The sequence below is a fragment of the Gymnogyps californianus genome, chromosome 1, assembly GCF_018139145.2.
Source record: "Gymnogyps californianus isolate 813 chromosome 1, ASM1813914v2, whole genome shotgun sequence".
NCBI classification, from domain to species: domain Eukaryota; kingdom Metazoa; phylum Chordata; class Aves; order Accipitriformes; family Cathartidae; genus Gymnogyps; species Gymnogyps californianus.
The window spans coordinates 121,513,994-121,586,082 of NC_059471.1; the positions used below are offsets into that span (position 1 = coordinate 121,513,994).

General features: G+C 40.3%; 1 protein-coding gene across 1 annotated transcript; it reads right to left on the reverse strand.

Moving 5' to 3' along the window:
- Positions 1–29,386: 29,386 nt before the first annotated feature.
- On the reverse strand, positions 29,387–39,033 carry C1H3orf85 (chromosome 1 C3orf85 homolog). The gene is made up of 4 exons (XM_050893168.1): positions 38,985–39,033; positions 31,517–31,665; positions 31,234–31,315; positions 29,387–29,469 (listed from the first exon to the last, which is right to left on the reverse strand). Exons 1-4 carry the CDS (start codon positions 39,031–39,033, stop codon positions 29,387–29,389), a joined length of 363 nt encoding a protein of 120 aa, XP_050749125.1.
- Between the last annotated feature and the right edge of the window lie 33,056 nt (positions 39,034–72,089).

Consider the following 72,089-nt stretch of genomic DNA (forward strand, 5'->3'; position numbering starts at 1 on the left):
GAGGTAGCATGGTTGTAAAAAGTGTTCGTTGTACAAAATGGGGATATTATGTTTGTGTCAAGAGTCTATCACAGAGCTGAATCTCAGAAATATTTCATTCAGCAGTTCTAGTCCTTTGAGGGTGCCATGCTGAGTCCCACAGGATGAACTTTTGAGATTGGAAAGGATCTTTTAGGTCAGATGTATGTTTGCTTTTGTCTGTGCTACAGCAGATAGTGTAATGTATCTTGTTAAACGGGATTTGCTCTTGCTGAGTCTATTGACATCTCCCTTTCATCTGCAAGATAGCTGTACCTAAGTGCTACTGCTGGTGTGTTCAAATCCTGAAATCTATACTTAGTTTTTATTGACTCGTCTCTGAAATTCCCATATGTTCTTAAAACCTGAGTCGATCTACTACAGTCTGACAGTACATCACAAGTGGGCGGGAGAGTCCTAGAGCACACACCGCTGCCCCAGATGTGAAATGTCCTGGCATGCGCTCCCCACTCTGGAAATAATGTTTTGAGAAGAATAAGAACTTCTCTACCTCCTGAAATCATCTTGCAGTTGCAGCCATACATGACAAACCTGGCATTTTCTCATTCTGCTAGGTTCCCTGCACAGCCTGTGTCCGTTTCCCTTGCCTCCCACTAATCTTGAGTCCTTAAGCCTGGAGAAATGCTAATAAATGGGACCTTCTTGCTGCTCAGGTGAGTCCTGGGCTCTTCTGCCTTCCAGAAGCCCCATTGCTATGGTGGCAGCTCTGTTGTGACCACACCTTTTCTGGCCCCATACGTGCAATGGACAGTGGGAGAAACTGAGCCATGGCACCCTGTGCCTGTGCCGTCAGATGAATGACCTCAAGCTTATGACATTATGGTTGAGTACCAGTTAGTGGAAGATCTGGATACCTTCTCCTCACCAGCACCCCTTCAGGAGTGAGCTGTCAGGAAGGTGGGATGACAATTCCCTTATTTCTTCTTTTCCTCTCCCTAGGAATCTTCTTGGCCTGTACTATTATTCAAGAGGGTGTGCTCACCTTAAACTAACGTCTTCTCTTTGACAGCAGCCAATGCGGGGTGTTTCAGAGGGATGCATAAAACTCTGAGGGCAGATATTTCAGTGTGGTTCTGTCGCTGCCGCATGGGACAGGTGTTACACTGAGACAACAGCCAAGGAGCAGGTAGGGTATTTCCCCAAGCAATGGTGAAACGAGACTACTGAAGTAATTAAAAGGTTGTTTTACTACTCTGGTGACCCCTAGAGAGTCTATTGCCATTTTCACATTAAATAAGGCACAATTAGGTCTGACATATTGTCTTTCTTTAAAGCTCCTACCTGAGCTGATGACAGGGAACAAATTAATCCCAGTTGGATCCAGTTTAATTAAACCATCTCAAAGGTGTTGCATTGCTTTGGATGTTTTGATTTTGTTATTACTTTTATTTATTGCAAAAGTATACTATTCTTGGCCTGTCTTTTGCCAGAAATAGGATTATTTAGTCAAAGTTTATATTCCTAAATAAGAGACTGTGATACTTTAATTGAACAGTATAACTGTACATAGATGGTATAACTGAGGCTGGTGGAGATACTTCCACACTAGATTTGCAAACATTTTCAATCAGGCTTTTACTGTTCTGTTCCTCAGGAAAATGAGCTTGTGATAAGAATGCCACACATGGAGCATTTCTTGTTCCTTTATTCCAGATTTTTTGTGAGCATACCTGATTATTCTTCCATTACTACATAACTACTCTTGTGAGCATACCTGATTATTCTTCCATTACTACATAACTACTCTTATAACCTATTTTTTAATAAGTTAGATTGAAAGTACAGAATTATTTTATTGGAATATTTTATACAATTTTGCAAGGATGGAAACCTTAATAATGAACTAATCACTTTGGCACACTCATATGGGTTAATAATTCAACAGTGCATTAGTTATGCCCATGCTAAAGGAATTCCTTTTCTTTCATGTAGCAGAAAAGGCATACTCTGGCCAACTCGGTACCTTTATATTTACTCATGTCTTGGTATTTATATGGTGGTTATAGTGCCTGTGGTTACTATAGTGCCCTATATGGTTACTGCAGTGCCTTTGAGTGCCTTGAAATCAAGACTGTGTGTTAATTTGATAAAACTTAAGTGTTTTTGTTTCCATTTTATAGACTGAAAAGTGAAAAATTACAAACCTGTATTTCTGAGGTGGCCCAGCCCCTGCCCGTGGGTTCTTACCAGATCTACCGGTCTTGATCTGTGGCTTTGGACCACTCTTGGTGCTACAGGACAAACAAGTTGAAACAGCTTACTTTACTTAACCCTACTTACATGTTGGGTATGCACAGCAGGTGTCCTCACTGTGTGTATCAGGTAGGTTACTCGCTTGCTGTTCAAGGCAGTGGCAGAACTTCACCAGCTTTGAAGGCACTGGTTCCCTCCTGAGGCTGATGAAGGTGCAGAGAGCACTGCTATATGCCAAGGGTTATCCCTGTACCTTGGTTTTGGAGAAGTACATAAGCAGTTTCCTTAATTCTGCTTGCAGAGTTTTCCCAGGGGCTGTTGAAACTCTGTAGTCTGCCTTTCCTCACTCAGACTTGGAGCTACGCAAGGGCTATGACTCTGAAGGTCATTCCAGTTTGTTTTGTTTCGGTTTTCTTAAATCACAGTATTTCACAACTAAATTTGGTTTGGAAGTGCAAAAAAAGGTGAGGCTGAATTATTAAAACAAGTTCAAATATATTGTTTGACTAGAAACAAAGTGTTTCGCTCTGTATTAAAGTTCTAAAGCTTATGTTATTTATCCTATTTTCCAAACATATTATTTGACCTCAGTAACAAAATTGAAAAATCTTATTTCTAAACACAAAATTACCAACCATAGCACTTCATTCAAGGCAATGATTTTTAAATTGGGGATTTTTTAAATTTTTCTCCCCCCACTTATCCTGTTTGGAAAATATTCTTTGGAATTTAGTTAAATTGATGGAATGTTTTGGTCTGCTCAAAACTGCATATTTCGGAAGGTTTTATTTGCCAGAAATACGTCACTCAGCTCAGATTGCATGAATCTGGATAATCTTTTTCTTTGGCCCAGTCTGAACCCAGTAAGTGAATTACTTTGCCTCTTTTGGTACCAGTGATGAAAAAAGTGATAGTAACAATGCATACCTCTGTGATGGGAGGGCAACGGCCAATTTCTACAACCAATGTACCACCTTTTTCTGAAACTGTCATCTGGATGCAAGTGATCTTTAGATCCATCTGTGCTGTTTCTTTCAAGCTGTTCAGTAGATTCTTCACAGCCCTGTGCTTTCTGCTTTCTTATGGTCCCATCACAGTAACTTAATAAATCCTCTCTCCCTGCACAAAACCAGATGATGCTTAACTTTTAGATGCTGCTGCCAACTTACACATTTTATCCTGGCTTTGAATTTCTCTGCCCCCCGCCCCCCCCCCCCCCCCAATTTTGAAAAGTTTTCAGCTCCAGTAGGAGGTAAGTATTTAATGAGGGCAGTGTAGCTCATTCTTTATTTTTCTGTGCTTTCCTACCTCTTTGTCCTCCGTTATGATTTTCTGTTTCAAAAATTAAGTCACTTTCATGATTTTTTTATAATGTATTCTGTCTACTTCTTGTTCTCCAGCATTTCTAGGAATTCATGCTGCCTTCTTAATTGACCTGTCATTTACAGACTGTATCTGTAACTCTTGGGTGGATACTTGGTAACCATTCTGAATTCTGATGAACAAAGCAGAAAATTTCAAATCTGCAATGCTTTGGAGACAATGAGCTGTCTGCAGGCAAGATACAATTATTATTATTCAGACTGGTTACTAAGCTGCCCTCGCTCACCAAATATACATAGGGAACTATGTATTTTGAGTGTGAGTTTAATTTGGTCAGCTCAATCTACTACTTCAATGCTAGAGCTAAGTTAATCTTTTCACATAGGCAGCTACAACTTGAGATAAATTGAAATCGTATTAGTCAAGGGCAAGACGCCATCATAAAATCCTGGCCTACCTCATTGCTTAATTAGTTTTATAAATATTTATTTTTACAAAATGAAGACAATGGTATTGAAGATCTTACTCCTTTTTCACTCCTATGAAGTCGTGATCCAAGCCTATCTCTCATGAGAACAACTGTCTCTTTTCCTTGCTCCTTCTCACGCATGCTTACTTCTTCAACTCAAGGCTTATAAACAGATCATTCTAAATGACTATGGACTTTAAAAGCAGATATGTACATGGGTGTAATTGCTTCTCAGAAGCTGAGATAATGCTGTTTACCAACAACATTGGTGTCATTTCTACTTGGTACACATCTGTGACAAATTTTCTGCCAAACTTACATTATTTTTATCTTAATGTTGCATATAACATCCACAGCTATAGTATTCCTTGCCTGACCAAAGTTTTCAACAGTAGAGCTGAAAGAGTTAACATGTTAGGTCGCAGGCCCAGTGAATTTACTAAAAGCAAAGCTGGATGAAGAATCAACATAATTTCCCTGACATTCCTTCTTCATAGTCATTGCACATGATCTGTTAATAATAACCTTTAGTAGAGCTCTACTAGAATACTCATTATTTGTCCTTCTCTCTACCCTCAACAAGAGTATGGTAATATCTGTGCAAAGAGCAACGTGCACAAGTTCAGGGGAGGCACAGCTTTTTACCCCTTGGAGGCCCTCAAGAAATTGTTTGCTTGCAAGTGTTCAGGTATTCCCATTTAAAGGACCATCACAATGCTAAGACAAGTGCCTTGCTGTTAAACAAGTACCCAGGAGTCACCCTTAACTCAGGTCAAGCTCAGATGGATGCAAATAGGAGTTTGTTTACAATGCCCAGAATAGACAGCGTCATTTAAAATATTGACAAAAGATGCATACGGAGTAAAAAGGAAGCTGTTCTGTTAATCTGTTCATGCTAAAACCAAACAAAAAAGTCCCCTTCTATATTAGCCAGCCAGTTCACACTGCTTTTTGGCTCAAATGCTCAGGAAGGCATTAGTTTCCTGTGTGCTCACGAGTACCAGTGGCTGCAGGACCTTCCAAGTCAATTGCATTAGACTTTGTATCTAGTTCCTTGGAGTCTCTTGGGTTTCCACTTACATTCAAATCTGCCTCTCCTTTCCTTCCCCATTAAGTATACACCAACCCAATAAAGAAAGAATCTAGCCCTTTTTTCCAGGAAACGATTACTGAACATCTACCCCCTTCGGAAAGACTGATATAACTTTTGACAGATCAGGTGCTATCTCCTAAACACGACTGCCTCTATTAAACTCACTGAAGGCATAGTACCTTCCCCTGGCTCCCCCACTCTCACAGCCTCTCAGGAAGTATATTTCGCTGTGAAACGTCTCAGGCCATTGAACATTGCATTTTATTATCAACTACTAAATGGACAGACACACTCCAGGCAAACAATACCCATTACATGAGCACATGCCTTCCATTACTGGTTGTTGATTTAGAACAGATACTCTGTTAATCAGCCATTTTAGAATAACAGTCAGTGGGTTTCAGGCAGACAATCTTACAGCTGAGGGAAACCATAACTGAGGCTTTCATGCAGAAGGAGTTATAATGCCAAAAGACAACTGTTGAGAGAACTTTGGTGGTCTTAAATTGCTCTGTCTTCCCCTCATTAGGAGACTGGTCAACATACAGAATTGGAGCATCGCAGCAACCTGGTCAGATTTATACAGCTGTAGAGACTATTAATGCAATGCCCCATTTGACAGTTGAGGCAGAAACGCCTGTGACTTCAGGGTCCCCTTCACTCCACAAAAGTGGAATCATATTGACTTACAAAAACATAAATAAAAATAAAAAAGATAATTCCAGCAAAGCATGCTCTTGAAGAAGTCCACAAAGTGAAACACTGCTCTCCATGCTAAACCCTGAAAGATTTCCAGGCTCTCTTCTGCGTGAATTGAAGTCTCGGTTCTGGCTGTGACTCTGCTCCTGTCTTTTTTGTAGAAAAATGCCTCTAGCAGAAGATGATTTCACTGTAATTCCTAAGTCAAAACAAACTGAGAAATACGCTGCTGTTTGTGTCAACGTCTAACGCTACACAGCATGTGTGAGTGCATGACATTATTTTGCATGCTGGCACTTGCAATGGATCAGACTACAGAACAATTACCTTTACTATAAAATTGTGCCTTCTTTTACAGTGTCTTCAGTTTTAATGAAGATCAGGTGTGACAAAGCTACATGGAGTAATGGAAGTATGAGAAAGAAATCGCTTTTTGAAAACAAAAAGCTTTTTAAAAAGTCACTAAAGGACTGGGGGAGCCATGAGTGCATTTTCTACCTTGACATTCTGGCATTGCTCTGTGGAACCTTCTGCTATCAGCAGGGAATGAAAAATTGCAGTTGACATCTACACCTGGCATTTGTCTCCATTAATGGTTAATGCAGGGACTGTGTTCTCTTGGCTTAGTCTCCACCTGTCAGCTACTCTTTAGGAGAAAAGAGAGCAGGGAGAAACCAAATAGATTTAGGCTTCCTGATTTTGAGCCAGGTTTCCAGTGAAATCTATAGGTGAGGGCCAAATCCGCATCCTTAAGGAAACAATTACATTGTGGCCCTGCTTGTCTCATCTCCTTCAGATCTGCTGTTCCATCCACTCATCTATTATGGAAATTTTCTGCCTGTTTTTTCATATCAGGAGATAGAAATCAATTTTTAAATTTGGCCCATCCTTCAAAGATTGTGGAAAGCCTGTGGCATAGGTGTGTTTTGAAATAGAGAACGTACTTCTACGTCTCTGACACAGAAGGTAAAACGCTGCTGAAAGCCGGAGCCTGAAGAGTGCTTCTATTTCCTATGGGAACAACAGCTCCTTGGTGGAGACTTAATGAAGCAGTAAAGCTGGAAGGTGGTTCCTCTGCATGTTGTTTCACCCTCAGGGGAACGTCCCACAGGCTGCCAGCAGTGGGCCTGGTGGGATGTAATTGGTCTCAGATTCCACATCTCCTCCTAACCCAGAGATGCTCTATTACATCCTCAGGCATCGCCCGTGGCATGACCATGTTCAAGAGCTTTGTCCTGAAAGCTGGTGTCTTTTTTTCTTGCATTGAGCAGGAATGACTGCAACTTAAGAAGGCAAAGCAAAAGTATCATGCCGGCTAGCTTTTAGACACGTTGATGTTAGAGGTTATCCGTATCATCTTTTTGGCATGTTAAGTGCACAGACTCTATGTCTACTCATTGTAGCTCCCAGGAGTACTCCTCAGCTTCTAGATTTGGATACACACTACGGCAGTAACCCAGCTCTGTAGTTTTTTGGTCAATCAACCCTACCATACAATGGAAACCTGGGCCTAGTTCTTCCAAGGGAACTGGGGCATGCTCTGGTCCCCTTCCATGGCTGAGTCTTATGATTGCCCAATGAAAGGTGATAGTTTGCTTTTCCACTGTGGCAAGTTAAAATACCTTTGAAAGACAGCACAGAATGCAATAAAAAAAATAACAAGACTAAAGTCTGGGCCAATGCTATTGCTGAGTAGAAAGGCAAGAGAGTTGTTATAGCAACAGATGAAGGAGATTTTAACAAGTGCAAGCACCTGAACCTTAGAAAGCTAACGTAGCTGTAACTGTGAGAAAGTCTAAATGGTACCGTTCAGGCTTACGTGTGTTTGCTGTGCTGACACTTCAAGCTGACCAAAGCTGAGCGCCTGTATTACTGTCATCACGGGCCCAAGCTTTTAAGACCTGTTGAGGAGCCATGCATATATCAGCCCAGACCGTGGACTGCTTTAATCGGGACATGCGGTTCTTGGATTAGAGTTATTTGCACAGTGCTCTGGAGCATGCGTGGACCAAGCTTGCATCTGCCCACAAGGTACTGTGCAGGCATGCCTTGACTGAATTTACTTTGGGGAAATATTTCCCTCTTGTTTTGCTGTCATTAGCAGCACTCTAAATATCAGAGTGATCTAAAGCGGAGTGGCAGCTGCTGTTTGTCGCTGTGCCATCTTTCACCTGGCACAGGGCAAGTCTATCCCACTCAGTAATAACTAAACATCAGCCCCCTCAGCCCGGATTTGCACTAGCATTCCTGCCCCTAGTAACACTAAAATAATAGTTATTACAAGAGTAGGAGTTTTTCTAGCACACACAAAACCAGGAGAAGGGATTAGAAACAGCCACAAACAAGGCGTAGACGAATACATGTACTGCTAGAAGCCAATCAGTTATTTGACCTCAGGTTCATATTTCTGTAAACATGTATCTTGGCAACGTATCATTCAGTTTCTCAATACGATGCAATGCAAGCCCTTTCTCATTTGTCTCAGCTGTCTTGTTGTGTTATGTTACAAATGATTACTGTTAATTCTGTGTTTAATTGCGCTTAGCATAATTTATTTGCTATCCAGTGATTTTAACTGTTGGACATAACAAAATATGGTTGTTTTCTCTTCTGTTTCCTTCTGCTTCTCATTTGTGGATGCTGAAAGCAGCTGGACCTGTTCCATGCAAATGGAAATAATTATGGGCATGTACAACAAATTCATGAATCTCAAGAAGGCGTCTTGTGTGGAGCTATTCCTGGAGTATTCTTCATGAATTGTCTTCCTCTTTCCTGCCCCTCCAAAATTACTTCCTTTTAATTTTCCATCACAAACCTGTTTTCTGTGAACGTACCTCCTTCCTCTTACTAAGGGGGATTGGAAGCAAAATGCGTTTCAACTAAAATTGGCAATAATGACGTGTTTCTTAAACAAACTCGCCTGTCCCAGATGTTCTGGAGGAAAGGAAAGCTCTGAGTTTTTCAAGTGCAATTAGAGCACTGGGACCATTTTGCACAATGGGAGCCCAAAAGAGAGCAATTTTGTTCCGCGTCACTGCCCTTTACTTTTTAAATATGTTTATCCTGGGTTCCAAACACAGAGCAGTCAGGACCCATGTATTTTATTTTGTGAAGTTTAACAGTACGAAAATAATCCATGTTTCTTCTGCTACACTCACTTTTATTTTCTTCTTGGTTTTGCTTTTTAATCCCTGTGAGCAATTTGTCAGTCCTTTAAACAGACTATCAGTAAACCTCGTTCCACTGGTGCCTAAAGGTACTGCTTACCCTTAAAGTCACTATCTGACGAGGGACAGTCTGTTCAAATCTTATTCTCCAAAGCTCCTGAAGTGCTTGAGCAGGAGGAGTCCACACGTAAAACCAAGCACAGACCAGTGTGCTGAAGCCAGGCAGCGACTGTGAAGTGTGCCGTGATGGCTTTCAAAGAGGATAGCAACGACGCAGCCAGCATGGCAACAGATGTGTACATATTTCATTACATACACATTAGTGTACATATTTCAAGAGGCTGGTTATCCATGCCCTTTCAAGTCTGAGCACGGGGACTTGTGTGCATAACCTTATGGTACGGTTAATGAACTTTCTGAGATAGGCAGATGAAAATTGCTCCTCCGTCTCAAAATCAAAGCTGATAAGGCCTGCATCACTTCCTTTTCAATACAGCTGGGTTTGATCATATCAGGGAATATTTCCAGCTTATCCATATTCAATTTATGTTACTTCTATTTCTTATTTACTACAAATACACTCGTCTATGTGAAAAATGAGGCCAGCATTTGATCAGTGCTTAATGGAAGCCTTTGAGGATCTCTCAGCTATTGTTCGCTGTTACCTGCCAGCAGAATAATGACAAAGTAGAAGAGAGTACATGCATTGTATCTAATGTGATTAGTCTTCTAATGCTGGGGATGTAGGGAAGAACACAGTCAGCAGGTAAAATACACCTCTGGGTAAACACATAAAGAGTGTAAGGCTAGTCTGAAATACAAAAACCATACAAAATCAGAAGTTTCTTCAGTTGTAGGTTGTGTTTTTATGTATGTATAGTACTAATTTACCTTGGGGAAGAATTGCAGTGAGATTGCATGGAGATGGAGTTTTGGGAGAAGGAATGTAAGAAAGTTTGGTGTGGGAAGTTATTTTTGAATCTTTACACCAATTAGATTTTGCAAAGGTACACTTCAGGCAGTAATCAGAATTATGAGAGGTGAATGACGGTAGAAACTCAAGAACGTATTTATCTTATAATGCACTGTAGGCCTATCTGCACCACCAAAAAAAATGCAGCCAACAAAAATGAAGTCAGTTAAGCTTTGAGTTATATCTGCTACTGAGCGTCAAAGTGAGATTTTATGTTTTATCTGAATTCTGAGTTCTTGCCCATTTTCCTGTGAAGGGTTTGATGGTGGAACATAGAGCCTTCTGTTCATTTTCGTGAATGGGCTTCAGATCTACACACTGAACCTCATTAGATTGTCAGTGCTTTCACGTGCATGCCTGCAAACTGGATTTCATGATCCAGAAGGTCCATTCCAGGTCCATATGAGTCAAAAAAAAAACATAATCCATTATTTACATATGCAGATTGATCTTCATGTCTTCTGTTTCCCAGAGGATACTTCTTGTATTTGCAAATTGTCACTGTAACTAGGGCTGGTCAGAAACTTCTCAATTTTTTAATTATTATAAATGGCTGGTAAGAGTTGTTTTTAAAACCTTGCTGAATTTTTTTCCTGGAATACTCCAGTATTAGTGCTATTGGTAAAGAATTATCAGTCCATAATGGAATTTTCACTTGAAAAAGAGACAGGCACAATAGTAGATGTAGCCCAGGAAATCAGCAGACTTTAACTAAGTTTGGTAGCGAGGGGCTCCACTCTCTGTTCTACGTATTGCTAGTGATTGGCCCAGGTACCTGCATACAGACTATTCTGAGCTGTGAATACACATAATGCTCATCCTTCTTAATGCCCCCCATCAAACTGAAAAGCTGTGCAAAGTCTTAGGTTCATATGAATTAAAAGCCCTCTGCAGCTTAAAAACATTTGAGGATGAAAAAATTCTTGTTGGGAAGAAAACTTCAGCTGTTCTTTCCTGACCCAAAATCCTACCACTGCTTACAGCATGTCACTGCAACATTATTTTAAATTGAAAAACTTGTTTATGAATTGAGTAGTTTTTCTAGTGTCATGGTCCTTAATATACCCCAATTTTGGAACTATGGAACTAGCTTACCTCACACCTTCAAAAACACATGCACAAAATTTAAGAGTTGTATTCTCAACATTTTGAACTTTTCTGGTGTCTCTTATGAGTAGAGCTCACTGCAAGATCATAAATAAGTTTCGTAGAAACATTTGAGTTCTTCATTCAACATTCTGTATTTTCGACCTAATCCAAAGAACAGATCTGATTCATGGAGAACAGAGTTGTGTTGGCATTAATTTCTAAATCAAACCTGAGGATGGCAAAATGCATGTGTTCACACCAGGTTCACACCAGGAATTTTGGGCAATAGCCTATCTTGTAGATGGTCCCTGGCCAAATAAAATTTTCTTTAAAATGTCCTTTCTCTCCTTAACTGTGATATCTTTGGTTAGGTAATATATTAGAAGTGACCAAAAAAATCAGCTACTTCAGTAGAGACACACATTAATTTAATTGCTGTTATTGCATATTTCCATATCAACGAAGTACAATCTGCATTATTTTTCTAGCGTTGTAACTTTTTCTAATATCCTTTCCAGTTCACTAGCATTTTCCAAGGTGAAAATCTCAGCTGTTTTCTGTTCTAGTCTCCCACCTAGGAAGAAGATTTAAGATCAGCCGTATCAGCAGTTTGTTCTTGCTGGCACCAAGATTATATTTTCTTCCCCCCTCCCTGTGTATCCTAATGCCTCTTTCTGTTTCCTGCCACAACTCTGCTCATGAACCAGCCAAGCAAAATTAAAGCTTCCCGGCTTTCTAGCAACACGAGTCTCCTAGGCAAAGGAGACTGTGTATCAAAACAGCCCTGTGTTACCAGCAAAAATCTTCCTGTCTGATTATGGAGGCCTTTGCACAAATTTGGTTATGGCAGGGTTTTGCACTAAATCTGACACAGAATGAGAAAGCCATGCAAAAAAAAGGGTAAGTAACTGCTCATGTGAATGTAGCAAACTTCATTCTGGTTCTTCACTGACTTTAGACTTTAAGACTTGAGAGCATAGAACTTCATACTGTCCTAATTAGGATGCCAGGGGAAAGAAATTATGTAGATCTTTGTTTAGTATTCTGTAGAAGTGGTAAGTCCTACAAGAGTGTCAGCTAGATCCATGAACCTCTCTAGGGAAGGAGGAGAGCTAAGGAAGCATGACGATAATTTAATGCCTACCAATGCTGGACAAGAATAGTTATATCTAATGAAAATGCTGCAGTTGTGATAGGCACTGTTTTAATTTGGCTCCAGTTGCAGATGATATTTCCTGTATTTGCCTTCTTTGTGGGTGTCTTCTGTGGAGTTGTAAATGTATAATTAATGCAGCATAGAAATGTGCACTAGCCATATTATTAAAATTTAGCATGGCATCGGCTTTCCAAAATGAGTAACAAGCTGAAACTAAAGCTGTAAAAAAATGAGTTTTCTGTGAGGAGCTCCATCATACAATGCATTGAAATTTATCTCAATATTATTTTATTAGAGCTTTTTAATTACTATGGCAGATAAGCAGGACTGGCCATTATCTTTGCAGAACATTTGTATTAATAATGTCACACAATTTGCAATGATCGCTATAGAATATTCTGTCCCTCTTAAGAGCTTAGCTTAAGCTGATATACAAAAGCCAGTCTTCTGCAGGGCAGAAGATTCCCCATTCTCTTCCACTGGACTCCCAAGTCACAGCTGTTTTTCTCAGTTGAACCACAGTCTTCCCTTTAGCAATACGGCCAAAGGAAACATATAAAATCCCTCCTTGAGTACACCAGTAATAACAAGTTCTGAATGCATGCATGGTAGATATTAGTCACCTTTTTTGTTTTAAAGCAATCCTGCTGTTTATAGAATGCAAGATAAGATCATTTTGTAATCCAAAACTATGCTTTCAATTACTCACTAGATACTTATTTGGGTTGGGTTTTTTGGTTGTTTTTTTTTTTTTAATTTAGATACATAATATGAAGCCCAGCAATTTATTTTGAATTGCAGCTTTGATACCTTGCTTCTTAGTGGGCTATTTGTAGTTATAATAAGGGATGAAAAAAAAGAAGAAAGAGTTCACATACCATGTATTCTAGCTTACCTATCATCTTCAAAAAAATTAAAATGTCAAGTACTAACACTGGATTTGAATTAGAAGTAGCGACAATCTTCTCGTAATGCTACAGAACTCACCTAAGTCCTTTGTGTACTGTTCTTGGCTTGGAGTGATATCCAGATTTAAGTATTTCAGGCATGAGTGACTGTTTTAGTGAATAAACTAACCAAATAATTATTTATGGATAACTTGTATCCTACATGGTTCTGTAGTTTATCTGTGGGAGATCCTGTCTCTGTATTCAGAACACACATAATGAAACAATGAAGAAATTCAGGGATTGTAGGAGCACCACAAGAAATAATACCCGTTTCAGCTTGTAATGAGATTTTTAAAGAACTGCTGAGGAGATTTCAAATATCTATATTGGCTGCAAACAAGTTTTTGTCCTTGAATTATCTTGACTTCATTCAATTCAGGACAGTTCAATGTTTGCATTATAACTTCACAGCACTTGGAATCAGACACAGAAAAGGGTCATTAAGAACCATTGCACTCCCTCTTCTTTGCTGGTCAAGGCAGTATTGTTCCTTAAATTATATTTTTCTGTTGTTTGCCTGGCCTGGATAAAGATTTATTAGGTTGATGTTAAAAAAGGAACAGCTACAGGAAACGAGCCACACAGCATGAAGATGAGAAGGCTTCCGATTTTGGAAGCTGATAGATTTGGGTCCTGGTATTCATGCCAAAATATGGCAGGAGTGTCTTAAAGTACATGGGGGTGACTCCTACCAATAAGTGTAGAATTGTTAGTAAGGATGTCCACTTGTGTCTTCTGTGCACGAAAATATAAGTACCTTATGAGACAATCAAGTTTATGGCCTTAAGAAGCTGCAGTTGTGCACTGTGAGAAATGAACAATCTTTTGGGATGCCGATACAAAAGCGAGAGAATACTAGGTTGAACTCTTAGGTGCGTCGGTTCGGTTTTTTTCTTTTGAACTCTGAGTCTTAGATCCTATTCAGATAGTTGGAAAAAATCCAAGAAATAATTCTCCTAACTTTAAAAGTAAAATAGATTGTAGTTTTTATATGGAAACTTGTAAGATTTACTTTTTGTCTGCTGAATAAAGGGAAGTGCTTTATCAGAGGAAGAAGTTAGGAATTGTACGGCCAGCAATAGAATGCTGGAAAATTGGATTTATGCAACTGAAGATGCCATTACTTGCTAATTGTAGTGCAATTATTAACAAAATAATAAATATGAGGATAATTTAGCATTTACCAGAAATAACTAATATGATAAGTGGTTTGCTTAAATATTTATTTTAAAAAGCATTTGTACAGCTCGTTCTGGTCAGAGCCTGGGGATCACAGAAATAATTTGCAGGCCAGTGTGGAAATGGCATAGTTGAGGAAAAAAAGAGATAACAAATGGAAATTGCAGATTTTGGTGGTGTTAGATGATTTACCATGAGGTATGACTCAAACAGGTTGGATAGTTGCTGATAAGGGTGTCTTTACCTAAAATTCCCTTCTTTCAGTGTGTTTTTTAATATTATTACACTAAATTGTAGTAGCTGGTTTTGAAATATTAGAAACACTCTCCGCGCTGCCATCCAAACTTTTAAACCCAGAGCTCCTTCAATGAAATGTTAACTATTGGCATCTCCTTTCATGTGAGCATGTTACTTTACAGTCTCATCCTGTCTTTAAAGACTTTTTCTCCTTGATTTATGCATCCTTTGTCTTCCTCTTCCCTGTTAAACAAGTGCCCCTGTAGATCTTCACGGTCATCTTTTAGTCCCTTGATAAGCACTAGAAAAGGGAAAATACTTAAAATACTATCTAAAGCATCATTGATGGCACGTGAGGTAGTGCTCCTTGAAATGTGCAGGGCTGCCCATGGTTGAGAGCTACGTCTTTCATCAAAACCTCAGGGAAAGCTCTCCATAGCGGAAATCCTTCTTTGCAACCGGAGCAGTTACTGACTGCAAACTGCAGCATAGTGGGTTATCATGCTTCAAGTTACTCTGTGCCAGCTATGCTGAAGTAGCTCTCCTTGTGCTTACACACAGCATATGAGAGGTAGTGCCACTTATTTTGAGCTTTTATCATCTGGAGAATCCTGGGTGCACGTTTGCTGAGTTCCTTTGTTTTGCTTTTTCTTGACAGGGAGATTGGCTTCCCAGAAGAGGATTCACACCAGTCTGTTAGCTCAGTGCACCACTCCATATGGCCACACATTCCTCACTGTTTACAAAAAGTTGCCACAAATGAGTTGATGCGCTCATCCATTTCCTCTGAAATGCTGTGGAGAAGAGAAGGTCTCACGCAGGTAGGACGGACATGAGATACAACTCCGCCATGCGCAGCTTCTGGGAAAGCAAATGGGGCAGGGGCAAAGGGTAAAATGCAACCCTGAAAAAGAGGTATTGTCACAAATCCAAACCACGGCACTATATGGGCTGCTATGAAGAAAATTAACTCCATCCCAGCTAGACCCAGTACACACACCAGGGATGTTCAGTTCACAAAGCAAAGAAATTAATAGCTCATTCCCCCTGACCCTGAGCCTGAGCCTATCTGCAGCCAGCCTAACAAACATCCCTGTGAGATCCCCAAACCAACCTGTCAGTTTTCTGCAGCATGTACGGCTGGACATCTTCTGCAGGCCATATTCTGCCCTAATTGGTGACACCTGTACAAACACATTTGGTAGTGGGGTTTGGGTGGGACTGATTTCCTCCTGATGTTTACTTAGGCCTATGGGTGGGCAAGCAGCAACAGCATCCTTCCCTCTGCAATGTGGCCTCAGTTAATTGGCAATCCAGAAAAAAATAAGGGAGAAATTTCTAGTCATGGCAGTCTGCTACTATGATGGTTAACATGGTGTGGATCTGCACAGTAAAAATAACAGTCTTAAAGCAGCTCTTCAGAGAGGCAACATACTTGGAATCATTTTTTTCTCTGTCTCCACAGGATGCCTCATGTGGAAAAGTGTAAAAATACTAAGCACATGTAAATTTGTGAGCTGGAATTCTCTGGTTGCAGTTAGACATATAAGCCAAACCTGAAAATAAACCATTTAAAAAATAAATCCTGTAAGGAAGACAAACAAATGTAGAGCAGCCACTGTCAGAGCAAACAGTTTGCCTGTTATTCATATACTTGAACACTTGATATTTCCTGTGGGTTTCCTGGGTTTCAGTCAGGCTTGCCCTCCTCATGTGCCTAGTCTCCAATGGACTTCAGCGTAAGGGACCAGAAAGATGAGCTACATAACGTAAGTGCAGCCGGCTGTGTGTGGAAGGATGCTCCATATTTTTTCTTCCCCAACATTTGAGAGGTAGCATGGACTAGTTAATATCCTGGAACTCTTCCTTCAATATTAAATACTACTCAGCTTAAAAAAGAACGTCCCTGACCAGAAAAGAGAAAAGGGTCATGAAGGCCATGCTTGGGTCCAGTGGCTTACAATGAGCTTTTTTCTTGTTGTTTGGATTTTTTAAGCTATCAGCACAGCACCAGTAGCTTCAGTACACCTCAATTTCAAGCTGATCCCAGTTCCACTGTTTTCTGTAACTCTAGAGGTGGTATTTGCATAGAGCAGGATGAAGAATGCTATTCACAGGGTTAATTCTGTTTTTGTATGCTGTAATGTGTCCATTGCAGGGGAATTAGGCAATGCCTGAGGGACTGCAAACCAAGACCAGGTGATGATTCATCTCTGTTGCCTCTTTCCTGCTTTTGTCTCATGCTCTACAGTTCTTCAGCTGTGTCAAAGCATCCTCCTAACTTCTCCAAAGCCAAGGGTAAGCCTGCATCAAGAATAGTATTGCTTCACCTTCTTCACCTGTAGCTTTATTATACAGGTGTGCCTAAACACATATTGCTGAAGTCATACCCCTGATAAGTCATGGTTCAGGGAAATGCCTCTTCCTGCCTGCAGTGGACTTGTGTCTGTTTCTGCAAAGATCCTCAGAGCTAGGGAACAGATGTAAGAGCTGAATGGAAGGTCAAGGGTGAAGTGACTTTTCAGAAGAAACAAACCACCGTGAATTAGAGTCTGGAAAGTGAATAATTTGAGGTTAGTTTTCTGTATGTTCCTCTGCTGTTGCTTGAGATCATCTTTCTGTGAGGTGTTGTGAAGAAGGCTTGCTGTTTCTCTGGGATGGAAATGTGGTTTGTTGGAGGAATTATGTATCAGAAGTTTCTACTGTGATAGCAGAGAGGCAGGATGGGGGGAAGAAGTTCTTTGAGTTTGGTTGTTTTGTTTTTCCTTTGATCAATTGATCCTTTCAAAACAGTATGGGCTGATTTATTTGTCTGAACTGATATCATTGGTATTCTATTTATCTACAGAAGAAGTGCAGCTGAAGCTGCCACAAGTATAAGAAAAGCTTTTCTTTTTTAAGCACCTGCCCATCAAGTGTCTTACCATAAATTCATTTCAAGTAGAGAGATCACTAAGTGACACCTTTTCATCACTATCAAATTAGGTTTGGATAAAGGATGTTGACATAAGACTCATCGACTTTGCCACCACTTCTAAATCACAGATCTTTCCTATCTCTGTGCATGATTTAAGGAAATATAGTTGTGCCCTCAAATATAAAACAGTTTGGATTTTTTTAAAAGAAATACCTTAAGGCTTGGATATCAGCTGCTCTTTTTTCTGCCTGTGAGAAACCTGCTTATCAACAGGAGGAAATACTTAAAATGGCTCTTGCAGGACAGAGATACTGGTCTATGGTGTCTTTTATAACTGTTTTAAAAAAGTCTGGTAAGCCTGACTAGGGTATCAATGAGCAATTAGTGTAGTGCAGGCTTCTTTCTTCACCTCAGACATTTGTTTTCGACAAAGTGATGATGGGACTGTACATAAATAACACTTGAACTGCAGAAGAAACACCATCATTTCCTAAACAGGGCATGGGTAATGCGAATGGCAGTCTAGGATAATGAGCAAGTATTAGCTAATTAAATTTTACCTGTGCATGGTATATTCTAACTCTTGTTCACGTTGTAGGTAGCAGACTAGACATGGGTAAGTTGCTTAAGATTAAAATAAAAAATAGAACCAATATAGTGTAGCTCTCTTCTTCAAACTCAATTAAAACTAGTTAACATCTTTTAAAAACTATTCAAAGGCAGGGAATGGCAAGATTACACTTTTGCATGTTCTTACAAGTTCCTTTCTCTTGGCATGCAAGCAAGTTGCCAGTCACTGTAGAAAATGTTTTGGCAGTACCTTTCTGACATTTCTGTGTGGGAGGTGTAAGAAGAAATAGGGAATTTGCTCTTTGCTGTAACCATTCTTTCAAGAAGAGGTTTTTGAGCTGGAGTTGCTTTCTGAGAGCTAAGCAATGGGGGTTGTCAGAGATTTCCAAAGGAGGGAATTGCTAGAATTATAAAATGGCCTTTTTAAAAAAATATTTATTTATTCTTTTTACTACCTGAGCAATAGTCTGATGTGAACAGATTCGTGTGCTGGGTATAACCCCTCTTCCACAAAACTCCAGCCGCCTGGGACCCAAGTTCAGCACCCCAGATGCCTTCGGGGGGGCTTTCCTGACTTGTGCAAGGGTCCTTGGAGCCCTTTGGGTGGGGGACAGCAGGGAAGCCAGGAACAGAAAGGAGGAGTGATGCCCCCAGCACAGATTTCTCCTCCATGATGACACCTAAAAGCCCTGGTGAGCTAGGTTTCTTTGGAAACAAGACTACACAAATCCTGCAAGTTCAAAGGGTGGACGGTCTCTCGTTCCTCTGACCTCGTGGGTCCCCCCAGCTGCAGGCTGAGCTGCCTCTCCAGAGCCCTGGCTGGCTTCTCCCTCTCCTCTCCTGGCTGATGGTAACACAAACCGGGAGTTCACAAATGCGCTGCCCCTTGTTTAAAAAACACACACCCTGATTTCACCCTGCCCGAGTCTCCTCTGTCCAAGCTTGCGTGAGGCCTTTTTCCACTCCATTTCAGGCCTACAAGTAAGCAAAACCCCACAACCCTCCCCTGGTTTCATCAGCAGGTACAGCTTTAGTGCGGGGTGATGCCACTTTACATTTCTTCTCGCTTCCTTCTGCCAGGAAGGCAGATATTTACAGCAGCAGCCGTGGCCAGGTGCGTAATCCCAGAGCATAGCCCAAGCCCTTTTCGGATAAAGGCTGGAGCCTCCTCTGTGGTCTCTTTTCAGCAGGCTTGCCTCCTTCCATTAATCCTGCTTAAGGTAGGAAGGAGCACAGTGACACACTTATCATTGTTCACGTAATGGTAAGCACTCTGCTGGGTGACTAAATTGCTCAGCCTTTCCCATGTTAGCCTTGAGCCAAAAAAAAAAAAATAAAATAGACTAATGCAAGTCACAACAGGCAGGAGGAAAGAAGGCTTTTGAAGGGGCAGCATGCAAACCAGTTTCCTGGAAAGGAGTGCTCTGTGCACTCTGTGTGCAAGATCTTTAAACTGTGAAGGTTTTAAAGGGCACGGTCACAACCCTGCTGTCGAGGAGCTGTTGAACCGTGGCAGGGTGCACAGGAAGGAAACTTTGAGTCTTACTTCAAGCTGGTGTGAAATTAAAAGGCAATATAGCATGGGCTGTTTCACTACCTTAAAAAAGAATAAATGAAGGGGAATTTGAATGCAAGAAAGCCTGGTATTTATGAAATGGTTGGGATGAAAAAGGGATTAGTCAAAAATCCAGCCATTTTTTGAGAGAGAAATATTTTCCAAGCCTTTTAATTTGGTCATTTTTTCTATTTAGTTTCTTCTGTTTGGTCATTGTCAAATGACAGTACAATAATAGATTATTAAGGCAGTTTTGGGGGGCGCTGGGGGTTTTTGTGTATGTGTGGGTTTTTGTTTTTACTTTGCAAGCCATGCAAGCTAAGCATTGGTCTGAGGAGATAGAAGCAGAGTTAACCCAGATCTGTCTTCCGTTTACTTTGGAATCAAAGCAGAGAGTTGAATAACATCTGTCTTCAAACTCTTGGACTTCAACTGAATTAACACCCCGTAAGGGCTTATCTTTGGCAATTTGCTGCCCTCCTATTGTTGCAAAGTGACAGGTGCTTGTTTAATTTACACTGTAGTGCTATCCCATGCAGGCAAACCCTGGGAGTCAGTTGTTCCCCTGTGCAGTTGATGCTGTAACACCTGAGCTTAGTACTGCTGGTAGCTCAACAGCAAATGTTGTTCATCTGGTTTTATTGGGGTGAAGACAGAGGCGAGTAAAAAAAAAAAAAGCAGACGTATGTAGGTTTGTGAATCTGTGTCAGAGAAAGCAAGAAAGCTGGAATTAGTTCATTCTGCTCAGCCTTGAGCCCAGATGTTAGAGATGTTATCGGACCTATATTCTCATGGTAGGCAGGACTTTTTTTTTTTTTTTTTTATCATTACTTTTCCCTGAACAGCAGCTAGTGTGGTCATTTATTACTTAAGCTATAACTTTCCAGCTTTTAACACCTTACAGCCTTTGCACTGTTGCACTTTACACTATTGCACCTTAAACAGCTATTTTATTTTATTTTTTTTAAGGCCTTCCTCAGCAGCCCCCTTGGTCACCCTCTCCTTTGCTCCTGGGTGGCATTTGAGCCTTTCCCAGCTATGGAAAGGCTCCTTCCTTTCCCAAGGTGTCTGTCTCGGGCCACGTGAGTTTCCAAATCCCAGAAAACAGGATCAGAATCACAGTCTTTCCTGTGACCCCCATTCCCCTCCATCTGCACATGCCACATCTCATCTTTTCTCCTCCCTGCCTTCCCACTCGCCGTGCACTTTTGAGTGAGATGCCTGGACACTCGCCTGCTATCTAGCAGTCACTTTCCACACAAACCAGGTTCAAGTGAACTCTGAATGAAAGGATTCATCTGCAGCATCCAAAAGGGAGAACACAGCACACATGTTTATAAAAGTCAGTTCTGAGGAAATGCAAGGAAATTGCTGCAAAGCTATTGAAATTAAATCTAAAAGGTCACCCTCCACTTTCCCATTGCCAGCTGCCTCATACAGACGCTTTCCGTCCTCAGTGGTTCTGTGCTTGTATGTGCCCCAGGCTCCAGGCTGCATCTGCCAGAGATGAGCTCTTCCCAGCCAAACCCACTCGCTCCCATGGCCGATCTGCTCTCCTGGAAGGAGACACAGGCTTATTTTTTGATTCAGTTTTTACCCTCCCAAACCATATTTCTTTCTGATGTGTTCAGGAGGATGTGTTTCCACTAAATGAACACTTGCTCTCCTTTTTGGAGAAGCTCAGGGAGTATTCCTGTAGCTCATTATGTCCCATATCTGGTATTTGACTAGCTTATTTAACTATTTCTGGAGTTAACAAGGAGTAATACCTCTATTTTCCTCCGCTGTCTTCCCAGACGTATCAGCACTAACCTTTCAATGTGAAATGTCTCTATCATCTGCTGAATTTTCTACTGGATACCCGTTCAAAAACTGACCACAACACTTGTCCAAATCTCTAAATCAGAAAAATACATGCAACTCGTTACTAACTCTTCAGACGAGGCATGATGGTAATCAACTGATTTAGGCTGACTATTGACTGATACTCACTGAGGGGTGATCTTAGGCTTTACAGAAGGTGTTAGGATTGAGACTCCGATTTTATTGGATGACGTGTAGAAGAATGACTTTCATGACTGATATCATCTTGCAAGAAGAAACTCTTGAGTCTTCCCGTGTAGTTTTTAAAACTTGAGACTTTTCTGGGAAGGATCTTTCTCACAGCTATGATAATACTATGCAGAGGAAGAAAAAGTCAGTTGTGCAGTTAATTCAAACAAGCTGGAACTTTATAAGACAAAATGAAACTCTGTCCAGAAGCTGTTGTAGCCTAGAGAATCACTGGCCTTCTTACAAGGCTGTTTCATTAAGTCATTTTGCAAATTTAAGTTAATTTCATAGCCTTTTGACTAACTTGATCTCCTTTGAAAGTGCTCAAAGAAAGTATTTACTGTGTAAGTGGGCCAAGTGTGGCCACAAGGCTGTGGGCTACCGCTAAAAAGCGGCTCTGCTAGAACATGGAAGGGAATTTGGGTAATTCAGATGGATATTTATGCATATGTAAGTAAAAATTCAAGTAGCCTGTCTTCTTTCTCAACTTTCAGCTGGAGTTCAAGTGGCATGAGTGTCCAGGCATGCATATTTGTGGGCTGAGAATTTTAACTGTTTTTCTGCTGATCAATGAAGTGAATACCCAGTAGGAGCTGTGCTCGTTCCACTTAGAAAAAAAGACAACACAATATGATCGGCAGGAAAAATTGCAGCTAGGCACTCTACAGTAAAATATGATTCTGTAGTTTCTAAAAGCTGTAACATTAAAAAAAAATTATAAAAGCTGTAAAATTAAAAAAATACATAAAAACAACTGACAAAAATCATAACTCTGATTTCCTTGAAATTATTCAAACCTTCTTCACTGACATTGAGTCCAGGAGAGAGATGAAACTGAAAAACTGAACTTCACACACTAAGAATCCACTGCTAGCCTATTAATGTATCTATCTATCGTAATGATCTATTCTACCTGTGCAATCTTGGCATGGATTCATCACTCTCCAATGTTTCTACTGATGAAGTACCTGTACAACTGCTATTGTTAATTATTTCTGGAGGCACAGTCTGGCACTGGCATATCAGATTAGCAGGACGTCCATACAAGCTGAAAAAAAACTGAGATCTCATTACCACCTTGTAATTCAATGACACTTTCCAACCTTCTTCTGGAAAACTGTGTTCTCACTGTGGACTGTTATGCCATCTTAACAGCCAACTTTTCTGGGTTCGAAAAAAATTACGTGGTATATATTCACTTGTGTTAATGCAAGTTTGGAGAACTATAAAGCCCACAGTTCAGCAGTCACTGAGTGGTCCCTTCCATCTAGGACACTTGCTTGCTATGCAATCTAAGCAATAGAAAAGAAGGAAAATTAATCAGGCATATATATTGCCTGTCCTCAGGGAGTCTTTCTATAAAACTGTTGTATAGTCACAAGTTAATAACAATCCTGTCACAAGATAATGAGACAGAAACACTTATAATTCATTATTTTCATTGGAGATAATGATTGGTAGTGCTGTTACACATCGTATGATCTTGTACTAGAAAGACAATGAATTCGTGTCTGTACTCTTCAGTGCTGTGAGCCGTTTTCTGTATAAACATACATGCTTCAGGATGTCCAATTTTAGAGGATGGTAAAATCAGCTCTTTAACTTGATTGAGTCCTGATGCTGCAGGACTTGTAAAAGAAGACATATTGCTTGTATCAGGGTCAAATGCAAAGGACAGATCCAGTCCTTTGCCAGCCAACTTATTGGCATAGATGAGCTACTTTCAGTCTTTGCTCAGAACCAAAACTGACAATTTCAAAGCATTTCTCTCAGATTTCCCTTGCTGGACTAATAGTAGCAGCAGTTTCGAGCTAGCAGATTTCAGGGCAGATTAGTTCAACTTGAAAAAGATTCAGAGAAAACTTGGCTGGCTCAGGCTATCCAGTGAGTTTCTGAGACAAATGCAGTTATCTATTCCTGGTTCTCCTGGGACTCATTTCTTCTAATCAGCCAGCTACAATGCAGATGATGCAGCATTTTTGTGTGTTCATCTCTGCTTACTCATTAAGTGCTCTTCAAGAAGCTGATTTTAGGAGGGCGTGCCTAATGTTTTCAGCATGTGTGCTGGCTGCCCCTTCATTTCCAGGCATGCAGTTTTAAGTGTTAGTTTAGACCTGGAAAGGAAGGCTCTGCCCACCTCAAATAATTCCCTGTCCTCCGTTGTCACTGCTCCCACTACTAACGTAGCTCCGAAGCTTTCACTGTGGGAAAGAGGGAGCTGACAGACAAGCAGTTCTCTGAAAATCCTTCAGCTTCCATTCCTGGTTTCAGACTGCATGTCTTAATGACAAAGTCCGTCATTTCAAGGAAAGAGGCTTTTTTTGTAATTTTCTTATTTTGTAATTGCTGCTGCATATGCTGTTCCTGACACAGTTGACCTGATAGATCAAGGCAGCCTGAACATTTTAGTGAGGCACGGAGTAATCTGTGGTTGCTATAAACAGTTCCTGTGGATGTACTTTGGCTAGATCTAATCCTTTGGCAATTATTGAGGGAATGAAAATAGACCTTAGCCTGGGGCAGAGAGGATGAGAAAGGAGTAGGGAACTGTGTAACCCTGAGTAACGAAAAGGGAGATTATTTTCTTATTTGTAGGAAAATTATTTCCGTAGTCCACAAAGTATAGTGACTCTGATTGAATTGTTTGTACGCTTAGCAAAAGGTAATTGTCGCAAATGACATATGAGTAAAAGAATGTTTGGGTTTTTTTTTCCCTTAGGTTCACTATGGTAAATGTTTATGAATAGGCTCTTCCTCATTTCTGTAAGCACTTCTTAATTAAAACCAAAAAGTCAGTACATGTAGCTTTGGTATAATGTAATGGTAGCCGCCTTCTGAGGTACTATAGCAAAAATCAGACTGCATCCTGCCCATGGTGTAACGTGGGGAGGTATAGGTCCCATTCCATCAGAAAGCTTGTGGTAGATCTCTCAGCACTGAGCCTCCTACCGGTGGTTGTTTTCTTGTCCTTAGACAGTTCTACCTGCATTCTGAGGATGCCAGACTAACTGCTTTCTCATGGCACCTTGCACAATCGGGCCTTGGATTTGTGATAATAATATTGACAGCAATTGTAAGGACGTTTTTAAGCCTTCCCTGAACGAGCTCCCTGTTGTGCAGCAGCTTTCAATCACAACCAGGACATAGTTGAATTATTCAGACAGGATCTCACATGCTTATTCAGTCCTGCCAAGGAGGCAGTGACTGCTGTGAAATCACCTTAGCAGTGGTTGTATGACCAGGAGTAAGTAGCTGAATAAGAAGTGGCACTCCAAGCTGACTATCTTATAACACCTCGTAGAGAAAGAGGCCTTTATGGGTTGATCCTAGAAGGCTGAAGTGAACCAGTCTGTCCCTTCTTCCTCCCCTACCCCTGCCTGGACTGACACTGGCATAGGGAAAGCTTGCTCCCCTAGGGAGGTGATGGTTAAATTCACATTACGGGGCTTGGTGAGTATTTGTTTCATCTCTAAGACAGCCAGTCACAGCACTTGGCCTGCTTAGTGCCGTGGTAGGACGTGACTTTGGTCTGGGCTCAAAGGGAACAGACATTTGCTGTGTCGCCACATGTCGATCACCTGTACAGATATCCAGCTTGATACCACTCACCTCTTGTAAAAAGAGTTGTTACTCTTTTTCCAGCTACTGGAAAGTAGACTCTGCAGGTTTGATGTCCTATTGTTTGAAATACCATATCTCTTCAACAGTCTTTGGGGCAGAACAGTAATTACTGATGTTTGCTTACTTAAGATAATAATCACATACAAAGGATGCTTATTTCTTTTCCTGACTGCACTTTTCAATTTTGGATAATTTTCTATATTTACATTCTAACTACTGATCTCATTGCTTCCTATGGATGATGCAAACCACTAATAATTTATTTTCCACTCTACATGGAGTTGTTACAGCAATGCACCTGCCTCAGGTGGGTGGTTTGTATATTTAATCAGCCAACACAAAATTGCTTTGAACACAGCTCACTTTTGCTGGCATTGAGGATTACAGCAGCAGGTATAGATTAGATGAATATTTTGTCTCAGTTGTTTTGGTTTAAGACAACAGAAGATAAAGCGCAAAGCAAATGCATAACAATAGTGTGATGCAAGCTCAAAAGGTTTATGCATTAAAATCTTATGAGACCAGGTTCAATCATATGAATTACCATAGTGATGAAGTAGCATGTAGATCTTTCATTGAAAACCAGGTGCCACTGTTCTGTTTGTAGAAACCATTTCAGCTCATAAAATAAATGCTTCTTTCTCGTTACCTCTATATACTCACCTGTTCTGCTGAGCTTATAGAAAACAGTGTATCTTAGTACTTATCCCACATTCAGCATTTATAACATGGGTTATATATAGGTTACTTGGGTTCTACAGCTTCCCCTATTTGCTAGGTTTGGAATGGCTTGTTTTTCTCGTTAAAAGAAAACCCATGGAGTATTAAACTTTTTCTTCAATTATTATTGGAGAGATGGGTTTTCTTACTTCTGTCACATCAGACTACACTTGAATCTTTCATCTGGTTCTCTAACAAAGCAAGGCTCCTACAATCATGTTGTCTGGGTAGGAGCGTGTTTATCCCCTATGTCTAGCCGCAGTAATTTTTTAACCTGTGGGCTGTTTTCAATTCAACATGACAGAGTAGCAGAGATCGCAAAGGTAATTTCGTTCTCAGATTTGCAAAATTAGGGATCCAGGAAGCTGAGGGAATAGGCAAGTGCTCTGACTGAGGAATGGGCTGCAGCATGATTCAGATCTGACTCAGCACTGGAAAACCCCCATGGGAGGGAGACCCTGTAAGTACCTTGCCTGGGGAAGAGCTTCTGCTGGAGCTAATAATCAACCATGAGATAGGTATCCTGATTTTTGTCATTCTGCTGATCCTAAACAGTCATCCTGCTCACATCACTCAAAAAAGAGTTGGAAACTTGGTACTGCCTCACGGACGTTCTCCTGCATCCATCCAGGTAATGTCTATACAGAGTCAAACGTGACTTCAGCTTTGTGTGACCTCTCTTCCTCTCCACCTGTTCCCCCTCTTCTCCAGGACCTCTGCTGTCTCTGGCCTCAGGGAGCTTTGGTGTTTGTGTGGTTCAGGTTTTTTTCCCCTCAAAGAAGTTGCAGTATTCAGAAACTAGTTAGAGGAACTGCTCTCCACTGTGCCAGAAGCAAAGATCCTGAGGCCTGTATTTCCACCTTCGTGACCAGCAGAGCTGTACTTGAAATTCTCTTTAGTTTAGCCCTATTCTTTGGTTTTGTCATCGATAAGGTACCGCGTGTGTATCTGTGCTGTGTAGAAAAAGCAAGGAGATAAATCCTGCAGGTAGTAACACGAAGATGTGTGGGAAAAGGCAGTAAAGAAGGGTCCAAAGTTACTTGTGTTAAAGTGCTGAAACGTATGTGAAGCTAAATAAGGGGAGCAAATTCACAGGGTAAATATTTGTCCTGGTTATTAATAAATGCAGAGGAAGGAGATTAACATTCAAATGCCTGTGAAAGCCATTTGCTTATTGTCATGAGTGGCATGTATTTTGATAACATGAAATAAGCACCTCATCCTCCACTGCTACTCATGCGTGCACAATTCTTCCCATTTAATTCAGCAAGACTAATTATCTGAATTAGTGACATTAGCTTGAAGCTACAGCTTTGCAGATTGAGGCTCTGGCTTTCAGAACAACTTCTTTAAAGGAATTAGTCATGTCTAAGTACAACAGAACTGTCAAATTGCATCCCCTGGCTTTGTCTGACGTTTTGGTCGCAAAGCCAGCCTTATGCAAGACTGTCCTTGTGGCAATAGACTTAAAGTAGTGGTTATTCTAATTTTATGGCTCTGACAACCATAAAATGGCTCATAAAGGTTGGGCAGTTACCTCACCAGCTAATAATAGATGAGGTAAGACACACTTCGTTTTACCTTCCACCTCACTGGTGGACTTTGTCGTCCACGCTCTGGGGAGTGAACTAACTCCCATTTTGGTTTAACTTACCATGCAGGCATGAAAACTGCAGCTAATTCTCAAGCAGATCCCAAACCCCTGCCTTGGCAGTAACAACATCAATTAGAGAGGCAGGGCTGAAAACAGCAGCGCTTCAGGAACTTGGGCATCACTGCCTGCACACTGGCAGTATCTCTGGGACCAGCAAGGTGCACAGCTGGAGGAGGCGGATCCTTTGATTTTCACTTTATATCTATTTAAAATAAAAGGCAATGCTTATCCTTACAGTCCTGCTATAAATTGAAGAGTTTCAGTAACTCTGTCATGCCTGCACTGTTACTGAGGAAAATAGTGGAAGGTTTAAGATCTGGAGCACTTGCTTACCCAAGGTCAAGCAGCACAGGGAAAGGGGACAGGAGGGACAGGCCATAACTGTGTTTAACTAGTGGAGTCTTTTAGTCTATACATCACTTGTCACCCCTTATCTTTGAATGAATTGTTCATAATTAAGTAGTGTGACTGAAGATGTGAAATTCTACATGGCAAATACTGAGCTTGCACCTCATTTATCTCTTTCAATTGTTTAATGAATTTTCAGCTTCAGCTAACGAATAATGGCAATTTCAGGCCCATTGTCCTATGCAGGGAAATTAATAATGGCCTAAGGATAGTTTCATACCTAGGAGCATGGTAGAGATTGCCAAAATGCCAGAATATGCATTTCTTTTTAGAAGATCCAACATTATCTTTGAATTCGTTCCGGTCAGTATACAGTCCATATTCACAAAGAACCCCAAACGCACAACACACAGAACCTGCTTTTTGGGGATAAAAAGTGAGCAAAAATTGCCTGCCTTTACCTACCTTGCCCTTAAGGTTACCATACATTTCGGTTTCCCCAACAAGTCCTCTTTGTCCATGCAGAAATTTTGACCAGGGTTGAAAGCTTTTAATTGCTGGCAGTATATTAATAACGCAAAAAAGAAATGTGGGAGCCCAGTCCTTTCTTCAAAGATGTCCTGAAATAAGGTAGATTAATGGATAGGAATGGGGAAAATTCCAGATTCAAGAACTTGGCATAAAGAATATTTTATCACCACTTGCAATAGAAAGGAGCTGCGAATAATTGTTTCCACCAGCTCCTACTTCCACGGAGTAAGAAAAAGCAACTCAGTGGCAGCTGTGGCTTCAGTTGGTTTTGGCGTTCAAGACCAACTACAGAAGTTTAAATGTGGAAAGCAAAGCATACACATGATATGGATGTATACTATAATACCTACTAATTTGACCCCAGTACTTGAAAAAATGGAAATACACTTGAAATACAGAAGTATACTCTTCTTACTAGCCAAACCTGGAGCAAATGTGCCCTGCTTCTGTGACCCACACAAAGTGACTGACTTCCATTTCTTAATTGCCCCTCAAAAATGTAGCTAAAGTAAAATACTGAGAATTAAAAATGTGGTTTTCAGTCACAGAAGGAGGAATGTACACTTAAAAACAATTTTTTAGTCAAAAAAAAGTTTTACCTGAAAACACAGGGTTTTTTAAACCTAATCTGCTAAAAGTTAATGGTTGCCTTGTCTTCAACTTCTTATTAAATTTACCATGACTTACATCTCACTTCTATTTATGAATATAAAATATGCGGTTTTGAGAGAATTAGTGTGTTAATTTTGGTTTTAGACAGTGCGATGAGATAAAGTCATCTTATCAAATACAAAATGGCAAATACATAACATGCCATATCCTAACATGGCCAGATACGAGACGTGTAGGATTTAATAGTTCATCCTTGTCTGCTGCTGGAGGTGAGTCCCAGACTGCTGTAGCATGTCCATGTAAGTTCTGATGTTGTCGCTAGAAAAGATGGAATAAATTGCTTTTAGAAAAATTTTGCAAAATTAATTTAAAAGCCTGTCGGCAGCTCTAGTCTTCAGATTTGCAAGCTTTTCAAATGTTTTCTTCTGGAAGTACAACCCCTGAACCAGATTGTTTTACTTTATCCATAATGTTTTTTGTAACTTCTAGTTTGATGTCTTTTCTACTATATGCCTTCATGAAAACTCCGGATGTTAATTTCTGTCATAGTAGCATTGGGAAGTTTATTTCAGTCTGGGAGTTAACCAGCCTCGCTCTGAAATCACAAAGATGGTTCAGTGGGAGTGCCTATAAATGTGTTTCTGTAAACTGGCTTTAATGCTGTCATATGACAATCATAAGGATTATCATTCTGGAGGCATAACTCATCTTGCAGTATGCCTGGCAGCTGTCAGGATCACAGCCTTCAGACACATGTATTGGACAACTAATAATTAGACGCAGTTAGGCATTTTCTATCTGAATAATTTTTCTGATGGAAAAGACAGGGTGGTTTTTTCCAGAAAACTGAGTAAAGTGTCTTCAGGTAACTTCAGATTTGTCATAAGGCAGAAGTGACTGCTGCTAGCCAAGAAAGCTGCTGCCCATATCTGTATTAGAAATTGTGAGAGAATGTCCTGGTGCTTCCTTTCAGTCACCCAAGGGCATCAGCTGAAGGCTTCACAGGAGGGCAGGGAAATCATGACTTTTAGCTATTCTCTTCTACTTTGGTTCTCCTCAGAGTGAAACTGGCATCACCTTTCAGGCGGAACAGTCCTAGAAAGCTCAATGTGAGACTCTCCAAATCACATTTTTATCTTATAAAAAAAAGTTCTTTTCAAAAGCTGCATTTCAAAATGAAACTTTGTGCTCACTTTCAAAAAGAAAGCTACTTTTAAGTCAATAAAATTCAAAGCATGTTCAATTCAAAGTATATTATGAAAAGAAGTCTACCCATTTTCCTATTGGTGGTTACAGTCAGACTGATCAGCTTGCTATGTCTTAGTAACTATTTTAAGCACTGAAACTTGAAGTTGTATGAGTTTAGTTCTACCCACTCCTGTTCATTTCAAAGGACTGCAGTATCTTCATATGAAAGTGTTTCACAGGAATAATGTGTATATTCTGCATTGTGCTTGTCAAACTGAATCATTTAGCAATTGTTCCCAAAATTTGACAAAATTATGTCCCAAAAATGTGTACATTTTAGCACAGTCCTAAACAATTTCCCTATGAGAATCTGAGACACTTCATTTCATGTACTTGTGTGCTGATCTATAAATACTGGTTTTACCAACTGCTATGTCTCATTCTCTATTTTGTTCTCCTGAGGTTTTATTCTACACTGAATACAGTTTTGTTACTGAAATAGATGGGGGTTTTTATCTTTTATTTTTCTCCTCGGGAATTGCTTTCTGTCTGCTTTATAAATCAACTATGCAGGATATATTGCTGCAGTTTAGCCTCTGTGGACTTTTAAAAAGATATATATTCTTTAAGCTTTTAATGAATTTTTCCAAAGCATACTTAAGAAAGAACTTGCCACAATAAAATGACCACATTTAAATAACTATAAAACTTGGACAGTAAAACCAAATCTTCTTTAATTTTTCAAGACGTCTCTTATAATCAGGTTTGTTAATGTGTCAAGTTATGCCACTAGGACCCCATTGCCAGCACTCTTATATTGGTCAATATTACTTACTTAGGTACACACGTGCATTCTGAGTCTATGAAATGCTCTGTTGAGAAACCCCATCGTAGCTGGCAATCGAAGGATCAAAGGCAAAAGAACCCAAGTCCATGTAGTATTGTGCTGTGTCTCTCAAAGCTGTCCATGATTCACTAATCTGAAGTAGATCAAAACAGAAAAGAAGATTCTGAGCTTTGATACTGAATAAATACAGTGTGTGACTACGGAGCAACCTTTGCCTGTGTTGTTAATTCGGACAGATTTCTCCCCTTGCCCCAAAGGGTTACTGTTACGTGTTAATCCCAGACCTGTACTTTCTTTTTTTCAATAGATGCTTCCAGATGATGGAAGAAAATACCTGTTCTGCCACAGTGTATCCCCATGCATTCTGGCTGCTGCTTGGGTCCCAATAGTTCTGAGAATATGGTATCTGTCTTTTGAGTCGTATAAATTGATTTGCTGATTCTTCTGTCAGAAAAGGTGCTCCAAGGACACCTGAAATGGAAGCTGAGAAATATTTGTAATATCAGAAAAATATTTTAGAATGTGCACTTCAAAAAACATATTTATACCCAAGGAGCATGTCTTTGTACCTGTAGTTTATTTAACAGAAATCAAAGATGGTCCTACCTTAGATCTCCAGAAAGACTTTTTTTTTTAAGCCTGAAGTTAATAAAACAGCTGCTATAAATCATTATTTTGCTCTTGAATCCAAAGTAAAGTAACAATCAAATTAAGGCACTAATTCATTTTTAATACAAGATTTTGTGACAAAAAAACCTTAGACTGGAATTGCACTAGTCTCAGGTGTGCTGAGAAGCCTAAAGTTTTTTTAAAAAAAACCCTAAACATGCCTATGAATTTAACTATGCTTTCTAAACCTTCTGGTTTAGATGTAGTATTTATTCTCATTAGTAGCCGCACAGAAATTGCATGCATGGAAATTACTCTATGAGCAAAAGATACTGCACTTCTAAACTTGTTATCACATTGCTTTAGACAGCTTTTGAGGTCACCCCAGATGCAGAAGTACTTCTTGCAGATCTTCTTGAAATAACCATTCTGCCCAAGAAAAAGGGTTGAATTCCTCATTAACTTCATATGAAAGGCCCTGGTACAGGAAAAGTCTTCTCTTTTTAGTCTCTAGTGTTTGAGACATAAATTCATTTAGGGTTAAACTGGTCTGAAATAGCATGTCAGTCTGAATTGTACAATTTGTAATGAACCGCTGATTAAGTTGAAACTCGGATAAGTCAGCCAAGCTGAGGCCAGTGTCTGTAAACAGCTGTGCTCCAATTTAGTGAAGTGGGTTTAAATGGACACCTGAGGGTGACCTGCACATACTTGGTACAGGTGGGCCAAGAACCTGAACCCTTGTCTATGGTGTCTTACAATGGGAGCTCAGCAGGGCAAGCTATCACCTCACTGACAGCTCTCCAATGCCCTTATTCCTGAATTTCTAGGGGGAAAATCTAACTGAGAATGTCAAATGTTTGCTTTCATGTGCAATGCTCAGCCAAATCCAGCTCACTTGCTATTATTGCTAGCTTTGCTGATCAACTGCAATATGGTCGCTCTTTATTTTTTCAAATAGAAGAAAACGTATGCTGAATGTATATAGGTAGCAGATATGTGAGCTAGAGTATTTGCTGCTCCTTTTCACTTTGTTTCTTTTCAAAGCCAAAAAATGCTTGAAAAGAAAGTGAGAAAATGCTTGATTATACAGTAATGAACAAAAAAAAGAAGCGAAGGTGGTTGTCATCTTCGCTCTTAACAAAGACATGAAATAGTACTTTAGAAAATTTACTTAGCAAGCAATGACAGTCCAAGTAGTTCCTTCCTAATTCATTTTCTTCAGATTCCAAGTTACTATAATCAGAAACTGGAGGCAGAAATTTTGGGGTAGGGAGTTTTCAAGGAATACTATCTTTAAAAATGTTAACAACTCCATGGAAAAACCTAAGTTCAGACATTTGGTGTGAAGACTCTTGTTGTGTGAACTGCTCTCTTCCTTAGGGAACTGAGGATTAGCCATTTCTGTACTTCAGAAAACAAGTAAGATTTTGGCCTGGGGAAGAAAAAAATTTATTTCTTGCATTTGTCTAGTAAGCTGCTACACTTCTGTTCCAGAGCTGCACAAGATAAAACTAAGCTCGTGCCAAATTTCATTATTTCTCTGGCAATTTACTATTATCCAGTAGAAAATCTATGAGCTGTTAACTTCTCTTTAGTGAATTTGGGGTTTTTTTTTGGTTTTAAATATTTTGTAAGCTCATGATTACATTTCTGGACTGAGATAACTGAACTGGGATCAGAAATTGGCTCAGTAACAGGCTTCACTTTTGTTTAAATGTATATATAGTTAGTAAGGGCCATTAAACATTAAATTTTATCACCAATATGTGCTCTGGCCTTCCAGCTTCATGGTAAGTTAGAAAAAAAGATCATTAAGCAGCTCTGCTTTTTTTGTTTCTTTTCCCCACTGCCAGCATCTTCAAAAAATGAGCTTGTCATTCTGCTGGTGGGATGGTGAGGCGTGGTCTTGGCTACTGTGGCACAGAGTGCTGCATCTTAAGGGTATTAACTTTCAATTTTTAATATACAGTCTACTCTGGCTGCACCGGTATCCAATGAGAAATGCCATCCCTAACCATACTGAATATTCACTTTGATTAAAGTGTACTTGCCTGCTCCGAGGGGAGGCAGGGGTGTCAGCTCTGCTCTTGGCTTCTTTCGTCACTGTTAACACCCATTTCTTGTTCTTTTCTAGCTGCTATCTCAAATCCTTCCACCTCTCACCTTTAGCACCTGGGAGCCATCTCTGCAGGGCTTGTCCCTAGCTGCTGAGACACTCCAAAGATGCATAAGTACCAGAAGAAAATCAAGTAAGTGCCTTTATATTCAAGCTAACCCTTCAGGCTTAGCTCATTCTCTCTTCGTCTTATTGTAAGGATCATTATACATCTCTCAATGGGGCAAACTTCATTCACCTCCAGAATGTCTCTAGTAAGACCATTTCTAGTGAAACCAGAAGTAGTCCCGTTGGTCTTTCACTAGGACTACATAGACAAGCAGGGTTGCACGTTTACTTGTGCTCTGGCAGAGCTCAGAGAAAGCAAGGTCTCTAACCTGGGGCATCAGACCAGACGTCTCCATCTGAGTAGCCCCTTCGAATACAGTGTATAGTCTTCAGCAACTAACCTACATCTTGCCTCAATTTAAGTTTCTCAGACCAGGTGTAATTTTTTCCCGCCTTTTGAATGGCTGAGTAAAAGATCGTGGAAGAGTTTGTTGCTTGGGTAGATGCTTTATAAATACAGACTATTCCTGAAGGACTGCAGCTCTCCGTCTTGCAGGAGACTAGCACAGAAACCAGGAGAAGGGAGTTTCGGAGCACCTGGGCACGAGACTAGAGGGAGTCAGGAGCAGGTAGGTAATGTTAATGAAAAGACTTACAGTGCATAAAGTTGAGCTGAAAAAAGATGAAGAATTTCAAATTGTAGTGAAACAAAGTTAACTCACTGCGAAGAGCAGTCAGACATATTGTACATTAATGTTTTCATTCAATACTGTTTTCCCTCTTTTCTCTTAGATAAATATGTTATTTGAAAAACACATTTAGGCATTAACGGCCCAAAGGGAAAATAGGAGGAATGTGCGAGGAGTGAACTATTGCAGGGGCTGTATCAGCTGTTACCAGTTAGAGTGTTTCCTTTCATCATCTCTTGAAGATTCACTCAGTGTTCTCATATGAAAAGCAAATTATAGAAAAAATTGGCTGTTTTTAGCAAGCAGATGCTTAGTTCATGTAATTATTGCCTTCAGCAGGTAGTTTTGTCTATCCTGTACACCTAAACAGATTGTCTAGAGGGAAAACTATTAGCAGTCATTACTGCTAAGGTGCCTTCTGAGCATCTCATTTTGGATTAGTGTGGACTGGTATAAGACTAAACTTGAGAGCGGGGACATGGTGGTAGAACCTTGTGATCTTTGTCAAAATAGCAAATGTACTTAATCTGGCATTAACTATTAAAAAAACCCAAACGATTATGAAAAAGGCATATCAAATAGCTTGGAATGTCAAGGTAATAATAAAAAAGTATTACAGTACAGCAAGCAAACTGCACTTAAAATATAAAACCAACCTGCATAGATCTTAAATTATTGTGCATTAAAATCTCTTCATAGTAGACTTAAATGGAAGCTTAACTCTATTGTGCGAGGATAGATTTCTAGAAAGCAAGATACTTAGCTGGGTGCAACTGCAAAATCTTCCCAGGAGGACATCTTTTTCTATCAGCTGAATGTGCAATGATCTACTTCATCACACAGTCAAAAAGGTGAGTATGGGATTAAATTTTGATACCTTTGCCTGCTTAGGCACCCATTTAATTGATATGCTTTTTCTTTTTTAAAAGCTAAGCAGTACGACCCATTGTGTGCTTAGCAGTCTTTGGGGAGAGCAGGCAAGCCACCATTTCCATGTCTAATAGTAGAGTTAAATGTTAAGAAGACAAACCTTTAAACTTGCTTTAGTATAGGATATGCTCCCCGCACCCCCCAGGGAGCCTTTTTTTATCTAGATCAGCAGTATTGTATAAGTGGTGAGGAGCAAACTCAAGGCTTAGGACCAAAATTTATCCCTGGTGTGCATCTACCACAGGGAAAAGTGGTTTACGTCTGATTTGCTGTGATATTTACAAAAAATTTGACAATTACTTAGCAACACTTCAGTCACTCTCTGTGCACATTGTCATATAAACCGGAGCTATTTGTTTCTCTCCCTAGTTTCTGAAGACTATTGCAAGTTTCTGACAACCTGAAAACCTATTGCTGAAGTTATTTATATCAATGGAATTTAAATATCAAAAGTTGGCAACTGCTGTGGCTCCTTTCCTTTTAGTCTAATAACTCTTGTTTTTATCGGCTTTGGTGATTGTCTGGTCAAAATGTCAGCTCACAGGGGTAAGGCTGCTGGTCTTATCAGCATTTTAGGACAGAGCTTGGACAGAGACTAAACTTGGACAGAGCTAAACTTCAACCTTGGACACTTCAACCTTGCTGAGGTGGCTGGTGCTGACGTGTTGGGAACTTTGAAAAAGTAAATCAAATGCTGCAGCTCAGGTGTGTTTCTTAAGGTTAGAAATGAGCCAGAATGGAGCCTCTCCGTGCTTCAGCTATCTAACTTTCTAAATCCAGAAAAGATTCACAAAGCCAGACCCCAGGACTCGGTCTGCAGATTCAGAATACCACAGCACAACAGTGCAAGTGCTGAAAGAAAAGTGTGGAAGCAGCTGGTTTTCTCTTCACTAAAGTATTTCTCCAGGTTATGTGGCACTCCATAGAAATCAAGATGTGGTTATCTGTCAGTACTTTGCATATGTGGATGGATTGCGGCAGGGATAGACTTTTGGATTCTGCAGGCGACCTCTGGGCCACATGTCACCTTTTCTCAGCTGAAAAGTACAATTGCATTAAAGTCAAACACCTGCATATTGCTTTTTCAAATGGTGAAAAAGAAATGTGTTTATGCACATTGGCTATGTACCCCGAAGTGTTTGGATGGTAACAGGCCTTAAAATAAAAATCGGTTAATTTGCTAATACCTGTTGACAGCAAAATTTAAAGTCACTGATTAAGTGCTTCAACAGCGTTCATATCACGCAGTCTTTAAAATTTTGGTCTCATCTTTTTGGTCTCATCTTTTTATTTTTAAAGCTTGAAGTACAGTAGTCTCTATTCTTTGATAATTCTTAATTTTACAGCACAGGACATGAGCTCTCTGGTTCAAGAGATGAGAGCTCAGTTGTCAGCAATCATTAGAGCTACAGCATCAGCCTCATTCCCTCATCAGCAAAGGCAGACAAGTTACAGACACTTAATACAGAATTAGGTGTTGAACATATTGCTAGTGTCATGCCAGGGGTTAGGAAAGTTGTCAGGTATGGCTAAATAGCAAGGCAATTTGGCAAAAATCCTGGATAATCCTAGGGAAGAAACTACTTCCCCTGCAGCAAAGTATTAAAAAAAGCATTGGTCCTGCTCAGTGGGTCCTGGTGAAATTTCCTTCCTGAATCCATATGAGGCCATCAGTTTAACCTTGAGTGAATGGGCAAGATGCCCCCACCAGACATCTGAGACCTCAGTAATGATCCCAGAGCCAGGACACCACACTCTTGTACCCCATCCCTTGCTGCTGCACTCTGCAGAGGCTAAAGAAAAGGTCCAGCAAACAGTCCAGAAAGCCTATTCCCAGAGATGTGAAGATGGTTTATTATGGGGATTGATTTATAGCAGCTGAGTTGAGTGTGATGAAGGGTCAGGTTCTCATTAGTGAGTCTTACAGTCTCTGTTTTAATTCACCACCACCTTGATCATTGCTGAAAGGATTCACAATTAATGAAAAACTGAACTGTTTGTAATCAATGAAACTTTTAAGAGCTCATTAAAAATCAGTAATAAATAGTTCTTCCTGCCTTTTGAACAAAGGAACCTGGGAAAGAGGGCAAACAAGACTGTTAGGAAAGACAGAGACATAAGGGAGATGAAAGCAAAGATAAGTCTTCTAAAAGGAGGGGCAGCAGGCTGCTGTGCTCCGAGCTTGGCTTCAGGTGACACTGCTTGTGTCATGATGGCCTTCAATGGAAAGGAGGTGAGGTTCAGGAATACAGACGAGTACCCAGGAATAGTCCATGCTCAGGTAAACAGCAGATCAGGAAGTACAAATAAGGGGAAAGGAAGGTTTCTAGGTGAGCTCTAATTTGCAGAAGAGAGAAAGGCCCTTTCCATCTCCTTCCCTCCCTGCAGAGCCTCACTGCAGCCAAAACTTAGGGTCGTATGACAAGGAAGAGAATTTGGCCCATAAGAGAGTTGGGCCATAAGACATCTACTGGTCTCAACTCATAAAACATCTTTTTTATTAATTCATAATTAAGCATTGGCTAATTCAGTCTACCTCATTTTGCCTTAGCTCTTCATGTCATGTATTTACTGCATGTGTGTTGGAGCACTTGGATCTAAGAAATGCTTTTAATGCACGCATGTGGATGGAGCATCTTTCCATGATGCGGGCAATCACCTGAGAAGTCAACAGTCACTGCCTGCCTGGTTTGTTCTAATTTAGTGAGGAATAAATTAATCTCACAGCATGTGCATCACTGATTATTGACTGTACCAGTCTGTGCTGCTTTGGGAAGAGCATTCTTTCCGCCTTGCTGATGCTGCAGCCCTGCCCTATCCATTTTCACTCTGGTCCAAGTTTTACAGGGTGAGTCTTGATTTTAGGTGCCCTGGTTGCAGGGTGCTGTGAAGGTTCAATGATCAGACAACCTGAGAGCTTTAAAAAAATCAGTCTCATCAAGCAATTCAAATCAGACATCCCAGAAATCACTTGTGAAATAGATCATTTTGGGTCCTTATAAATGCATGTGAAATTGTTTCTTACATACAATAAATGTTGAGATCAGAATAATGTTTAGGGAAGATTCCAGAAAAACAGCATTCACCTCTTTCTACAATTTTAACAGTTCAGGATATCATCCTGTAAGAATCCCTTTTGGTCAGGAAGGCATCCTTGCTCCTCATACCTGAGGGGTTGAGCAGTAAAAAGTTCAAAAGTAGTCACGAGGAGCAGAATCAAGACTGTATTTCACAGAATTTGCTATGCAGTCTTGTGCTCGCCCACTCTCCCATATGTCCCTGCTGCAGTGATTTCCAGTTAATTCTCTTCCATCAGTGCTGTTCCGGTGGTAAGACGGGTTTTTTTGCCAGCTGACTATTTAACAAGCCAGAAGGGAATGACATGAGACAGAGTGCCGGGCACTTACCTGTAAACAGCAGAGCAGACGCCAAAATTTGAAACTTTTTCAGAGACATGGCAAATTATCCAGAAAGTGTTTCCTTTGTAAAGCGAAGGCAGTCATACGGTTTTATACTTTGTTATCTTTAGGTTTATAAATCATTTACCAGATACCTGTAAATCGTTGGTGCAGGCAGAGGGCAGGGTACAGTGCTTAGTTCAGGTTTGTCCTATATGCCTCTGTTTGTACACTTTGGACTTTGCAAGCTGACCCTCTAATGAGCCATAATGGCTCATTATTGTGTGGATGCATTAACTTCTCCATAAGCTTTATAATGCAAAATAGCACATTGGGCTTGCTCCGTGCGTGCTGAACAGGCAAGTGTCTGTGAGTCAGTCTTCTGCATGATTGTTTTCCCCTCGTTGTGATAATGAGCAGGAGTGGTTTATAGTTTGATGCAAATATGAATAGTGGGAAATGGTGTTTGAATCCACCTGCTCTGAGAGCAGTGCCTAAGTATACAGTATATTTTAGCTGTATAATGCTTGGGTTGAGGAAAATAAACCCATGATAAAACTGACTGAGAAAGCACTAGGGCACAGAAGGAGAGAGGGAGTTGGGTTCCTGCCCTGAAGCAGACACGGGTCACAGGGTCTCTCGTTGCCTTCTGCTGGTGTCAGGACTCTGTAGTGTGGGACACTATGAGTTCATGCTGTCTTATCTTTCCCACCCCTCCCGTCTCCAGTTAGATGCTGCCTTTTTATATACAACTCACTGTCAGTAACAGTTGTCTTACTGCAGACCAGTTTATCTTCATAAGCTTACCTACACTGACGACAACGGACCACAGAAAAGCTGAGCTTTATCACACGTTGAGGTGAGTTGATCTGCAGTTCAGCAGCACAGGTGTGCGTGTACTCAAAGGTCTTTACGTCAGGGAATTAGACCTTGCTAACGTTACAGGTCAGGGACCAGACTCCATGCTGATGGGCAGTAGTACTTCATTCTTACATTCACAGTGAGAACCATCTAGTCTAGACAGTGGATGGAGCAAAGGTTTGTTGGGAAGTAAAAGAGCATTTAGTTATATAATTACAGAGCCTTATAGTTCCTGTCATTACACATTGGTGGGCAGGAGGGGAGACTATTGAGCAGCAGGTCTAACAGTGGAATCCTTAACCTTGCAGTAGGTCGCTTCACAACTTTAGTATTATTTTAGCATTGTTCTAAAAAAAAAAAAAATCAATCAACCCCACCTAGCAAATTATGCATGGAGGCAGGTGCTCTGCACTCTGGTGCCATGTTAACAATAAATATTAATTACCCGAACTTACAATCAGCTTTCCCCATCTCTGAGCTACTAAATTAAATGTTAGATGTCAGCATTTATGTGCACTAGCATAAAAGGTGTAAGGACTGGGACATTGGCCAATGGGTGACACAGGTGGCTGACAGACAAGCTCTCAAGAACTGTAGAACCCCCAGAAATAAGTTCCAGGAAAGCACACAAGTTATCCTTTTATCTCACAAACTTTTCTAGGCCATCTTCTCCAGCCTCTTCCACACTTCTCTCTTACATGGACCTGCCTTTCTATTGCAGTTTCCCTCCCACGGGTTTTTCCTCCCGGTTCCTAATATAATGTATGGAAGAACATGTTGGCATGTCACTTTATTGCAGTTATCTCTTCTTTAATGTGCAGTCTGCTCATAAAGAAAAGTGCTAGTGATATGGCCTAGGCCAAAAGAGATGACAGCAGCCAGTAAGACTTCACTGCTACCAGGGAGCAGATCACAGGGAGTCATGCTGGACTGGCAACACAGACCCAAGACACCTATTTCTCCTATGTCATCTTAGGAAGCAAGAGAATGAGATAAGAAAGTTTTTCTTAGGAACAGGAGTTGAAAAAATGATAAAACAGTTAGACAGAGGCCAGGGATCCCAACTGACCCTGAACATCCTAAGTCCAGGCTCCCAGAACCTAAAAACTCATCCTTGCTCTTGCAATTTCTAAATAAAACCTGTCACGTGCTGGAGAATATGACTTGTCTATATCCTTTACTGATGAAGCCTTGACTCTGTTATAGGGAAAGTCCTCAGTGAGAGGCACAGAAAGTCTTCTGGTGGGGCCACAAAACACAGTGGGGATGTTGCAATGCCCGGACCTAGGCTCTGAGTTCAGAAGAATGCAAGGCTTACTCTGCTGTAGAGTGGGACAGTGGTCAGCCAGCTTAGGCGATGATACAAGATCTCGGAAGGAGCTAAACTGCAAACAGCACATCCCCTTGGACATATAGATCCATGACACCTGAACAGTCATCCTGCTTTTCTTTGTTTCATCCCCTATCTGGCCACCATCGCTTCCTTGTCTGATTTTGGTCTTGCTCCTGGCCCCTGCTCTTTCTTGTCTAGCCTTCCCAACTCTACCTTCTTCCCCGAGATTCGTCTTCCCTCTTGTTGCATGCTCTGCAGTTTCACATAAAATGATGCTATGGCCCTAAACCCCAACTTCTTTAGATTGAAGAATTTATAGGTCTCTTATAAGGAGAGTGGCTTCCCAGTGCGATTTCCCTTTCCTCCTCTTATAGGTGTCCTGCTTCCCATATCCACATGGGTATACAGCTGTCAGATTCACCCCCTCCCTGCCTCCTACCCTAGTCCTGCTATCGCCTAGTCTCACCTCTGCTCAGAATAGCCAGTGTTCTTCCTGAAGCCCTGTAATGTATATTTAGTCTGGGAGTCACATATGCCCAGCTGGCTCATATACAAAAACTTTTAGGAGACAGATGTGTTCTTAGCTGTTCTTTGAGGGCATTATATAGGCAATCTGGATATCACTAAAAACCCATGAAAAGCATGAATGTGTTCATTGAATGTAGAATTTTAGCTGTTAATCACTTACAGATATGCAGGCTGCAATTTTATGGAAGATTTATAACTTGGCCCAATGGCTCAAATTTTCATATGGAGGAATGAATCATCATATCATTTTTATATGATGCCCTCCCTCTCTTGTCAAATTTCTATTCCCTACTTTAAAGCACGGAAAGCTTGTTCGAAGGAGTTGTCATCAGACTACTCAGTGCAAGTTAAACTTCCCCCCACACATCCTTGTCTCATATGCAGAAATAGCTGAGATATTGGCTGAAATGCTTCCAAAAAACTTCAGGCTAAGGCAGACACCTGACATATTTTAAAAAATAAATAAATAATTTAAAAAATCAGACCAAATGATAAAAGTTTAACTGAGTTATAGGCATGTGAAAGTAGGATTTCAGGCAATCCCTTCAGAAAGAAGGGACATTTCAGGCAATCTTCAATGGTACCAGCCTTATCAAGAAGGTGTAAGGTAGGCTTCAAACAGCAGAACTCTAAGTTAGGGAAAGATCAGAACATTCTTCCTTTTACATTTCATAATCTTAGTAAATCACCATTTCAGGAGAAAGATCTATGTTCTTCCCCTACTAATATCATTTTTTTTTTTCTTTTTTCTTTCAGGAAAAAGAGTAAAAGCCCAAAACTGTACCTGATTATAGCTGAAACAGATTTAGGAAGAAAAGAGGTTGGGCTCATCTTAAAAACATCATGGGGAAGATGATGACCACTGGCTATGCAATGAGGTCTCTGTCTCCTTGAATAATTTTTCAATGTATTTTTCACTAGTGAAGTAGTTATAAAATGGTTAATTTGTAAAATATCTGAGAGATAGGGGAGCTGAATATCCTTAAGATTGCTCGTTGTTTCAAGTTCACTGAAATCAGCTAACATATAAAGTTATCGGGAAGGAGCAAATAGGTAGGAAATCACATACACAGCCTGGGTTAGGGAACAAAAAAGGAAGATAAAGTTGAACAATTTGAGCTGTAAAATCCACATTCTTTTTCTTCCTTGGCACCTGCTTCACACCTGCACATGTGTCTTGCAGCAGGAAGCTTAATTCTTTTGGTCCAATTTTGCCATCTAAGTATAACGCTAATCTCTCAGACTTTATAAACCACTATGTAACTGTTGAAAAATGTCATCTTCTTCTAGTGCATTTAATATCAAATTCCTCATTTGTTTCAACTTTTCTAACATTTACTAGTTCTGTTTGTTCATCTCTAAGACATTTTTTACTTAAGTGGATGTGCGTAGACCAGTGTTGAACTTCATTCTTTAAGTATTTGAAAATGCCTGTTGTGTTGCTGTGGTATCTTTTTGGAGTAGAGATGAGACAAGTGCAAGGTAATATTTAAAGAAACATAAAACATATGCAGGATGTGAAAAACCTCTCTCAAAACAGAGGGAACATGCACAAAAAGTTGTACATGGGGGACAATCTACTATAAGGACTCAGAATAGGATGTGTATTAGCAGCATAAAGAGCCCACGAGCTTCTTGTACCTTGTCTTGTTGTTATGTTTGGTATTCTCTGCCTGATTTAGTCTAGTTAAACTGAGCAAGGAGGCAGTGCAAAGGCAGACTTGAGCCACCTAAGTGAACCAGGCCTCTTCCAGCAGCTATGCCTTAGGAGCACAGCATAAGACGTGTCATACTGGGTTAAACTGGAAGCCTGGTGTCCCATGCCTTACTGTGGCCAGCAGCAGAGGTCTAGGGAGGGGGCTAAGAAAACAGCGACCATTGCTGTTTCCACCAGCATACCTTCTGTACAACCAGCACATTGTGGCTAAGGACTTGAAGTCAGAGGCAGTAGCTTAGTGTTTAAAGTTTCTTGGTAGATTCTCAATACCTTAGTGTTGTAACCAGTTTTAAAATCCATAGCTGAACTAGGTGCTGTGTTGAACCCTGCACCTGACAGATATTTGGGCAAAATATCTTCTGTTACTTTTGTGTCATGGGGAAAGCCTGGCTACATAATTCTGCGTGCTGTTTCTTGCCTGGTGGAAAGGCAGGAAGGCCGAAGTTGGGACTGTTTGCAGTGTGGGTGCTACTGCAGTTCAATAGAACAGACAATCCTTGGCAGGAGTTTTGGGAAAGTACTGGGGGATTTTCAGCGTTTTGGGTCAGTCACTGATTCCAGTTACTGCTTTCTGTATTCTGCCCTGCTGCCTCCGAGTAGTGCAAGTCTTGGAAGACACCTGCCATCAGCCTGGCACTGAGGGTGTGTATCCACACGTGACCTAGGGGCAGCACTCTGGTTCCAGCCGTCGCAAGCAGTGCAGGGGAAGATGCCTCTCCAAAGTTGCCGCCAATGCCCTAGGATGGTTAAGTGCATTCTGTTGACTAACCTGCCTTTACAAAATTTTCTCCCTTATAGGAATTCATTATCCCCTACTTTTCCAAGGTGATGGTGTAAAGGTAATTCGTATAAATCTGTGTGCTGTGGAATTGAGCTAAGACCTACAGGGAGGTCTAACGTGAGCAAGTTAACAGGTCTTTTATTGGCCACTACTTCGAATGCCTAGTGTGCTTTGAAGTAAGCCTACTGGCATACGGTGAGGTATTTAGCACAGCAGGATTGTGCATTTTACACCTTCTGGCTTGGAGATGTGCTTTAGTTCAGTGTTTTATTCCAACCAGTTACAGCTCTCGATAGGCCCCATTTGCCTGTGCCAAACAGCACCACGAGTCCCATCCTGCTGCTCTTGTGCTCGAGCACTTTTGTTCTCTTCACCTTTATGACTCCTGAGGGCACGAGTAACTCTCCCTTCACAGGAGGAGAAGGCATGAATGTTTTAACTCGCCATGTTTTCCCAGAATTGCACAGTGTAAGACTCTCACCTTTCAATGACATGTACTCCTCAGTTTGCCAGTTCCAGGAGCAGGTGCTGGAGGTGGCCCTCAGCTCACCCTGTCTGCAGCAGGGGCTGCTCCAGGGAAGCTCCTGCAGGGCAAGAGGAACAGCTGGGAGCAGGGACAGGAGCTGTCTGTTTAAGCCTCTTAATTTGTGAGTGACTTGGGGCCAGGGTCTGAGAGCCTCTGGTGGCACCCACCTCCCTTTGGTGGTCAGGGCACCTCGCCATGTACTGTGAGAGTTCAGTTGTTCTTTGGGTGCAGTGGGAGCACCCGCACTGGGATGGTACCAGGGTGGGCACCTGTGCCCCGGTATTTGGGCAGCATGGCCATGTCTCAGGCAGAGTCACCGCACTGGTTTGCCCTCCCTCTGGCTGGGTTTCTGGCATGTAGATAGTAGTCAGCAGGTTTGTTCCTTCCATGCCCCGAGCCGTTCTCGTCAAGTCCCCTACAAGTATCACCCACAGCTCAAATCTCATAGTCCTTTTCTTAACACGTGGTGAGTGACCAGCGCAACCAGTGACTGTGGTTTCCTTCCTTTTGTATCAGTACAAAGTTTAAGAAAGGATGCCAACATTCAGGTAAGTGGCCTAGAAAGTTAGATAATCATTGCTTTGAATAGTCATCTTGTTTGCAAAGTCATGGCCTTCATACTTGACTGTAATGTCTAACAAATACATCTCTTGTTGCTGAGACTGTAATAACTAAAACTCTAACATCCTTTGCAGAGCATTTACTATGGTGCATACGGTGTTTTTCTACATTTTCAGCAACTTCATTATGCTTTATATTATGTCTGATTTTGTACCTATTGAGTGTTCTATTTTCATGGGATAATGGGTGTCCTAAATGCACAGAGTTGCTACAAGCATCTGGATTGTCTAGATTTTTTATTTTTTTTAACCATTGAACTCAAGTACAGGTCCAAGGGTGTAACTGAGTACCCAGCTCAGTCAGCCCCACTGATAACTCTGACACTGGCCTTGTTCTCAGTTCACCTGAATGCAGCTGCCCCAGCGTAACAAGAAAATATGGTGGCATCAGACCACACAAGAAGCTGGAGCAATGTGAAAAATCTCCAAGAAACTGTCATTACTTTATCTTCTGAATGCTTATGTCCTATTCTGTAGAAGATTATGCAGTCTTGGTGCTTTTTTTTTTTTTTAAACTTCAGGTTTCTACTTTAAAATCTCCTATGGTAGCATGACCTGCAGTTCTCGTGGTGGCAGCCAGAAATTGTCACAGCATTCCAGACAGGTTGCTGCTGTCTGATCTTGTTGCGGTGTAGATATTAGCTGACAGCCCTTGGAGCTGTTCTAATCCATCACTCCTGATCCACAACAGAGCAACCATGGCTTGCAGAGAAAAAAAACACACACTGTGTTCCTCTTGATGTGGTATAAAGCCACACCCAGAATCTTCTGTGTGTTTTTCTTGCCTTTCTGCCAGCAGTGAGGTAGGAACTGTGGTAGGTGCAACTTGAAGCAATTTTAAATGCAGAATTCTTTAAGTCCCCTCTCTTCTGGAAATTAATATATATTGCTGCCCCTGCACAGATTTAGGGCAGTGTTTATGAAGTCAGGCTGATCGAGCCAGGGCAGGACCTGATGATTGTGCTCCCTCTAACATGAGCCCTTGAAGGGAGGGCATGTGGATGCCATTTCTCAGCTAAAACAATAAAGCTGTTGGGAGTGTCTTGTGCTGTCACCCCCTTTTTACTTATGTAGTGCAGCAATTTCTAACATCTATAAACAAACAAATGCTTTAGCTTGTTGTAAAGTCAATTTTTATTACTTCTTCTTAAAAGCTGAATAACGTACAGCCAAAAGAATTGACGTTGATGTATAGGACTGAGCATCAAACCGTAGCCTGCATTCTTGTAGTCCTGTCATAAAACTGGGAAAATTAGTGTCCCGATGAGAAATATGAAAAATTCTATAACTAGAGCAATATGAGGAGCATTTTCAGTGCTGTCACAGACTGCAGTGGGAATTAACTGCTATTGGTGTGACTTATGCCACAGGTGTATTTAACACAGTCAAGTTAAATCCTTGTTCTGTGGAGTCCGTCTGTTAATCTGGCTTCGATCCTCCTGTCACCTGCTGTTGCTGAATGTGGGATGAACTAATCCTTATGTGCACTTGGAAGATAAGGCTTGGTTTTAAATCTCATTATAGTGGTAAAACAGGAATAGATCCACTAGGAACGGAGCTACACAGGTATGAAACCTGGTTTGATCCCTCTAATTACAAAAATACATGTCTGCATAGCTCCAGCTCTTCATAGATCATTCTGTCACACTATCACAAAAGGGGTTTTTTTGTACTAGATTCAAAAAATATGTATTAGCCTTATAACTCAGTAGAGAACAGCCCTGGTAATTGCATCACCACTTAAAATGTTGCAAAGGAACGTACAGAATACAATATAGAAAAAAAGATTAAAACATAGTTTCAGAAAGGGGGTTAAATGTCTTGGTCAGCATTTTGCTGTTCAGAAATCCTTAACAGAACCCTTTGCAATTAGGTATGTGAATCACCAGACAAAGCTGCTTTTACGTGACTCCGTATGTCTGAAACTGAGGATACTGCTCCTGATCGTTAGCACGACACAGTTATTTGATTTATTACTGCTAATTACTTCTAATTCTTTAAAACATTCAAATTCATTTATTTTAGCTCTACTTATGACATCCTTTTCAGAGCGACTGCAGAGATGTTCAATAATGCCTAGCAAATATTACATTTTTAAGGACGAAATATTTTTCATTTTTGTGGAATCCGCAGTGACCATCTGAGTGAGGAAGATATTCTCTGTCAGCTAGGTGGTAAAAGCTTCGTCAAAATCAGCCATGCTCTACCAAAGTGGTACAGAAAATGGTAGATGACATATGATCTGAATGAAGTGATGCAATTTGAATGTTTTGGGGTTTTGAGGGGGTTTATTTTTAATTTTTCATTCTTTGCTAATGGGAAAAAGTATTTTATTGAGCCAAACCCACATGATTGCGTTTCCTTTGCTATTGCAACAATGACTGATGTCTGGGGCTACTCCATCTCAAGAAAATACTGGAGACATTCACTGTATCTTATAGGAAAATAAAGCTTGGAAAAGTAACCGCCACAATGTTATAATGATTTGTCGGATTGCTTGAAAGAAATACAGTACTTATCAGCACTAAATCTGGTAAGCTATCTAAACCTGCGTTGACATGATGGAGACATAAGTTGAAGTCTCTGAGCCTCGTGTCTTGATTTCCATGCTCCTGTTTATTGTAGGTATAGGAAATCAAGGTCTTTCTCTCGTGTTAACTAATGTTATGTACCATGTTATCTAGTCTAGATTCAACACTTCTAAATGCAAAAACTTGGGTTGAAACTGGCATGTTACTTTGGGGAAAAAATAACATTTTATCTTTAATCTGTTGCAATTAATTGTTTCACTAAAAAATTCCCACCAGTCATTTCAACTAGTGTACAGAAGATCCATTTTTTAGTTGCCAGTTAATGCTGACTTAACTTGTCCTTTTAGCACAGTTCCTCAAAGAAGTAGTTGTGGCTGACTGTATATTTACCATCTCCAATGACCAAATAGTATACACCTCCAAAATTCCTTTATTGTGCGTGCAGATTTATTGTCTTCCATTTTGTTACTTAATGGGATGAATACTTTAAAATAACTACCAAGAATAAAAGAGAAATCACACAGTGGGAAAGTTGCTAGCTGAAGTTACTTCATAATGTGCAAACACAATATCCCAGTAGTAGTACATGGGGAAATAGTAATTTTTAAATGTAATAATTTTTAATGTAAGTAAAAAAAGAACAAAAAGTAGTTCTCAATTTAATTCTAGAAATTTTCTTTTTAATCAAAAGCCAAGTTACCTTTTCCAAGAAATAAAACAATGTTTTGTAAAGTCATAAGGGCTAGAAAGTTACTCTTTATAATTTAAGCATTTTTAAAGTGCAAACTGCCTGGATGCAAGACTGAAATAGCATGTCAAGATAAAACGAAATGGCGAGCATTTTTCAACTTTCTCAGTAGAATATCTGTACTTAAACAGGAGGTGGGAGAGAAATTTCTTATTACTGAGTATTTCCAGAAAGTCATTAAGTAAAACGTGCCACAAAAACATGGTATAACAGAAACGGTATATTGACAAGGTGTTAATTCATCAGTGTGCTTCATGAGCTCAAAGATATAAAGATATAAAATATATTGTCCAAGTTTCTTAATGCCTTCCTGGTAGGCTGGAGACAAGGGAGGGAAGGAAGGGTCATTTCAGATGTACTTGTGAGTTAAAGGGTAATGTAAGGTAATGTAACACTTATTTTCTTGCAAAGTAGAGAGGAACTTAATGTTCTTTGAGTTGCCCATTGGCAGGCTGTGTCTTGAAGTTTATAGGCGACATATTGTAGTGTAGAATGAAGCAATTACAGAGACATTCCTGCTGTGCCTTGCCTCTTCTCATTGACAAGGCTACAGAAAACACCTGGGGTTACCTCTGCCTGGTCCCTTTGCTGCCAAATATTTGCAATGCCTTGTAAAATTCTTCTCCTGTCCACTTTTTCCCCCAGACTACATGGTCTTGATGGTGGTGCGATGTAGCGAAGATCTGTTTAACCATGTCATTAGAGGATCAGATAGGAAGGTGTAACTGTGACAAGGAGTCAGTCTTTGTGAAATCTCTCACCAGATCCTTGCAGTTGGAGATGTGGAACTCCGTCCACATCAGTAGCATTCAGGTGTTAATAAAAATGAGCAATAAAACGACAAAGTATCAGCCCTCAGAGGCACTCTCAAATGTCAGATCATTCCTGTGATGCTGTAGATGTGTCCCGGCAAATTCCCTTGGCAAGTGCTGTATGTCACTGACACATTCAGCAAAGCACTCGCCTTGGTATGAAAATCAGATTGAAATACCAGGATCCTAAAAGCTGCATATCAACATCTGGAATGCCTAATGGCTATGTTATTATTTCTTAACTGTCCCTGAGGCGTTTAAGCTTTCTGACCTTCCCCTTGCATCAGTAGCACTCTCAGCTTCATTTCTTGTGAAATATTCAGTAGCTTGCCTTCTAAAGCTTTCCACCTCTTAATCCTCTTATTGTCTCTCTTGATATCAACCTCAGCTGCTGACATGACAGCTTTTTCCAATATGTATGTGAACTAAATGGTTTGGATAAAAGCCAAGGAACATCTTGCCTCTTGGAGAATTGTAGTAAACAGATATTGCATTAAGACCTTGCTACCCAGAGGAAAAAAAAAAAAAAAAGCCTAGCAAACTGTTGCCTGAAAGACAACTTAATTCTATAAGCTTGTGAAGGACACGCAGAGCTCACTGCTCTTGGTCAGTTGCATTTGCTGTGGGGTGGTCAGCATCGCTGAGCTTGCCACAGACGGATACAAATGGCTTTGAAGTCTAAATTACACCTCTTCCATAGAGCGGCTTTATTCTATTCCTGCAGATGACTTGCTAAAGTGAAAACTAAAGCGTTTTGTTTTGTTCTGTTTTCTTACTTTTTTTTCTTTTAACCAAGACTTTTATTCAGGAATCCCTTCCCCGCTGCAAGAGTCAGCCACAGGGCAGTCTGGCATCGCTGGCCCCAGACAGCGGCCACCGGGTGCTGGCAGCGCCATGCCGCGGGGCCAGCGCCACCTCCCCGGGTGGTTTGACGTGCCAGATCGCCACGTGCATGCGGAGTCTCGGTCTGCTTCCTCCTGCCACTGCCCCCGGGCAAAGCTTGGCCGGTTCCCACTTGTATAAGCGGTGCTATCAGTTGACTGAGGGCAGGTCCAGGATGACACACTTGGAAGGAAGCACAACCTGTCCCCGCTGCTGCTTCCCTCTTCCTCAAAGGGGAGTGGCTCAATCATCAGTATTGGCCTTTAAAGGAAAAAATAGCTTTCTTTTCCCCACTGTTTGCATCTCGGGAGGAGGGAGGGAAAGGGAGGAGGAGGTGGTTGTGACTGCTTGTGTGTAGGAGAGGCCTTCAGCTCTGACTCCCCTTGCTAACACGCTTTTTTAGTGTTGCCGTCTACACAACTCCTCAGAGGTGATGCTTTTCATAAGTCATAAAGAGATTTCTAAATAAAAATAATTTAAAATAGTTCCATGGATTGCTGAAAATTTTAAGACCTTTGAGGCCATATACCAGTGCATTTATGCAGTGCAGCATTAGCTAACAGCTCCTCCAAGGAGCCTGACGTGGTCCTTGGGTGCTCTGGGGGCTGCGGCGAGGAAAGGGCATGTTCCCGGCATCCCGCTGGCTTGGGGCCTCTCAGCATTGGGTTGGTGTTTCCACATTCCTCAGGAGGGGCCGCTGCGGCACGGTGCCTGTGTGTTTGCAGGAAGGGGAAAGCTTCTGCCCCTGCGGCATGAATCCAGCAGTGCAACAGGAAAGGAGGGGAGAGGAAAAACTAGATTAAGGCAGCCCAAAAGCTGGCTTCAGAAAGGTTTTTGGTTGAATATGTTCTGCTTCTCTTCTCTGGGGATGTCACAAGGGAGCGCAGAGTCCTCTCTTTCAAAGGACTGTTCAATTAAACTTTCTCTTTTGAGATTGTATGAGTTAGAAGGATTCATTTTTCAACCTAAAGGTCCTGTCAGTGACTTTGTAGTGTTTATTTTCAGAGACTCATGAGCAACCAGACTTGACATATTCACTGGTAAGCACAGTGAGCCCCTTGATAGAGGAAGTGACGCTAATTGCCCCAGGGAAACATATGGAGAGTGTACTGGTCTGTGACCAGCTCTTCTATTTAACACTCGTGCCTGCACACTGTCTCAGGAGTTGAAAGCTCAGCTTCGGAAATGTCAGGTGATGACATTTTCATTTCCCTTTGAAAACTATCCCACAGCCAAATAGATCTTGCCTTTTAGGAAGTTTTTTTTTTTTCTCTTCCCCCCCGCAAACTGTCTTTATGCTTCAAATAGAAGGCATGCAAAACTGCATGTTTTGCATTTGGGTGCAAAAGCTTATTTCTTGGCATTACTAACACCAGTAAGCATGTTAATGTACTGTCAGTTCAGCTTCCTTGCAGAAAAAGGTTTTTGTTTTTTGAGGTGAGCTGTTTTCAACTGACCTTTCTATTCTCAGTCATTGATAGAAGAGGAATATCTGCTGCACAGAGCTGAACCTTCTCAAATTTCTGGCAGTTGATCTTGCTAGGAACTGGGGTTGAGCTGGTCTAATTCCCCTAACAGCACCAGTTTCTGACAATAAAGATCCAACCATATTTTTTATTATTGTTATTACATAGGAGACTTCTAAAATAAATCTTTTTGTAATGCTGTGATGTCTCAGAAGCTAGCCTTCACTTGTGCTCCTCCCTTCTTCCTCCATGTGTGTTATTTGCTTCACTTGCTGCCAGGAGCATCAGATGCAGCCTTGAATGAAGGCCAGCATTTGCATAGCTCTCATCAGGTTTGAAAGGGATGCCATGACAAGTTTCCTTTCTGCACAGCTTGGAACAAAATGAAATATGGCCATATGTAGAACACAACTGCAGTAAATGGCAAAAAACTGGAGTTAGAGTAGCACATCAGAACATTTTATCAGCTCTTTTCCGTGGGGGTGAAGGAAAACTTATAACCAAAAGACTGTTAATTTCCTGACACATTCTTTTTTTCCAGCAGGTGGAGGTGAGCTAAAAGGAAAATGTCTACTGTGCTTTTCGGACAATAGATGTGGCGTGATCCCAAGTAAGGTAGTTATATAAGTGCTGAACTGCATGGTTAAAGGGAATTCTCTTTAAACTATTGGAATACCATACATATAGAGTCATTTATTATAAAAGGAAAAGTATGCCTAGATCAATAAAGAACATTTGTACATTATTTTATGAGAACAAAAAATTAATATGAGGATGGGGGTTGCTTTTTATTGTTTCTAAGATGACTGTGCGGTTTTTTTAAAGGAATAAAATGTGAAATTGATCTTTAGAGAAGCCCATCTGACTTGCTTTAAGCAGTAGCACCACCACATGTCAGGAAGCAGCCAGAGGTTCAAAACACAGTATTAACTCTTAATACTGTGATTAGAAAAAACTCAGTAAAACCTGCTTTAAGGAAAATATCCAGTAGTTTTTGTTAATTCTATAAAAGTAGGATATTAGTCACAGTTTGCAAGTCAGCTTCATTTTTGGCTAAATATCCTTCCTACAACTCTTCTTCCATCTTTGCTCACTTTTAGGGCATTTCTTATACCATGCCTAAATTGCGTAAGGTTGCAGAGGGTCCTCCCTGACTGCTGCATATCCCTCTCTCCAGAATTCACATTTCATTACTTGTTTGCTGCAGCCCTTGCTGCGTTGTCCTTTAGGTTTATCAGTGCATGTTGGGATCTTCTGGCAGAAGAAGTAAGGTGAAAATCTAGCAGAAAAAATCACCATCTTGCTGATGTCCTGAAAACTGCTTTTCCCTTTAAATACCACATGTGTAAGAATTAAGTCTGGGCCTCTCATGCTCTCTTAGATAGATAGTCACATGAGAAATCAAAAGAGCACTTGAGAGCACTTTTTGCTCTGAATTCTCCAACTCCCTTGTGCCATGTAGTTAGTGCCATGGAAAGCTGACCTACAGCAATGCAGTCAGAGGATCAAAAATAATAGTGGCACAGATGAGTGTATATGACCTTTTGCTTTGAAGCTAATGAGGGAAGAAGCTTGCAAGGGATACTCATTCATTTTCTTAAAATATGTAGAACTTTAATTAAAACATGATTTAAGCATTAATTAATGTGCACTAATTGTTACTGAGGTGTGGCTGGCATCTGAATTCCCAGTCCCTGTATTGTGCTTAAGCCAGGTAAAGAATAACCATTGAAGATTAATTATCTGGACAAGGCCATTTATCCTCTAAATCCGATATTTTAAAGAAAACTCATATCAATGCCATCTGCTTGTGAGAAAGAGTCAACATAAGCTCACATCGCTGCATATTATACTTTTCTACATGGTCCCACACAGACAGTTGCCTAAAAATTCTTTCTTACAAATGACTGTCACGGTGGTAACTTTCATTTGTTTGGAGACTTTGTGGTAAAAAATTGCATAATTTTGCCATTATGTTTTGCAAGTTGACATACGGATAGCATTAAAGCATTCTGGTATGACAATGCTCTCGTTCATAGCTTGTTCCTCTCCGGGGAAGAAGATACATGCTGTTGTAGTGGGGAGTCCTTAGCTGTCTAAAGTGTTTCTGGCTTTCTCTTGCTGTGTCTTTATTTATATATTTCTTTTTAAGACAGCATTTGCCCTTTTTCAAGTAGCCAAATAGCCTTGTAATCAAAAAGGTGTCTTTGTCATTTGACATCTTTGTTGTTTCGTGCCACTGCCAAGTAGATAATGCAAAGTCTGTGTCCTGGTATCTTCAAGTTTGGCACAGGCTGAAAATAAGCTGTTCCCAAAATGGGGTCACCAGGTATTCTTGCAAGCCAGCTCTTCGTATTTAAGCCTTTGAAAGACATCAAGCATGTGGATTTTCCTGAGAAACAGAGCTCTTCCTTAGCTTCAGCAGGTATGAGTACTTACCGGATCTGCTGACTCTGCATGTTTGCATGCATTTTGCAATAGGGCAGTGAATCTCAGTCTGGTGTCTGATGTGGCCAGTCAGCTGACTGATCCCAGTTATGAGAAGCCACTTGCTATTAACAGTGTTTCTCCTTACGTTAGAAATGGGAAAACTGCCCTTACCTCTTCTGAATACTGAAGATCAAAATACTCATGCCCCTGAAGTATCCAGAGCATTGTATCAAATGTGATGCAAATATCGACTAATTTGTAAATAAAGCTTAGTATTTATAGTTTGATATGAGTAGAGAGTGGATCAGGCCATTGGAGTTTGGTCTCTTGTCTCTGAAATCCACCTCTGGCTTCTGCCGGTGACTCGAGCCTGGTTTCGGGACAGGGAGAGGCATGTGTGTGTTAGCTGTTTTGAGTTTGCTGAGCAGGGGGGAAATGTGTTAGATGCCTACCAAGCTGAACAGATAATAATATACACTCGAGTTCTGATAACTCCTTTGTTCTGAAGTATCGTGAATGATAATAGCACTAAGAAAAATACTGTATGTTTTTGAAACTGTGTATTGCACAATTTAGGGTATTATCTAATGATTGCCTCATAGGCACAATTCAGTAAATGAAAAGCCTGCTTGTGTTTCAGAGGAAGCAAATGATTTCATTTATTCTGGAAGGTTTTCTAAATGGACTTGAGGCTCCAAGATTATTAGATACTGACAACAGATGAAGTCCAAGGATTTGGTTTTAAATCATAGGCTTATAACCAGTTGTCTCTGTTTGATTTTAAATAGTTGTTCATTTAATGACAAGTTCCAAAAACCAGGTGGAATAGAGTTATATGACCATGAGTAGTGAAAAGCTAATGAGTTAGATAACTCACTGTTTAGCTTACAGTTGTTTTTAATAATGCAGATGAAGCTCTGGAATACTTATTTTCTGGTTATCTCTAAAGAATATTTCAGAAATGTATGTTTTTAATCATCCTGCCTCCTATTGTCTGAAAGGTTTTCAGAAGAATGCTGCCAGTTGTTACTCATATTCTTGCTTCATATGGATGTAGTTTCTAACTGATCTAGCTAGGAAAAACAGACAACTTCCTTGGTACATAAATTCCACAGGGCAACCCTGGGACTAAAATGATTGTTCCCTTCTCCACAAACTGTGTTTATCCTCAAATTATCATGAACACAACAGCACTAATACTGCAAATTTAACCCGAGCATGTTAGAATAGGGGCATCAGATGTGTTTCCACCTTTTTAAAATAGAGTAACATCTTGACAACAAGCTTTTGAAAGTAATCATCTCTTTCCTAATTTCATTGCACATGAATAGGAAAAGATTCCATATTATTCACTGAGAAAGAAGAGGCAATGACATAAGCACTTCCATTAAACGTTTTCTCAGAAAGGTCTTAATGAGGTACTTTGTTTTTCTTTAGTTGTCACAGGAGCGGTTTGCGTAAAGCTTTGAGTTAACTATCTCTTCAATCTGATCAAATTTAACACTCATGGATATTTAAGGGAGCGATGTTTCTAAATCAACAGTTTATATTGTTTTGAATAATACATATATAAAAATGTACTTGGGAAAAGTGAAAATTGTCTTTTTCTTTTCTTTAGAAAGGATGCCTATGATCTTGACTCAGAAATCACCACCTGTGTTTCCTAAGTCCACTTTGTTACAGAAAGGTAAATTTGTTATTTGGAGGGACTTGCTAATAGCTGAAAAGTAAGAAGATACCTCACGATCAGCCATACCTCGTGCTGCCTGATGTCCCGTGGTGAGCTGCAGATCCTACCTGAGCCTCCCATTTCACCCGCTCCTCCTGCCCCTCTGACCAGACTGGATGGTGTCAGGGAGAAGCCACGTGCAGCCTTCCTTTATGGGGTGAACAAAGAGCTTCACAGAGCAGGGACCAAATAACCAATTTCTTGTGCAACCCAACACTACTTTCCTAGAGAAATGGCCCATTGTTTTTACTCATTAAGGGTTGTAAAGCTGATTCACTACAGCAAGCCTCGTACAGTTGGCAGGGTAAGCAACAACATGAGAGATGAAAAATGTGGAAAAAAATGTGGAATTGAAAGAATGAGTAAGAAAAGGAGGGGAAAGAGGGAGCGACACAGTAAGAACTGTCATAATGAAGCATCTAACTCATAAACCTTCATTTGAGAACCTAAACAATCAGTAAAGCAGCAAGTAATAGTCAGAGTGACCAGAAAGAGAGTGTGTGGCTTTTGGCATCTCATTAATAACCGTTCTTCCTCAAAGGCTGGCTGATCCTCTGCTGTTTGAGGAGGGAGAAACAAATGGAGTAAACAGGCTGTTCCTGACCTTTGTGCACAAGAAAAGAGAGAGGGAAAGGTAGATGTATACTTGTTGTGGTTTAACCCCAGCCAGCAACTAAGCACCACACAGCTGCTCGCTCACTCCCCCCCACCCCGCGGGATGGACGAGAGAATCGGAAAAAACAAATTCGTGGGTTGAGATAAAGACAGTTTAATAGGACAGAAAGGAAGGAAAATAATGATGATAATAATAATAAAATGACAATAATAATACTAAAAGAATTAGAATATACAAAACAAGTGATGCACAATGCAGTTGCTCACCACTCACTGACCGACGCCCAGTTAGTTCCCAAGCAGCGATCTGCCCCTCCCAGCCAACTCCCCCCAGTTTATATACTGGGCATGACATCATATGGTATGGAATATTCTTTTGGCCAGTTTGGGTCAGCTGTCCTGGCTGTGTCCCCTCCCAGCTTCTTGTGCCCCTCCAGCCTTCTTGCTGGCTGGGCATGAGAAAGTGAAAAATCCTTGACTTAGTATAAACACTACTTAGCAACAACTAAAACATCAGTGTGTTATCAACATTATTTTCCTACTAAATCCAAAACACGACACTATACCAGCTACGAGGAAGAAAATTAACTCTATCCCAGCTGAAACCAGGACAATACTACAGTAGAGTTGCACTCTTACACTCACAAGAAGTTTCTTGTGCCCCTGGCAAGCACAGGAGAGAGAGGATCTCTCCATGGCTAAAGAAAAACGTCCCAGTGAAAACACCTGAGGAGCAGAAGTCTGACAAAGAATTCAGTCTTTCCATAGATGAGACTCAACGTTGATTTAAATCCTAGCAGTTCATACGCCTGTGTGTTTAAAAGGCCTGTGAATAAATAGTGGCCACCACCAACAACTGATGGATATTTTCTCATACCCAAGCCTCAAGTAAGAAACCCAAGAAATTTTCAGTATGTGCTCTCTATGCTGTAAATGTAGCTTTGCATCTGCTGAGGAGAGGTGTGATCCCAGCATGACAATTAAAAAAAAGGGCAAGCATCTTCCTGCCGTAACTACAAAAAAAAAAAACCAAACCACCTTAAAAACACTCCAGGTGTGTTAGGGGAAAAAACCCACAAGCCAGAAACCCCAAAATAAACATCATACTTCTGTAGAGCAGTTACCAGGGATGGGAAACAGAGCTACAGTTTCCCTTTAGAGGTTCTATTTCTGCCCTGCTGCATTTCATGTGTTGCAATACACCAAAGCACGGACTTAAATTTCAGATGTGCTTTTTATGTGTTTCTGTGTTGCCTCCGGTAACCTTCCTCCTCCAAATATATAACTCAATAATAAGGTTATTGATGTAATAAACTCTCATGATAGAGGACTGTGGACAGCAGCAAGTCTGATCTGGGGTGTTCTATGAAATTTTGTTTTATTAATAATTGTAATAACGGCTCATGATGACAGCACTGAGTGCCAAACAAAGATAAGGAACGTTGTACGAGTTTCATTTGTGATTGATCATTTTCTGGAAGCATGCTGTAGTTTTCTTCGGTTTCTCGTAAGAGAAAAAGGTTGCTTTTGTTGGAAAAGTAAATCATCTTTCTCAGCTGTTTGTTTAGTCATTTCTGCTTGAGGTTATGAAGCAGTGCAGTCATTTCAAGCATTCCAGATCTCTTTATCTTAGATAATTATTTACTTATTTTGAGAATTTGGCAGTGAAGGCCAAATAGTGCTTGAGTACATCATAAATTTTAGTAGAACCTTCCAGGACAGCATCCCTGTGAGAAATACAGTGCTGTCAGCTAATCTTTAGTCATGTCCTTGATTTCTTTCTGACAGTCATTCAATGAATGTGTGGTAGAGAATGGATCTAAACCCAGTTCTTTAGGCTGCAAGATTACAATAACAAAATAGTGCATTCCACTACAGGTTTGTAGCTGATTTCCATAGATTGCTAGCTGGGTGATCAGCCACTTTTGCTACCTTTTTCAGATGTAGTCCTTGAAAAGATCTCTGCAGAAATAGTAGTCGCAACATACATTTCAGAACTATTGATCCCAGGCCTTGGAAATAAAATGAAAACTAACTGTTAGCAGATTCTTCTATGGTTTTAATTTCCCTAACAAAAACTCATTACAATTGGCACTGTTGTCATCCTTTCTTTTGCGAGGATAATTGTCTTGATGATAATTCTTTCATTTACGATTTCTTAAAGAAATCAAAAGTCCATGAGTAAGAACTTTCCTGTTCTTGAAAAAATAGTGTAGGGATTATACTTTTTATTATTTTTGATAGTTGTCCTAATGCTTTTGGGGTGATCAAGTGCTAGAGAACCTGTCACAGGTTATGATGTTTCTATGTGTTTTGGAGGTGCCACTCACTTTGAAATACTCTCTTTTAAATACTGAGGCTGAATTGATGCAATGGTTTGGTGCCTTCTGTGTTGTAAACAGTAAGTACACAAAGCTACCATTTTAATGGTGATAGTTTTGTAATGATCTTAAAATATCATTTATGTGCAGCCATGCTAATGTGCAGTAACAATGAAGTATCATTTGGGACGCCATGTAGTCATTGCTTTTTACAGAATCCAGTTGCTTAAATTTCTCTTTGGTCATGTTTAACATTGTTAAAATACTTCAAGCAAAAGCCATGCCAAGTGACTCAGGCTATTACATCAGAAATCAGCCAGATCTACTACATTCTGAGAAGAATCTGTGTAGATTCTATGTAGACATTTTTTTGCCCTTCACCTGCCTTTGAGGGTGGGCTTTTTTTAGTGTCTTTACAGAGTCTAACACATGATGCAAGAACCTTTGTTTTTAGCTTGTGCCTTACACATGACAGAGGTGCTTGGTTTGTTTTTCCCCCCCTTTACAGTTCTGATTTCACAAATACTTTGAAGTTCTCCTTCATTTCCCTCAGTTCCTCCTTTTGTTGTCTTGGCCTGAATCAGCATAGGGCATTATCCTAGTCATGGTGGTCCAAGCATCTAAAAGAGGCAAGATTTGGAAAGAGAGATCAGAGCGCATCCCCACCCACCCCGCCCCTCTACTTCCTGCAGCAGATCCAGTGAACGTGCATGTGCACCATTGGTGGTATTTCCTAGTAGGACTGGGACCTAAAACTATGAACTTACTTCCACATACTTACTTCCATCGTTTTGTCTGAAGTGAAGTAGACCTCAGAAAATAATAGCCCTCTTCGCGTGTGTTTGCAAAATGAATATTTTTCTCTAGGAACTTTAATTTTTATTTATTCCTTAAAACTTAAGGACAACGGAAAGCCCAGCTATATATAGAAACACTTTGAATGCTGGGCTGCTGGACAAGTGACATGGCTTCATTGGGCTATGGGGATAATTTCTTTAGCAGACACAGCAGGAGAAGGGTCTGTTATTATGGCAAGCTAATAACACCTTTGGAGGTGAAAAAGAGCATGGAAATGATTGTGCTATTTTCTTTTAAAAAAGGAACATGGAAAGGCAGTGACGAGGCTTGGTTGAGGCAGTTGACGAGGGGGGCTGAATCTTTGGTTCTGGAGCAGAGCTCCCTGCAAACGGGAGAAGGAAGAACAGACTGAGAAGCTACACTCAGTGGGCAAGAAACACAAGTCCTTTGTGATGAGAATCTTCCAAAGGTTTCGGCTAAAAACTATGACCAGGAAAGGAAAGAGCTAACAAAGCAACATAAGCAGGGCAGAGGAGCAAGGCTACCTCTGTCTCTCCCAGCAACTCAGGCTTGATTCCACCTTGCTCTTTGCTACGACTGTTTTCACGCAAGACAGCCGTTCCTGGTCCATGATTTAGTAACTCTGCAGGACAGCTATGCCTTGGGCCTACCCCTGTGTGTCATTAAATCCCACCGACTGGTAAATTTTCATCCTGCCTGGCCCCAGTATTCCATTATGAATCTTGTTTCTAGCCAAGCATAGTGAGTGTTTAGTTTTGTTAGATTCAAGTCTAGTGAAAATGCTCAAACTGAAGCTTCTTTGCAAGGATCTGACAAACTTACTCCAAAGAAAATTCACAAAATCTTCTAATTTTCCAGAAAGCATGCAGAGGGCATCCAGGACACTTTAGTCCAATAACTCTACGATGGTTGTGTGTTCTTTGCTTATTATGCGCCCAATATTCTCCATATAATAGAGTTTTCACTTTGTGATCTGCAAATAAACTTATTTACATGTCAAATATTTCAGCCTTCCACGATGACAATCATTGGAAGACTATGTAGCTATTATTGTGTTTTGACCTACAGATGAGAATATTTCTTCAAGCTGAGAAGGCAGAGGCAAACCACATGCCTGTTTTTCTCTAGACTCAGGTGAGCAGATTTGCATTATTGTTACACTCTTCGATATTTTAATTTTCAAACCAATGCACTTGAAAGCTTAAATAACCTTTTTGTCATGGTGGGAAATTGACTTGTATGGCGGGGTGACTTATAATTTAAGCAAAGTTCAAATCACATTGGCAGGCAAGTCTGCTTAAGTGTAACCATCTGTGACAAAAAAACTTGGCAGTCACTGCAACCTAAGGCAGCAAACATGGTACAAAATATAATCACCTTAAGAGGTACTTTTGGGGTTTTTTTTCTTGAGTGTCTCCAAAGTGTATAAAAGTTGTAATATAAGTTTATAGGTCATTTATGCAGCTCTTTTATAAGGACCCTTAATCTTTTAACACATCGTTTACACAGAATTGCTCCTGAAGTAAATCTTTCCATGCCTAATTAGTGGACAGATTCCCACTGCTGTCAGGACCTGATCCAGCTCTCAGATATCAGCATAGAGAGACTCTGACTAAGTGTACAAGCTGAAGCAATCCATTATTTAGCAGCTAAGTTGTTAACGCAGGTTCTTTATGGAAAGATTGATCATTGGCCCTATCAGTCTGTAGCACAGGTGATAATATATAAAATGCTGCTGAGTCTTGTTGCAGATGAGGTCTGGGTACAAGGGCTCTGCTAAAGCATACTACCAGTGTTTGAAATGCAGCTCATCTGAATAAAGATACTGGAATTTCAAAACCCAGATGACTGGCACAGAGTGGTCCTGGGTTTTCTGGGTGTGCAGCCTATGTCAGATAGATTCAGGTCTGGCATGCAAAATAGTTATCTGGGTTCATCTTGCTTTACAGCCTGTGGCTGTGGCAGATAGATGCTAGTGCCACAGCTTCTGTACAAGCTTTAAGCAAGTCCTTAGGAAGTCTTGCTTCCAGTCCTCTTAAGCTGTTGGCACTTATGAATTACAAGTTTTGGCATGCTGTTTCCTGGTTGATGCTCCTTATATGACAAGACTTGATTTTTATTTTTATCTGGTCTGTCATTTTTATGAGGTTTAAGCTTACTGCTGTTTAGGTGCACGTTTTCTTGTATCCTTTGTAGCTGTGGAGTCCAAAAGTAGATTTTTCAGAAGTGCTTAACCTTCACCTTATTTCTGTCTTCTCAAGTTAATAGTGTTTGGCCAGCGGAGTGCTCTTTCCCTGCCCGTTACTTGTAATCTGCTTGTTTGCTGCAGGGTGAGGTGCAGATTGTACCTGTCATACACATAGCTGGATGTCATAAATGATTCACATCTATTTTCAAACAAGTGCACTTTTTATAAAAGTCCTTGTAGTAGGTGTTTTATAAACTCAGCAAGCCGATGAGCCCAACAATGTAAATAGGAAAGGACCAAGGGTCTGCTGTGTGTTTTGGATTATGATCTTACCTATACTTAAAACAAAATTTTAATCACAGAATCAGCTGCTTCAGCTCAAACTTCTGAAACTGGATCACAAACTTGTGGCTTTCCTCTTTTTTGTCTTGGGCTTGCCCAGTGGCTGTCTTACCCTGTCACAAGTAATTCTTGCTCTATGCCTTTATTTTTATATCCTGTCGAGCTTGACTAAGGGGTCTTTTAAGGAATTCTCTTGCTTTAAATATCTATATTAAAATGTTTGGGTTCACAATAATAATTTTCTTTCCAGCACTGTTAGCATTTCTCCTACTTCTTTTTCTAATTGTGATAACTGCTCATTTGTGCTAACTGCTCAACAATAATAAAGTAACTGTTCCTGGTAGGCAAAGTTTTCCAGTCATCTGAGCTATAAACAATTTGTTCAGTCGCTACAGTTGTTTGGGCAAATTCATTACCTATCCAAGTATTTGTGTGAATTTTGTAAACATTTAAGCTGAAATAGATATATAAAGTCAACTGCTGAGCCCAGTAGAAAGCAGCATACATAAAACTTGAAAGACACACTTGGTAGGGGGAGAGATATCAAAGTGTGGGTGACATCTTGTAAAATGCTGAGCACAAAGTTAAGAGGAATAAAGAGATATGCTAAAGAGTGCTGGATTGAAGAAAGTGAATGTTGAAGAGTTGTGGTATTAACATAGTGAAATCTTTAGCTTCTGCCCTGAGGAGTTGCTTTTCATTGCTTGAAGTCTCAAGGTGGCTGCCTGTTAAGTAGTGTCGAGAAATGAGTCACTGCAGGTTTCCTGTTTTGAATTGGAAAGCACTCTGGATCAGAAAGGATTGCAGGAACCTAAGCCTTTTGTTTTCTCCAGCAAAAAGCAAGTTAACTAGTATCTTCTAAATGACCTCTGAAAGTCACTTGTAATTCTTCAGCGTTCAGGCTGGAGAGCCTGTGGGACACAGTGCTGCTGCAATGCCACTGCAGCATGCGCCAGTTTGTGATTAAAGTCTCCTGTAACAATAATTGTCCAGTGCCACCCTCGCTGCAGATGCTAGGTAAATACTAAAATCATTTTTGAGGGACCAAAAAATATCATTCCTTCTGCAAATAAACTGATTATTCTTTTGTTCTAAACGTGTCGTTTAGTGACAATATTCATTTTTCCCATCATTTTCAGAGTCTCATCTCTTTCTAGCGTTATATTCATTTCATTTGCATGGCCCTTCTTTGTTCAATCACTTTTAAATATTACACCCATTATCTTGGTTCTCAGTCATATTTAATGGACTTTTCTGTGATTTGTTCTATTTTAAGTACTGATTGCCAGTTCTCTTCGTTAACCTATCGTATTTGCTCTTCCTCGTTTTTCCTATGAAATCAGGATCTCTTCAGATCTTATAATGTGCTGCTATATTCTTACATTTTTTACAAATTGAGAAAGTGGTATTAGAATTAAATGAAGTCTAATCAATTCCATATATTACCTCTCTCACCCGAGAGATCAGAACTTCATTCAGTTGGTATTTACTTGCTCCTTTTTGTTCCCTCCACCAATGTGTGCTATTTCAAAATCTTTTTATTTAGTTGGGGGTGGCGGCTGCAAGGCAAAGAAAGATTGATCCAATTGAGTCTTGACACTGTTGCCTTTAATTCGTAAATTGTTTTCGTAACTTTTGCAGCAGTGGAAACGTCACAGAGAGTTATGTTTGTTGTTCATGTTGGCTAAACCTGTCTGCTCTCCATGTCCTTCAGCTCCTTCACAAAACACATCCATTCAGAAGAGTTCATGCTGAATGTTGTCGTTATCACTGTTCAATATCCCTAATACAGATGTTTGGTTTCCTTGCTTTTTTCTCTCTTTCTTCATTCACTGAGCCCGTAAGAATCAAAGATGGAAAGGGGTTGTTTATGCTATAAATCTCCAATTTATAAGTCTTGTCTCTCTGTGTTGATGGAAACTGCCATCTTCATCCACTCTTGGCTATTTCAGGATCGGCTCCTTATCAGCTACCTTCCTCCCATGCCTGCCTTTCCTGCTGGCTTGGGATCCAAGTCTGCATTTCAGACTGTGTTTGTCAAGAAAATTCCTTTACACAGACAAGTCACAAGCAAAACACACTATATGCAGGACCAAGATGCGCACAATGGAGTCTACCTTTCAAGGAGTCTGACTCCACATTCCTTACCCACTGATTTAAATGTTTTCTTTTTAGCTATCATCTCTCCAGCACTTAGGTTGTTTAATTGCAGCATGCAAACATTAGGTATATTTTCAAGTTCCAGTTATTATTAGTGTCATTTCTTGTTTGGTTTACGCTCCATTGAGTTTCTTTTTTTATTATTATAATTTTGTTTTAACATTCCGGGTTCTGCATGTTTCGTGTTACGCTGTTGCCAGTGCTCTGTGGGTGTTTGGACTCTGGTAATCCTCTGGACTAAATGCCTCATCATTCGCCTATTATATCTGTCATATTGTTGAACACTCCATTGCTTCAGGTGCAATATTTAGATCTGCTGGCTTTCAGACTCAGAGAGCACTGTTTCAGCTCATTGTAAAAATCTTTTGAGTGGCATGAAAGATTTATGCTATCCGTACTCTTGCTATTCTGCTGTGTTGCCATATTCCTTTGTGCTTTTCTTAGTAAGTGTTAAACACTAGTTATTGATTAAGAAGTTTCGCTTCAGCATCTTTCAGTTATTTCTCCCCTGTCAACATGGTCCCAACGCATAGGAAATACTTGGCTAATCTGCTGTTGTCTTAAAGGTTTCTGCAATAACCAGAATTTCTGGCTCTGAGCCACTCTTTGAACCCACAAGGCATATATATATGAGACCAGCATTCATTGAAATAGCATATTTGACTCACGCTTACTGCCATCAGATTAAAGAGTAGAGTCTATTTGCTAAAACTGTAGGTACATGATTATATTACTTTACAAGACTGATTTTTTTTTTTAACCTCCCAGATATTCGTCCAGTTTAAAGTGAACTTCACATTGACCAACCTTTTCTTTAGTTTTTGTCACACACCAAAAAATGGCACTGAAGGGCTGCAAAATGCTTGTTCATTTCATGGTCCTTGAATAGACGGAGCATCTGTTGCTTCATCAAAACCACCAGCGTGGCAGCACCCTTCTGAAGTGAAGGCTGTGCATACAAAACCTGACTTCCGTGCTAGCCAATGACTGTAAGTAAATGCAGAAATGAACCCATTACAATTCATGCGAGTTTCAAAAATAGGCTGCTGCTTCTAACAGGGCAAGTTGATTGCCACCTACTTCTTTAGTATGGCTTACTGTATCTGACACTACCTGATCTTGAGCAGGAGTGCAAGTGCTAATCGGATGGCTGTGCCAAAAACAAAAAAAAATCTGTTTCAGGGTCTGCATAGATCCTAAGTTGCTCCAGTTCATTACAGTGACTAATTATACCCCTTCTGATCCTTTCTTCTTGGTTCAGTAGGTGGAGCTGTAACATCTGTTTAAATTTTCCTTTGGCCAAGATGTACCATTGTGGGTGCACTGACAAGTATAACTTTGGGTTCCCAGCACTGCACATATTTATCCATTTTATACGAGTTGGCATTTTGCATCATTTTGAAATTGCACATAAAAAGGAACCTCAAGTTCTGTGCTCAATCTGCTAGTTGGGAAAAGCAATCAGTCTCTGTTTCTAATATGCAGTCTCCAGCTCTTGGATGGCTGTTTTCTACTGTTCAAAAGAACACAAAACACATTTAGGTTCAATTTTAAAATTTTGGGCTTTGGGAAAAAATAATCTCTAATTTAGTATATTTTGCTTATTTTGCTAGTTTCCAGTTTGAAACAGACTCTTTGGAGCAATCGGGAAATCATGAAATCATCTCATTAATTGCTTTCAATTTTAGAATCATATCAAATCCACTGGCAATTGTTAGTTTTCATGTTCATGAGTAGTTTACACTTTATAGTGTCAATGAAAGCTTTTTAAATAACCGGACACTATTACATAAATGGACATTTCTGATAATTTTTGCAAAATTGCTCTTAAAAATTCAGTGCTAGTGGAAAAAAAAGAGCCTGGTAATGAGACTAATTCACTGTTCAAATGTTACAGCATCGCTTGAGCACTGTCCCATCATTTCAAATAATCCTTAATTCTAAGAACCCTTTCCCCTTTCACTTTTCTCTGGAAAGCTTTCTGCAAAAGCAATGAGAGTATCCAAATTAATTTTAAAGATCACAAAATTGCTATTTCTTTTTAGAGGAAGAGCTGTCTTGTACTGATCTTCTGTATGCAAAATTATCTTAATGATATCTTCTTTCATCTTAGTATTCTCCCTTGAGCAGTTTGAGTGCTTTCTGGTTCTCTTTGGTTGCAGCTAAATATTTCAAGTGGGCGTCAGAAACATTGCAGATTTTGGCTTGTCCCCTTTTGGTTCCAAGAGCTTCTTTGATGGGGGCTGGTGACATCTTTTCACAATGCACGATGTAAACCAGCAGCTCCCAACCTTTTTCTTTACATTTTATTTTTCGTAGAAGTTTCTAATGAACATAACTTTCTTCTTTTCTGCCGCTTCACCGCCACTGCCCGTGTGCTCTCCCGTCCCTAGATGCACAGTGAGGCTGCTACAGTGAGTGTCTCCAGCCTTGGTCTGTCGTCCTTGCCTGGTCCCTTGGGCACACTGTGCTTCCCAGGGGCAGGAGGGATTTAAGGGGGCAGGTCAGAGGGATGGAGAAAGGAGGATCCATTTGCAGCATTAGTGCCTCTCTTGGCTAGCCTGTGTTGCCACCTCCACAGTTAATACACCCAGCAGAGCTCAGCAGCTTGTGTCCTGCTCAGCAGTTTACCTTATACATTGACGTGTCTCTTGGCTAAGGTGTCTGTCAGCTAGAAACCACTAGTATAAACAAGGATGAGAAAAGAGCCAGTCTTTTATAAAATACTTGCTTTTTCTTGTTAGCTGTTGTACAAGCTTTTCCATGATCTCTAATAATCTGCAATTGTATATTCATTTTCAGCTTGAAGTATAGCTGTCCCATTTGGAAAATGTTGTTATCAACACTGGTGTTATCCAAGAGACTTTATTTGTCTAATCAGTTTTGTTGTCAGATTGAGTTAGCAAATCCATTTGTACGAACCAAAGAGCAGCCTGTGGCTGTGGTGTATTTGTTTATGGTATTTGTTAGGTACGCATGCTGGATAGCTTGGAAGCAGACATTACGATTCCTTTGCTATAGTCCCATGCAATTCAAAACCAAATAAGTCATCTTTTTGAAAAGAGTACTGCAAAGATGAGAAGTAACTTGTGGATTCTACATTGGCTTTGGGTGGTAGATCAGTTTTTGAGAAACTTGTTTAACGTTATAGCTAGCGGGTGCTGTGCATTGTAGAGCCATCTGTTATTGCTTTGTCAGAAGGTAAATTCATAAAAACTGTAGTAATCCATTACACAGCCCTTAATATATAAAGAAATATGGTATATGCTTGTAACTGTCTTGAGGGGTGTGTAAAATCCACCCTTCGAAGAAAACGTTATAACAATTTGCTGTACTCCTTCATAGCATGTATCCCTTCATCTCAATCATCATTAAAAAAGGCTACAGTGAGTGAAGTTAAAAGGCAAAAATGTAGCTGAAGATTGGTAGGCAGCATCAACCTGTTGGCACTATTTTGCTGCGTTGTGTGCGTGCTCATATTGCTGTTTAGTACATGCTTGTGGTTTATAAAGGCTAGCTAAGCTTATTTGCCAATAAAAATCAGTAGTATTTTATTGTGTAACTTTACACTTTGTTCATAAACCTTCTCTATACTTGCAGACTCTTAAGACTGTTTAAAAACAGCATCAATAGTGATGAGTGATAACTATTTAGAGATACCTTTAAAGAAGAATCTTGCTTAGCAAGCGAGACTGTAGTGATTGCTCTTGGGACTGGTAAGCGTAAGAGGAGTACGGAGAGAGTGGTTCAGGGTAAAGTATAAACAGCAGAATGAAAATTCACTAAATATATTAGTTTGTTAATACATACAGTTTTTCTGTATATCTTCAGTTAAAAAAAATATGCAAACTTTCTAATTTAACTGATTTCTCCATGGCAATGGACCTGAATTTTAATAGCAGCAGTAAAAAACTCCTTTAAAAGGAGGAAATTCTCCTTTCTGTGAAAGAATGTTTATTTCCTTCTCTCTTTCCCCATCACTTTCCTCATCCCTTCAAAAAAAAACCAACAAAAAAACCTCTCTTCCAAATGCAAGTGGACTAATTGCAAACGTTATTACTGCAAAATTATAGCAAAGAATTGAATTCCAAGTTTCCTAGAAGAGAGAATTGTAAAGCAATTATTCTAAAGTGAACCAAATTACATTTCAGTTATTCCCTGGCTGTCTGGAAGCCATGAAATCCCGTCTCTGGGAGGCAGACATCTTTTCATCTGTATGTCTTCAAGCTTGCCATCGCATCCCCCTGCACTTCCCACCTTGCTTTTGTCAAAAAGATTCAGCAGTTAGTATGCTCCTAAGGAGTATTTTGAACAAGTATTTCTTGTATTTCATGTATTTCGGGTTTGTTGAACAAGTATTTTCTGATTGTTGCAGGCTGCATTATTCGCTACTCTTCCTGCATCTCTAGGTCTGCAACTGAACTGCATTTTCTCACTCAAAATGGGCTTACTGTGAGCCATCTTGTAACATGAGTGGGTGAATATACCGCTCAGTCCAATAAACCTCTGAATAATTTTTGTTAGGGTTGCGCATATGACTGAGGCTCTGAGGGTGAGCTCTCCCAGGTGATGATGCCCCTGCCTCCCCCAGCCCCTGTGCCATCCACAGTGGCTGCAGCCACATTCAGCCCCAGGCAGCTCACACTGAAAAGGTATCTCCAGGCGGTTTGGCAAGCACTCCTTGTTACTGTGAATGCCCAGAGGTGGAAAAGCACTCAGCATCTCACAGATACGAAACTAAAGATTTTTAAATCTAACATGGCCGAGTTGTCATGGCAATTATCAAATGAATGTTCTTATTTCCTGTAAGATGTGTATTATAATACTCTAAGCTACACTTTAAGTGACTACTTCGTGCAGGCTGTCTAGGCAAACAAGCTGTAAAAGAAGCTAAGTGCTAATTAAAGCATTGGGAAGAACCTCTCTCGCATGAACTCAGCGAGGCACTGTAGCATACATAATATCTCTTATACAAATTCTGAAATGTTGCCTTTCATTTCCAATATGCTACAGCAACACCTGGTTTATAGGACCCAGGGTATTCCTATGGAAAATCAACAGTGGCGTGCTTTTGGAAAACTACCCAGTTTATTTTTAATGTAATTGTTCCAAACCATGTTAAGAACAAACTGAATTAAAGGGTTTGGAATTTACCCCACTGGTAGCATTAAACGATAGAGAAGATCAACAGAACAGTTTGCTGTTAATTACATATTTACTGTTACCAAGGAGGAAGTATTTAGTAGCTTTGGGATCAAATTCTATCACTCCTCCAAGATAAGGTTTTAAGCAATTGGGCTGATTATACTTCCCTAAATTTACATGTACTGCATTTTTTATATTTCCTTATGTTTAAATCAGTTGTATTGTGGGAGACAACAAATAAATGTTTTTTCCCATTTACTTCTTTCCACAGTCTTCTGTCTCTTTGCATGCACACAGACTCAAATTCTCTCTGTAGATTCTCCAGGGGGTGATAACAGCAAGGCTTCTTCCCTCTGGGAACATATATGACTTTGCTGAATTAATAAAAACATGGAAGAGGAGAAGCAGCAGCAGATGCAGGTAGGTAAACCATTGCTAACCATTGGACCTAAATTACTTTCTAAGTTATTATTTTGACAGTGTTCACATTTTCTAGTATTTGGAAGGGGTCTACCATTTCTAACTACGTTCCACTATGTTCCACTGTTTATTTTATTTCTACTTGTCAAAGCCATTGGTTTTGTTTCTTCATTTTTCTCATCTCACAGGACTGTTTTTGCTTTTTATTTTACCTCTGTGGAAAGTAAATTCCTTCAAGAGGCCAGCATCAGGGTATCCTGCTGTTGCCTCCATCTCCTCTACTGAACAGTGGGAGCAAAGGCTTACCAGCCTTTTAAACTTACTCAGATTCAGTTTCCAGTGTGCAAACGTCAAGTAGAAGCACCAAGTCAGCTTTCAGAATAAGGGATAGCTTTGCAAGTAGCATGAGCTCCAGACCATTTTCTCTTTTACAGGAGAATGTAACTTGCTATGTTTTACCTGATGGAAAATTAAATTGATTTTCCTCTTCCTTCCCCTGACAAAATCACCTGCTGAAGTTGTATTACTGTATGCTCAGGAAAATGCAGAAAGAATGTGTGAGGAACTTAAAGAGAAACAACGGCAAGATGCAAAATATGAAAAGAATGGTTCCTCCATTTAAGGGATAGAAAAAAAATGCTGTGGTATAGTTGTAATGTATAAATGAAAGCAATATCTAAAATGCTGGTTTCCTTTGTTAGAAATGTTGGAGAAAAATTTCCTCTGCTCCTGGGAGATTAAATCAAACCTATGTCAAAGTAGGTGTTCTGGAGCCCCTGCGTGTAGCTGAGCCACTCAGGACAGCAAGTGTGCAACACACAAGGCTGCTGATAGTCTATAAAACTGTGTTTTTTCGAGAGGAATATTCTGCTGTTAGACTCCAGCTAGTATTTTTCTGCACTGGTTTCTGAGTGCAACCTGTACTTGCTTCTTTGCAATTTTCTGTTAAAACCGTTCGGCTTATAATCCCTACTCTTAGGAATACTTTTATCTGCTTAGTGTATTCTTTTGGAAAGTGGGAAGGAAATAGAGAACCTGGATTGTCTTCCTTGGCCAGATCATCTTCAGAGTAGATCTAGGATATCCTTGGGAATACCTCTTAAGGACACCAGTATTCTGCAGTATTCTGTAGGTATGCTGAACCCTCTTATCTCCTCCTCAGCACAGCTGTGGCTTTGTGTTCTCTGGAAGAACACCTGAAATCTAAAGGTACCTCAGTTACCTGTTAAAAAACTCTACTTATCTTCTGTTTAAGCAAAGTGCTTTGACTTTTCATCTTCATGATTGCAGTAGGAAATTCTTCTGTGGCTCAGCACAGCAATAAGCAAGTCTTAACCACTTGGCCCAGCCAAGCAGGGTTTCTTTGGTTCTTGTTTTTCATGGCTTTTTTTTCTTTCTGGATGTCATTGCTAATCCATTAAATATACTTGGTAAAGTAGAAGGGGAGCATAGGGAGAGGGCATACGTCAAAAACGGTACCAGTGGCAATTTCTGGAGATTTTTTTCATGCTGAGCATAAATGGTAACCGGATAACTGATGTACTTGCTGTGCAGCTGTCACTTTGTCTGGGAATATATGTGGGAACAAAGATCAGTAAATGCCCTGACACCTCTTAAGAGACATATTTTTTGTAGATGGATATTAGCGTTTCAAAAGCTAAACTGGGATCTAAGCAAGGTCATTGGCTGGTCAGCCAGTTTATTTTTGACCTAAGCAGTGTTGTGTTTAAGAAGCAGAAGGACTGGGATAAGCAAGTATGAACCTAAATGGGCAGCTGGCTGCTGAGTGATGTTGAAGCCGAGTCATCCTAAAGGGCAGCCCATTTGTACCCTCACTCGAGAAGAGAAAGGTGAAGACCAGAATGAGAGAAAGGACCCACCCCCACCCCCACGATGCTTTAGTAGCAGTGAACTCAAGCCATTTCTGTTCCATCAGCAGGGAAAGAAAAAGGGAAAGGCAAATACAAAAAGATGTAAATTTTAAATAAAATGTGACTATATATGTATGCAAATTAGGTGAGACCCTTGGTGTGTCCAAGTTAAAGCAAAGTTTTAAAAACTGAAATCTGGTTTTTGTAGAATTTCTTAATTCCAGTGTGTATTACAAATATACGCAGTGTGAATAAAACCTGAGCTCTCT

Excerpts from the sequence above, each read along its gene's own strand:
- C1H3orf85 (XM_050893168.1), bottom strand. The coding sequence starts at position 39,033 with ATGTCTCTGAAAAAGTTTCAAATTTTGGCGTCTGCTCTGCTGTTTACA. Across the intron at positions 31,666-38,984 it reads GTCTGCTCTGCTGTTTACAG|CTTCCATTTCAGGTGTCCTT; the intron begins GTAAGTGCCCGG and ends AATATTTCTCAG. Across the intron at positions 31,316-31,516 it reads GATACACTGTGGCAGAACAG|ATTAGTGAATCATGGACAGC; the intron begins GTATTTTCTTCC and ends GATCTACTTCAG.